The 72,089-nt window shown below is 38.1% G+C and overlaps 4 protein-coding genes and 1 pseudogene across 5 annotated transcripts; all 5 read right to left on the bottom strand.

Annotated features, from left to right (window-relative positions):
- Positions 1-3,493: 3,493 nt before the first annotated feature.
- LOC133876637 (uncharacterized) lies at positions 3,494-4,712 on the bottom strand. The gene is made up of 2 exons (XM_062314883.1): positions 4,527-4,712; positions 3,494-4,444 (listed from the first exon to the last, which is right to left on the bottom strand). Exons 1-2 carry the CDS (start codon positions 4,689-4,691, stop codon positions 3,644-3,646), a joined length of 966 nt encoding a protein of 321 aa, XP_062170867.1. The 5' UTR covers positions 4,692-4,712; the 3' UTR covers positions 3,494-3,643.
- Positions 4,713-12,209: 7,497 nt separating this feature from the next.
- LOC133878290 (scarecrow-like protein 14) lies at positions 12,210-14,964 on the bottom strand. The gene has a single exon (XM_062316824.1). It carries the CDS (start codon positions 14,654-14,656, stop codon positions 12,335-12,337), a length of 2,322 nt encoding a protein of 773 aa, XP_062172808.1. The 5' UTR covers positions 14,657-14,964; the 3' UTR covers positions 12,210-12,334.
- Positions 14,965-28,761: 13,797 nt separating this feature from the next.
- LOC133876860 (scarecrow-like protein 14) lies at positions 28,762-45,989 on the bottom strand (annotated as a pseudogene).
- Positions 45,990-54,479: 8,490 nt separating this feature from the next.
- Positions 54,480-65,423, bottom strand: LOC133877749 (scarecrow-like protein 34). Of its 2 annotated transcripts, none has more exons than XM_062316145.1 (2): positions 65,354-65,423; positions 54,480-56,883 (listed from the first exon to the last, which is right to left on the bottom strand). In XM_062316145.1, exon 2 carries the CDS (start codon positions 56,817-56,819, stop codon positions 54,699-54,701), a length of 2,121 nt encoding a protein of 706 aa, XP_062172129.1. In that variant the 5' UTR covers positions 56,820-56,883; positions 65,354-65,423; the 3' UTR covers positions 54,480-54,698. The 2 variants fall into 2 exon arrangements, with proteins under 2 accessions (XP_062172129.1, XP_062172128.1); XM_062316144.1 differs by lacking the exon at positions 65,354-65,423 and adding an exon at positions 57,027-57,299.
- LOC133876859 (scarecrow-like protein 14) lies at positions 59,769-65,453 on the bottom strand. The gene is given in 4 exon segments (XM_062315100.1): positions 59,769-60,602; positions 60,604-61,604; positions 61,814-61,853; positions 62,696-65,453. Coding segments are annotated over 4 exon segments (4,137 nt in total). The 5' UTR covers positions 64,973-65,453; the 3' UTR covers positions 59,769-59,783.
- Positions 65,454-72,089: the final 6,636 nt, after the last annotated feature.

The raw sequence follows: 72,089 nt of genomic DNA, 5'->3' as shown, positions 1-72,089 counted from the left end.
TTGGCAGCCAAGTAGGTGTGGAGGAAGGGGTTGAGATAGGTCAAATGCTCCCCTCACCTCCAAAAAATTATTCTTATATTTCGTAGAGTTCTTTCGGATGCCCTAGATGTCTACCCTAATCACTTATTAGGGGCTAATCTTCTTCAAGAGGACTGGAATTCACAACTCGCCACATCGTAATTTTTTTTCTATTAAATATTTGAAGCGTTATGGTAATTAGGTTGGAGAAGGTTGAAGATGACTTTACTAATTTGCAAATCCGTAGGTCGTAACACTAAGTGCTATTAGAAAAATCAAAGAACCAGAAGAATTTGCGATTTGTGATTTTTTCTTACAGTATTTCTTCTTACTTTAAATCTTCAACAATTCAAATCAATTTTTTCCTACTCTTTCTTAAAAAGTTATAGGTGTGTAATTAAATTTTTACATTGATTAAGCTTTTACATTTGGATTGTTCTTTTAAATTAATTGTTTTTTATATTTAGATTGTTCTTTTTTATAATTGTTTACGAGTGTGTATATATATATATATATTTTTTCTTGCATATTTTAATTGTATGGAATATATAATTGTAGTTGTGGAGAACATGCTTATATTGTATCAATTCAAACTAAATACTGGAAAACAAGCATGATGAGTCTTGTTTGTTATTGAAGGTTTTAAAAATTGGAAAAAGAAAGAGAATTTACAGTCATGTGGGACCAAACCGACGAAATGAAGTTGATCCACAATGGCTCAAAAATGGCAGATTCTGATGAAATGTGACAAAGAAAAGAAAGACAACATATATAAGTCCTAGACGTGAAAAGATGGAAATGGCCTAAAGAGTACACTTTTTTTTTTTTTAACGGAATAGCATGTGCTAACCATTAATACTGAAAAGTTCGAAGGCATACAAGTTGAGAAATGAGGGACATACCCCCTTATATTCTAAGTCAGAAGGATTTGACTTAAAAAACAGCTGCCTAGGCAGAATCACAAATCTCACTATAATTACATTTAAGCCCTCTACAATAAAAATTCTAATAAATTTTGAGCCAAACATAAACAGACTGTATATAGAAACAAGGGGAATACACAACACAAATACAGAAAACCCGAAAAAAAAAAAAAAAAAAATCCCCAGCAGTGAAGCAGAGAGGCAGACTTCCTCGGAATGACGACGCGTGTAGGACACGCGCCGCCACCGTGAGCACCCAGCCGGAGATCCAACGCCACTAAAGGGTACACTTTTAAAAGACATAAGAGATATGCAACCGCCAACCCAAAATTTTAAGAAGTGCGCGCGTAAGAATCTTAAAAAGCTGCAACAAATCGTTGGTTGACAATCCCCACGTCGGTGCATTTAAGAGAAGTAACAGTAAAAAAATTCAAGGGTCAGCACCGATTCCAACGTTCATTAAACACAAAAATTCGCGTTATCAAACTAGCCAAGTTGGACAAGGGAATTGGAGGGGGGGATAACTGTTGAGAATTGGGCAACTAGGATCACACAGCCCCCACGGCTTATACAAGGCTTTAGAGGAAGAGAGGGTGATGGACGATGTATATCATTACTTTTGACTTTAACTTCTAGTCCTAGTTATGATTTTTCTTGAAGTAATTGGTCATTTTTATTCTGAATAAGTCAACTTCAAAATATTTTACTTTTTATATCACATCAATAATTTTTTAACAATTTTTTTTCTTTAATTTTTTTATATCACATCAATTATTTTTTACTTTATATGAAGCTGATAAATGCAGGGAAGAAGCTGAGAAATACAAGTCTAAACTAGAGAGACAGAAGATGAAGCTTCGATCAGTAGAGAGGAAGTACAAATTTGCCTTAGTTTGTTCATGGGTGATATTCGTGTTGTTGCTTGTATATCCTCAATCTCACAGCCAGTGCAATGCATCTAGGATGATGTTGGCATGAAACTTTTTTGATATGGTGTAATGCCTAGACCTAATTGTGAGTGTTGGTCGGATTGTGTTCAATGGTGGTAACTGGTTTGTAATTGTTAGCCAGATTATGAATTTCCCTTTATAAGTGTATTGTAGTTGTTATTTTGAAATATTGTTGTTGATGGGTGATATCAATTGCTATGTCTTTGAAAACTTATTACTACAATTTGTTATCAATTGTCGTTTTGGGTCCAAAATTGGATGGATGTTATTGGCCATTCAATTGTTATATTTGTTAAGAAGAAGTTCACAGATTGGTATGTCCCAATCACAGATTGGTATGTCCAAAGAACTTGTAAATGACCAATTTGGTATGTCCCTGTAAACTTGTTGGTACCATTTGTTACCAATTGTTGTTTTTGGTCCAAAATTGGTACCAACAAATTAAGGTAGTAATAGACAATACCAAAATGGCATCATAAACCATTTGGTTTGAAAATGGTACGAAATGTGTTCCTGTAAACCTGTTGGTATAAAAAACCTGAATAGAAAAGCAATATCTCTATCCAATCACAAACCAAACAAATTCCTCCAACCATTACACAAAAGTCAAATGACATCAAAACACTTCAAAAAAACAAACCAATACATAACAGTTCCTAATTACTCAAATAACATCAAAATTGCAGTCAGTATCTGCAGCATGTTCTCTGTAGAAATCCAAAAATAACACAAAAGTCAAATAACATCAAAATACATCAATACCCTTCCAAAATACATAACAGAAATCCAAAAATACACATATCCAAAAATTCACATCACCAGCAAAATGTAACCATGTTGTCCATGCCCTTCCAAAATGTACAACACATATCCGGTCAGACTTGCCAAATTTTCTTCTTCCCTTTATCCTTTTTGCCTACAGGTGGAGGAATGTCAGAACCTGTTGCTTTTGCCTTATTTATGTCAAAGTCAGGGGGAATTGGTCTGAAAGTAATGCCACCTGCAACCCTGGGAGGACCCCATGAGCATGCAGGTCCACCTCCTGAAACCATGGGTGGTCCAGAAGGGTTCCCAGTGAGGTCAACCATCACCTTTCCTCGAGTGTTTGGGTTAGTTTGTGTAGGATGTGCTCTCAATCTTCCACCAACTTTGCTTCTAGTTGCCAAACTGGTACTAACCTTCTTCCTAGTATATCTTGTGCTTGCACCCGCTCCTCTAGTGCTCTTCTCACCCCTACTTGGTGCAGTAGATGTAATGCTTGTACTCTCTCCTCTTGCTCTTACCCTTTTTCGACCCCGACCCCTTGTTGGTACAGTAGGGTTGTCAGTAGATGGGGCAGTAGATGGGGCACTAGATGTTGGTGCACTGGAATGGCCCACAGCAGGTGCACTGGATGACTCACCAATCTAAAAAGAACACATCCAATGTCAGAAACCATCACAAAACATAATGTGTATCAATTATGTTCACAAAACAACTCAAACATATAAAACTCACACTATGAAGAAACATATGCCTTTAGGTACTAAATGCATGCTAAATAATCACAAAGAAGAAACATTACCCTGTCAAAATTGCAGTCAGTATCTACAGCATGTTCTCTGTAAAAAGTTCTCCTACGTTGTTGTCTTTCATCATGCCTCATCCTCACAGTGCATGTTCTTGTATTGTGACCATATTTCTTGCACATCCCACATTGGTTCTTCTTGCCACCCTTGCACATCCCACATTGGTTCATCAGCACCTCTATTTCTAAACTTTCTTAGGTCTACCTATAGTTGTTCTTGACTTAGGTGGTTCAACCTTCGGTTGATTTGTCCTAACCCATTGCTCCTCACTTGGTACAGGGTAAATGATGGGTGCATATGCCTTTAAGTACATCTCCTTTCCAAAGTAATGACTCAAATAATCCTCTGGGTTGCCTCCACCATGCCATATTGCCGAGATGGCATGACAACATGGAATGCCAGAGACATCCCATTTTCTACACCCACATGTTCTCTGGCACAAATTGACCACATACTTCCTGCCCTTGCATTCAATCTCAAACAAACCATCACCAGCAAATATTGGTGTACAATGGCTGGCCTCATCTTCCTCTATCTCCAACTTCTCTTTAATTTTTGGCCCCAAATTCCCCTCCATGGCCCTTATAGCATCTCTCTTTCTTTGGTACCTTCTCATTAAGTTGCCCATGATTCCTTCCAACATTGTTAGGATGGTCTTATCCCGAAACTTGAGGATCCAACTATTGAAGCACTCAGCCAAGTTGTTGTGCAGAAGGTCACACTTTGTACTTGTGTTGAACCATCCTCTACACCAGGTGCTAGGGTCAACCTTTTCTAGGTACTCGTGTGCTTTAGGGTTTAGGCCCTTGAGCTCCTCCATTGTAGCATAGAATCCAGTTTGTGTGTAAGATGAAGCAGCTCTCCACAGCATGTCCTTCAATAACACCCCCCTATGACCATCGTCTTTGAAATTGGCATATAAGTGCCGCACACATGTTCGATGTTCAGCATGAGGACACACCTCATTTAGGCTTGGTACCAATCCCTGCACACATGAAAACAATATCTCTATCAAATCACATAGAAGATATGTAGATCATAAAAATAAGATATATGAAAATATTTACCTTTTGTCTATCTGAAATGAAAGTCCACCCATGTGGACCCCTAGGGCCAAGATATGATAATAAGGCCTCGAGAAACCATGTCCAGCTGTCCTTAGTCTCTGCCTCCACCACAGCTATAGCTATTGGGTACATGTTATCATTGGCATCCCTTCCAATAGCTACCATTAACTGTCCCTTGTAAACTCCCTTTAAGAAACATGCATCAAGCCCTATGATGGGCCTACACCCATCTCTGAATCCATCTTTCATGGCTGCCAATGACATGTACATCCTCTGGAATCTACAAGGCACTTCGGGCATAGGTCTCTCAACCATCAGAATTACACAACTCCCAACATTTGTGCTTCTAACTGCTGCACAATAGTCCCATAATCGATAGTATTGCTCACCCAACTTTCCATAAATTGTCTGTTGTGCCTTCTTCCTAGCCCTATACAAGGAACTGTCGTGGAGTTCAACATTCCACTTCTTTTTCACCTTTTTCTTCAGGACATCTATAGGCATGTTCGGCTGATCCCTAAAACAGTCCATGCACCCCTCGGCAACCTAGTTCGAAGTGATCAAGTGATTCTTGTACCTCCTAGGGCATGTATGTCTAGGCCTAATTGAAATTAGCATGAACGTGGACTCATCTTTCAACTGCCTCCCATAAACTCTGTACTTACAATTCTTGTCTGCACACACTGCAATGTATTTACTCCTTGAATTCTTTTGGTAAGTCAAGTCCTTCCCTTTCAATACAGAGGCCTCCTTAATGGCTTTTCTAAACTCATAGACATCCCGAAAAGTGTTACTTCGCTGCAAATTCGGATCTTCCAAATCATCCTTACTAAATGGAACCCTCTTGGTGACACAGGGCCGTCTTGAAGACTCAGCCTCAGCCACACCCTCTTCATCACTAGCACTAGGTGAGTTCAGTTCATCACTACCAAAAATATCTGAATAACCCTCACCCTCACCCTCACCCTCTTCTGCTTGACCAACTGCTGCTTCTACTCCAACCTCTTGATCCACAACATCTTCTGGTTGTAGTCCAAACCCTTCATCTACACGAACATCATCATGTTCTAAACCCACCTCTGCATCTCCATGTAAATCATAAGCATCAGAGTCATCACTTAGAACCTGATCCCATAATGGGTCACTTCTTTCTTCAGACACTCTCTCATATTCGTCTTCCTCTTCCTCATCATCAACACCCTCTTCTCCGTGTACTTCTACTTCTACATCTACTACACCAAAGGAAACCAAATATAACTCTACAATTCCATGTTCCCTATGGTGTTCCACCATTTGAATGACATCATGGTCAGAAGAAATAAGTCGTAGCCCTTCATCTAGACTCTTGGTAGGTAGATTATAGTAAATTAGGTCACCAGGACCATACCCATAAGTCCTAACTACCCTCTCTATCTCAATAAAAGACAACTCGTCTCTATCATATGGGTCAGGGTAATGTGATATATCTCCACCAACATATGTGACCCTATGCTCCCTATTAAATCGGCCATCATGGTGCACCTCAAAGATTATGGAGTCTGGATACATTACGTGTCCTACAAATAGACAAATAGACAAAACAATGACACGTCCTAGTAAGCAGACAAAAACAAAAAAAAAATAGTAAAGGCATTGGGTCCACAAGCAGAGTAAAGCAATGCAATTCTGGATACAACATGAATAATAAAGGCATCAGCCAGCAAACCAAAACAAAAGTCACCCCATAATGGCAAACACATCAAGACCCATTAACCACAACAAATAGTGTTTAAAAAATCGATCTTGTCTGCAACCCTAAGCAACAAACCCGAAATGGGACCACAAACCACAAAAAAGAGAACAACAAACCTGAAACAAGATAATGACAGGAACAAATGGGACCACAAACCCAAACAAAATAGGACCCACAACCCAAAAAATATATCAAATACACCATCTCGGCAACTTCAATAAGACCCAGATATTGCCGATGACCAAACACATGGTCCCGTAACAACCTATACCCTAAACAACGGGAAAAGTGTCCCTAAACTCCAAATAACGCCCAGCACTTCGGAAAAAAAAACAAGTAATCCGTAAATAAACGAATATGACTAAATAAATATTCATTTACACTGAAAAAGAAAGAGCAAAAAAGTTCATTACCTTTAGTCAAAATCAGCCTTTGATGCTTGATTCTTGTGTATACTGTCGAAACAAGCCACAGTGTAACAGCACGGTTAGGGTTCTTAGCGCACGAGTACGGATTGGGATCTCTAGGGTTTTCGGAGACTTGCAAAGCAATTTGGGGAAAAATCGGATAATATGATCGACTTGCCAAATAAGTTCGAAATTGTATCCGTTGAAGTCAGGGGCAAAGAAGACCAAACGCATTGAAAAAGTCACGTGGAAGTCACGTGGTACCAATTCCGTCACGTTTTGACACCGAGAACAGACGGAATGCCCTTATGGGACTCATTTTGATATTTAAAACCCCGGGTTCGAGAGAATTGATAGTTTAGTACCCTTCTGTGGAATCGCGGATAGTTCGATACCCTTCTGTGAAGTTAACCCTTTTTAAAAATGCTAGAGGTACCAAATTTTTTACCAACAGATAGGTACCAAGATGAAGTGAAGCTTATTCAATTAATTGGAGATGATCAAAACAATTAATAAAAAGAAATGCTATGGGTACCAATAAATAAGCTCCATATTATCTTGGTACCCATTTTTTGGTAAAATATTTGGTACCTCCAGCATTTCTCGAATTTTTTACCTCTAACTTTTCTCTACAATTTTAATAAAACTTACAAAATACACCATTTAACAAACTCTCTACTTAATGTTAAATTTAACTTTTGTAGGTAATGCTTTCTAAATGCAAAGAGTCCAAAAGTGAAAGCTAAAGATTTTTTTTTTTAATGTTCTTTTTCTTTCATATTTTTTATTCTTTCCTCTCAACTAAAGTAAATATTTAGTGCAAAGAGTTCAAAAGTTGATTTTATCAATAAAATTGAATATTTAGTTAAAGTAGATAAATATTTAGAGAGTTTGATGTTTAGTAATTTTGAAGAGTGGCTAAACTAAATCAACTAAAGTATACTTTTAAAGTTAAATTTAGAGAAATTTTGAAGAATTCAATGTGAAAATGCTTTTACATTTATATCACATCAAAAAAATTTTAAAAATAAAAAATAAATATCAGCCTTTTAAAAATATTAACAAACGAGGCTCCACTTCTATATGTTGGTGTAATGTCCAAAGTTAAATGTTTCTTTCAATAACGAAAGATATTCTTAAAAATGACAAAAAGAATTATTAAAAAATGGTGGTGGATGGAAAAGTGGTTTATGAGGCCCATGATAATGCCAATATGGCCTTTAAGTGTTAAAGTGGGTTTTTTTATTATTATTATTATTTATGAATGAGAAACTTTCATTTTCAACAACAAAACTCTTTATAAAGAAAACTCTAGAAAAACTAAAGCAACTTTAACTTTTATACAAACCCGCCTAGGGAATTAATATATGGGATGTGTTATTTATATATCATATTATCTACATAAATCTTATATCAAGACACATTAAATGTGAAACCCATGTATATGAGACCTACATGCATAAGTCACACACTCTATGTGTCTCGGTATAAGATTGATGTATGATAATATAATGTAGAAAAATCATTTCCCTTAATATATAGAAACTATTCGGAATAATTCTACTCCAAGTTGAATTGGGGTAGTAGCCCCAACTCTGGTTCAATAAGGATTCTTTAAAGAATCTGGTCAACAGTTCAACTCCCAGTTGAATGGGAATAGGACTCCCAAAACAAATCAAATTCCAAGCACTCTTAGTATAAGTGGGAATAGTAAACCTAATTCAAGTTTGACTCCACCTTAAGTATTAAAAAAAAAAAAAGAAAAAAAAAAAAAGAAAAAAAAAAAAGAAAAAAAAAAAGGACTGGTTATTTTATGCATTAAACATATTTTTTTTTTTCTCATAAGCTAATTTAAGCATCGAAGTAAGACCCCCGGAAGGGTCTCTTAATTTTAGTTGTTTTACAATGATCGTGGGAGCGTGAAAAACATCAAAGAAACATGTCATTTATACCGTACTGAAAACTGTATATACATAAACTAATAATGATATAAAGAGAGAAAGACATAGATTAAGGTGGTTCAACCTATAATTTACATTCATTCGTTAAAGTTTTATAGGCTATATTTTCCTTTATATTTAATGTAAGTACATGACTCTATTTATAAAGCTTTACATCCCTTAAATTAGGGTTGATTCCCCTTAAGCTATAGTTAGCACATCATTTAAATTTTTTGATTTAGAAAATTCAAATCAACATTTTATCACAAATAATTTCTATCCTTAACACAACAAAACCCCCAAAATTGAAGACACCAAACCAGAACCCCATTTAAACCCCAAGCTGTACAAAGAATCACATTTCCTTTAGTTTTCTTTTTATAATACTATTCTCATGAATTCTTTTGTGTTTTCCATAAATGTGTTTGTCTTTCTCACGTGTTCAAGTTAATATCAGCTACTGAGATTCTTCTCAAAAATCAACAAACATGTTACACAAGCAAAGTTCTGGTTTGTTGAGTTTGGGATTGCCCAACTCTGAGGAACTGATATAGAAATGGAACAGCCAAAATTTCGAATTTCAACATTTACGAACATCTAGGGCTGCTGAAATTTTGAACAAAATTCATCATACATTCATGCTTAAATACTTCAAATCATCCTGGCATTATTGCATCTACCTGGAAACCAGGGGTGGAGCCAGAAATTTTTTTGTGGGGGGGGCCAGTTTATATAATCCTTCTATACATGCTTGGATGAGTTTTTTTTCCGTTTATAATTAAAGTGTTGCATTTTAATTAGTACTTCTACTTAAAAGGACATACATAGTTTTGTTGTTTTTGTATACTTATTTTGTAAGCTTCTCGATAATTTTAACTAGAATAAATACTTAAAAATATATATATATATATATAAAATTCTATCAATTAAAAACAAATATAGCAATACATATTGATTAATTGGACAAATCAAAGACAAATGAAATATAGCAACAAAAATATAAAAAAAAATTTATCATTGAAAACAAATATAGCAACACAAATCAAACACAAATATCTACCTAATCCAAGTGGCCACTCCTACGCCTAGAAAGACAAATATCAACACAATTTTTTTTTTTTTTTTTTTTGAAGTAATATCAACACAAATTAAATGTATAGAGATACTTTGAAAGAAAAAGCAAAACAAGGAATGCACTAGAAAGTTTAGAATACTCTCAAGACTCAAGAGACACATGGTCCCACCGACAGCTCCCACCACTCCTACGCCTGACGCCCCTCATCCTTCCATTTTTTTTTTCTTTTCTTTTTAAAAGGTGTTCAGCCCTTTATCCTTAACTAGTTATCTTCTTCACAAATCAGACCTTTTATTTTATTTATTTTTTCTTGTTAAAAGGTGTTCGGACCAGTTCGGTCTTTATCTTCACGAATCAGAGTATGAAATGTCAGACTTTTTCTCTTCTAATTTCTCTCTTCAACCTCAAATGGTAGTCAAACCTCAGTCCTCACGCCTTCAACCTCACACCATCTCAATTCTCAAAGAAATCACAGAATCAAACCCAGACTACTACGCCTACGGATTTTTCTTTTAGAAAAGCTTCAAATTTCAAAGCGAAACAGAGAAGTAAGAGCAGATTTCTCACAGTGAGTGTTGACTGCTGCTGGTGGTGTGTGGATTGATGGACGGGCGGGCGACGGTGGATGCACAGCCAGATCGTGGACCTCGACACCTCGTGGTGTTTCCAAAGTAGTTCTTCTCAGAAACTCGGACTCAGTTCTCTCACCTCTTGGCATTTTCAAGCACTGCGTTTTTTTTCTTGAGGTTGGATGACAGTGTGTCAGTGTGAGATTGAGGGAGAGAAATGTGAGATTTGTTGTAATTTGTTGTAAAGTAGATTTTGCACCCTTTTTTTTTTTTTTTTTTTTTTTTTTTTTTTTTTTTTTTTTTCTTGTGCAGTGTGATTCTTTGATTTACATTGGCTTGCCGTGTTGGAGAAGATCTGCTGCTGACTGCAGATTTTTTATTATTTTTTATTTTATATATTATTATTATTGTCTGCTGCGTCTGTGTGGGTTTTTGTTTTTTCTTTCTAGTTTAACATCTGTTGCTTACAAAAACAAAAAACAAAAAACAAAATCAAAAAATCTGCTGCTTGTTTCTGGGTTTTTGACAAATTTTTTTTTAGGAGGGGCCAGAATTTCATTTGGGGGGGGCCATAGATACTTAATCTTAAAAAAAAAAAAAAAAAAAAAAAAAAAAAAAACAAAAACAAAAAAATTGAGAGGGTTGAAATTTTTTGTGAACCTCTAACGTGCCTCCGCCCCTGCTGGAAACTATTGTGAGGGGAAAATGGTGATGTCAAGATTGGTAGACACAGAGGTGGCTAGAACTTTCTTCTTTCTCCGAAGAATCCAGCATGTATGATCCATTTACGTACAATTAATGTGTTAAAGTATTAATTAAATAATTAATTTTACTTTTTTTTTTTTATAAGCTTACATTTTCAGGATAAGTGATGATTTTTTATGACATCAAAACTATAGGTTAATGCCAATGTTCAATTCGATGGTCTTGCAATTTTTTTTTCTTCTATTTTATTGTCTTTTAATAGTTTGCAGATCTCCTCACCATAGATTCTGCATGAAAAAAAAAAAATGATTTCTCTGTGCGTCACCTTTGGGGGGCTCATTTTGTCATTCTATTTGCCAACGTTTTAGTTGCCTTGTGTCTCATTCAATTGAGAGAAAAAATAAATAAATAAATAAAAATCGTATGCAAACCAAATTGGGTTTTTTCCTTTTGGTGTTCTTCTTGGTTGGATTTTTCTTTTTGAACCCGATCAGTAGTCAAATACTTCACTACAACATAGATATAATAGTGATTTTAAAAAAATAGGAAGATGAGAGAAGGACAACATAGATCCCATATATCTAATGATAATTTAAAAAAATAAAAGGATGTGAAAATGACTAAAGAAAAAAAATCAATCATTTCTCTTTAGAAAAGAGGCTTATTAAAAAATAAATAAAAAAGGAGAAGAAGAAAGAAGTTCCACGTTGTTTAGAGAGGAAGGACCTGATGCATGCTAGTTTTGATTCGGTTCTTATCATACTCGTTTTACTTAAAAAATTCATATATATCTTCTGATTTCCACGTCAAGTAGAGACAAACTCAATATTGTTGAAAAGCTTATTTAAAGGGCTACAATTTTGAAATTTTGTAATTTTGACGTTTATTGAATAAAAATTGTCTTTTTATATTTTTATTATTATTATTATTATTTAAGAGTACGAAGCCACCTCTCATTGAATCAAATCAATCATACAAAGAAATCCTAGAAATCATCCTCCCCCATTTCAGCCAATCCTTCTTTCGAAAGACCCAAATTCTTCGAAGAAACTCAACCACCACAAAATTTTGCCCATACCGGCCATGATAAAACCCACAACCAAAAATCAACTTCAATCTCCCAAAATCATTCCCGATACTAATCCAAACCATACACCAAAATTTAGTTAAAACATTAAACAACTAATAATGAAGAATCAAAAATCATTTTGGGGAGAGGAATATCAAACATATTTCACTTCAAAAGGCTTTGCAGTTTGTTCCAAGTCTTTTATCCAATCCATAGTTCTACCACCATTTATAAAAACACCAGTTGAAAGTTCAAGATGATAAGCAAACACAATAGAGAAAAACATTGAAAATTAAACAAGGACAACAGTTTCAGTTTCCACAAACATCCAAATTCGGCACCCAACAAGAGCAAGCAAAGAGAATACGGCCCTTCCATCCCAGAAGCATCCAATGGTTGTCTTCATCAAGTACAAAATTCTCGTGGTACCATTCCTTCAACTTAGACCTGAAAAAGGTCATCATCCCTTGGTCCAATGGGAGCTGCCTGAAACCAGCCCTTATAGTCCGGAGCTGCCACTGCTTGTAAGTCTCAGGCCTCTCAAACCTCTCCAAGCCCTCACATGCTACAACATTCATAACATGCCTCCCATAGATCTCTCTCTCAAACATCAACCTCTCTTGGCTCTCACGGGGTAAAGTAACATCAAATATGTCATACAATGCAGAGAAGTGGAAGAGCGCTTCTCGGAACCGTGTGACAAAGAATGGTCCATTATAGATTCCATTAATAATAGAATGGACAAAAATGTTAGGATTTATCCTCTTGATTAAATTCAAAACCGCATTCCGTGGACAGGTCTCTTCAACTGTCTCATCAAGTAGGTTCTTAAACCAGTATGTACAGTTCACAGCAATCGACTCATTCCTATCAATCTTGAGGTCTTCAATTTGGATGGTCTCCCAGTTTTGCGATGCTAGAGCATGATACTCAAAAGGAACATTAAACCGCTCACAATACTTAGCCAATCGATGACCAGTCTCCTCAATACGCTCTGTTGGACGGAATCCAGGTTGGGGAAACTCTATCCCTGTAATACGTAGCTTGGGAGGTCCTCCAGCTCTTTTTGAGAGGTTATAGATCAGAAGTGGCCATTGGAAACCATATTTGATACCAAAGTCTATAATATGAAGACTTATTGCTTTCTCCGCTACTTTATTAATCATTTTGGTAGTAAAGAATAGTGAGGCCCTCCTGAAAGGGGAGGCTGAAATATGAACTTTGTGAGTTTTCAACATTTCAGTAGCTGAGATCCTTTTGGACATTAAGGAAGTTCCAGTGCCAGTGCCAGCCAAGCGTGCCTCGAGGCCATTAGCAAAGAAATGGGCCAACCTCTGGGACCCTTCACCATAAGGAGAAGAGTGCTGCCTAATCTGATTCAGTAACTCATTCGCAGTTCTATTGTCACCTGCTGAGACAGCTTGTGCACATAGAATCAAAAGTGTCGTCAAGTCAACCGTTTCCTTCTTTTGTCCCTGTTTCATAGCACGACTCTTCCCACCATTACCTCCTTGCGGCTGCCCATTTGGCTGTGAGGCCTTGCTTGCTTTTTTCTGTACCGGTTCATTGTCATTGTTACCGCATAGCAGAGAAAGTGCTTCGGTGGAAAGCAACACCTTATCAAACATTTCTGTTAATTCACTCTCTTCCACATAAACCGCAGACTGCTTATTACTCCTCCCTTCTTCTACATCTACAGCTTCATCTTCCCTCTCATGATTCTTCCTTCCCCTCAACCCATCCGGTGAAATCTCTCTCTCACCCTTCTCCCCCTTGAGTTCCACCTTTTGATCCTCTCCCTTCCACTCTGGTGATACCATGCTAGTCCCCAAATCAATAACTAACTGATTGCCCCTAGGAAGGAACTTACTAGCTTCCTCTAACCCTCTCCTATATAGCAACACAGATTCACTATTAGTAAAAATGTTCTGAGCCGAGAGCTCCATACCATCACCGATGTTAGTCACGCCGTTCGACTGATTGGCTAAAAACTGTGATCCATTGGCGGGCTGCAAATTGGGCTGGAAAACATCACTGACCCACTGTAGATCAGTGCTATTTCTAGTGCTAGAAATCCTACTAACACCATAATCACCACCACTGCTTGCAGAAAAAACATCATCAGGGCTCCCCAAGTTGAGATTGATATAGGTTGGTTCTTCTTGGTGTAGAGTGGAGGAAGGAGGGTATTTCTGACCGAGAGCATCATAGAAGGATTTCTCGGTGACTTGGAGACCCAAAGGGTCGTAAAACAGGCAGGGCTTGTCCTCTATGTTCTCTTCCATAAGTATCTGGCTTATGTACTTGAGAACCGTTTCTGAGAACTCGCTGTCGTCCGAGGACGAGTCTCCCCCCGGCCTCGTACCCACAGACGGTGTGCTCATGCTATTGCCAGCGGACGGAGCATATGGCTCTGCTGCTGGGGCCACAGTTATGGGCGGAGCGAAATCAGTGTGACCCAGGTCAGGTGAAAGCAATGAGCTTTCAAGGAAGGTAAGGTCCGGGGAGGGCAAATTGAATTCGTAGTCATTTAAAAGATCTGGGTATTGATTGGAATTGGGTGAAATGGCATGGTCATCATCGAGCAAGACATCGTTATTGAAATCAGGCAACCCAGAAAAAGTAGGATTCATAACTATTTAAAGTATCAAACCACCAGATCAAAGAATAGGATACATATATCTATAACATGGTTGTGAACATGCTAATGTCAAAAGGAAAAGGAAAAGAAAAGGTTTAAAGTTGAAGAACCTCAGATATTTATCGGTTTCTCCGGGAGAAGCAAACAGGTTTAACTGAGAAGTGAGAACTCTCAGATGTGGAACAGAAATATGGAACTGAAACTGATGAGATTGCTGATAGGGGCAGTCGGCTCTGTCCGAGTCTCCGACGGAATTCCGCGACGGCATACATATATAAAACATAACAACATTCATCTGGAGTAGTTTGCAGTACTTAAATCCTAAAGTTGCTGAAATCCCGATTATTATAATTAAATAAAATAATAAGTATTAAAATATTATTAAGAATCATCGAGACTTGAGAGCGTTGGTCCGAATAAGGAAGAACGCTGGGGGTGGAGACTTAAGAGTGAAGACTAGGGCTGAGCATGGGGCGGGGGGGGTGGGGGCGGGGATGCCCATTTTTGGGCACTGCCCCGCACCCCTGCGGGTTGCCAAAATCGCACCCGCAAACCGCACAAAATGGGGAGAGCCCGTGCGGTGCGGGGTGATGCGGGGCGGGGGGTGTGGGTATATGCGGGTTTAATACCTAGATCTAGAAAAATGATAAACCAAACCAAAGCTAGATTTTCTCAGAAACCAAACAAGAAAATCAAATCTAAACAATACCGAATTCAAACAAAATCAGATTCAAACAGGAAAATCACAAACAAATCACAACAACCAGACTCAAACAAATCACGAAAAATGGATGAGAGGCCACTGACCTCAGGATCGGCGACTCGGCGAAGTCTCTTGAAGCGAACGTCGACGATCTTCCCACCGTTCCCGGTCTCCTCGCCAACCCTGACGTTCCCACCGTTCATGACGTTCCCACAGAACTGGTGACTCGGCAAGGCCTATCGACTTCCATATTTCCATTGGAGCAGACACAGCACGATGGAAATCGTGAAGAAGAAGAAGAAGAAGAGGGGAAGGGTGCGGCGCTAAGGATTAGGAAGAAAAGAAAAGAAAAAATGGGAAAGGGGGGGTGGGGCGCGGCTCTGCTAGGGTTAGTAGGGTATTTTTATTTATTTATTTATTTTTTTAACTGTGCGGGGCGGGGCGGGTCCCTGGGGTTTTTTAAAACCCCAACCCACAACCCGCCTCGCACGGGTATATCAATTTTTGACCCGCACCCGCAAAAAATCACCTAAAACCCGAGATTTTATGGGCGGGGATGCGGGTTGAGGCAGGGGATGCGGGTATTTGATCAGCCCTAGTGAAGACTGAGAGGCGTTGGGTGATGTGCCTTCTCACGTTTTTGGTCAACAATTGGCCGGTTGCTATCCATCTGAATGTGATTTCTCAAAAAATAATAATTGAATTGGAATAAATTTTTAAAATTTAATATATTAAATTAATTAATTATTTAAAATACATATAAAAATTACACATATAGGCGTTAGTGATACATTTTTAAGTCTAAAAAGTAACGAGTTAGAGCACTCACATTAGATCGTGTATATTTCAATTTAAAATAGCTATTCAAAACTCACTTTATCTAGTTTAGCTAATGAATTTTAAAAGGCACACTTCATCCGATTATCTATTCTTAACTCTATATTCTTATTTTACTTTTATTTTATTCTTTTTATCTCTTTTCTACTTTTTGTCATTTTACTTTTTTCACTTTTTTGTATGTAGAAATAATAAAATAATAGATAGATTGGTGAATAGTACAACTCCATATGTAGAGTTGTACTATTCACAAATCTACCAAAACTCTACTTTAGATTTGGGATAGATAATCCAATGAAGGGTGATTTTAGAAGTTTTGTTATGTATTCTAGCTAAAAGTGACTTTTAAATAATCCAATGGAGGGTGATAGTGAAGCATCTTCTTTATTTTTAAATATTAGTATTCATAAAGCAATGACCTTTCAAGGAAGGTAAGGCCCGGGGAGGGCAAATTGAATTCGTAGTCGTTTAAAAGATCTGGGTATTGATTGGAATTGGGCGAAATGGCATGGTCATCATCGAGCAAGACATCGTTATTGAAATCAAGCAACCCAGAAAAAGTAGGATTCATAACTATTTAACGTATCAAACCACCAGATCAAAGAATAGGATATGTATATATATCTATAACATAGTTGTGAACATGCTAATGTCAAAAGGAAAAGGAAAAGAAAAGGTTTAAAGTTCAAGAACCTCGGATATCTATTGGTTTCTTCGGGAGAAGCAAACAGGTTTAACTGAGAAGCGAGAACTCTCAGATGTGGAACAGAAATATTGAACTGAAACTGATGAGATTACTGATAGGGGCAGTCGGCTTTGTCCGGGTCTCTGACGGAATTCGGCGACGGCATATTACATATAAAACCGGTTATTATAAATAAATAAAATTGCCGAAATCCCGATTATTACAATTAAATAAAATATTAAGAATCATCGAGACTTGAGAGCGATGGTCCGAATAGTTTCAGGGGAAGTTAACTACGGGGGGACGTTCAGGAAGTTTGGAAGAAGGAAGAACGCTGGGGGTGGAGACTGAAGAGTGAAGACTGAGAGGCATTGGGTGATGTGCCTTCTCACGTGTCCGGGGGACTGGAAGTCTGGAAGTCTTAAATTTAATATATTAAATTAATTAATTATTTAAAATACGTATAAAAATCACACAGGTATAGGAGGCCCATGATGATTTCAATAAGGAATAATTGTACCGTTGGTTCCTGTGGTATGTCATAATTATTTTTCACTCCCTATGGTTTAAAAAGTATATGGGAAGTCCCTGTGATATGCAATAATTACGTTTTACTCTCTAGGTCGATTTTCCGTCTACCATTTTGACGGAATCTGTTAGCCTTACACGTCAGCGCCACGTGTCGCCAATAAGATGGCGACACGTGTCCATCTTCATAAAAAATATAAATTTATTAATAAATTTATTTATTTTAAAAAAAAAAAAAAAAAAAAACTGGCAGGCAAGGGGTGGCTGGGCCACCCCCAGAGGCCGCCGAGGGTGGCGCGCGGCCACCCCCAGGCCATTGGGGGTGGCCTTCGCGCCACCCCTAGATCTACTAGGGGTGGCCATCAGGCCACCCCTAGCCACTGGGGGTGACCGTGCGCCACCCCCAGAGGTCACCTGGGGTGGCGCGCGGCCACCCCCTTGCCACCTTTTTCCTTTTTTTTTTTTTGTTTTTTTTTTTTTTGAATTTTCATTTTTCAAAAAAATAAGTATTTTTATTTATTTTTTAATAAATTGATATTATTTTATTAAGATGGACATGTCAGCGCCACGTGTTGCCAACTTATTGGCAACACGTGGCGCTGACGTGGCATTTAACGGAATCTGTTAAAATTTTTAACGGAATTTGACTGTAGGGATCGATTTGTAATTATTGCATATCACAGGAACCTCCCATGCAGTTTTTAAACTATAGGGAGTGAAAAATAATTATAACATACCAAAAGAACCAATGATACAATTATCTCTTCCAATAATGGCCTCATCTAAAAATATGGTCCTAGAATTACTCATTCCATAAATGGCTGTCTTTCTCACGTGTCCCAAGGGAACATGAGCTACCCTATCTGAATCGTTCTTGATAAAGAACACCTGTAGGAACAGATTGAGAATCACAGCATTTTGCGTCAAACCATGTGACGCTGCCGTTTGACTTAGGAGTCATGGGTTGGTATTCACTATTCAGACTTGTAATGTATTTTTTTTTTTTTAAATGTTAATTAAATAATATTTATTTTAATATTAATATTATATTTTTATTTAAAAATTATTATTTTTGCCTTTTGAAATGAAAAATGATGTATTAAGTTTTTCCAATATTATATTTTAGTGACTAATGCAAGTCATTAATTGAGTTTTTGGTAATTAACTTTTTTTTCTTTTTCTTTTTTGTCACTATTAGCTATGGAATGATTTTAATGCCTTAAATAGTGAGTTGTTAGAAAATAATGAAAGTTTAGAAGAAGATAATAATTCAAATTTGAATAAGATTTGAATAGGGAAATAAAGAAAAAACAATGGAAACTTATAAAGATAGGAGTTTTTTTTTTTTTTTTTTTTGAAATATTGGAAATTTTCATAAATCAAGCAAAACAATTACTGCTCAGCAGTGATTACATTTTGAATACTTGAAGGACATTCCTCGAACCATTCCTTGGCTAGCAGTTGTGAGATAGCTGTTTTAGCTAAAATGTGAGCCGCTTGGTTTGCCTTCCTAAGGCCATTTCCAGCAGTTAGAGTTAAAATAGCTATTCAAAAAGTATCAATCTCTACTTTAACTACTGTTTTTCCAATATTCTCTCCAACAGATTTACTATTCAACTCTTTACTTACATTTAAATATTATTTCTTATTCTTTTTTTATTATATTTTTTTTTATTCTTTTATTCTCCTCATTTTTCCTTCCCGATCTTTCTTTCTTGTTCTTCCTTTCTCTTTTCGTCTGAAACACTGAGAGAGAGATCGAGGGATTTAGAGAGAGCTGGAGATGGAGAGACCCGAGAGAGAACCGCTGAACTCGACGAACCCAGACGAAACCCATCAACCCGGTCCTCCATGAGTCGAGCTCCGGTGGCCTGAGACGAGTTCCGGTTGAGCTAGGCGCAGATCCGGCAGAGTCAGAGGTGATTTCCGGTGATTATGAGCGATTTCCGAGAGACAACCGCTGAACTCGACGAACCCAGACGAAACCCATCAACCCGATCCTTCATGAGTCGAGTTTCGGTGGCCTGAGACGAGTTCCGGTTGAGCTAGGCGCGGATCCGGCCGAGTCAGAGGTGATTTCCGGCGACTGGTAAAATAGGTTGATGATTTTGGTTGATGATTTTTAGTTGAACCCATCTGATTTTGAAGCTTGAATGTCTCCCCTGTTTCGGTTATATGTATCACGGCTAAAGCTATATTTATGGTTGATTTTGATGATTTTGGTTGGTTGTTCATGGTTGATTTTGGTTGGTTTGTTCATGATTTTTTGTTGGATCTTCATGGTCGATTTTGGTTGGTTGTTCCTGATTTTGTTGGTTGTTCATGGCCGGCAGAGAGGAACGAAGAGGGGGAGAGAAAAAAATATTAATAAAAAAAGTGTAAACAGATGAATAGTGAATAGCCAGTGTTGGCTATTCACTGTTCACTGTTAAGGAAAAAAGCTTAAAGAAGCTATTCTGCTGGATTGAAAAAAATAGCAAAAAAAGTCAAATTTAACAATTCTGGTTAAAATAGCACCTCTGTTGGAGATGCCCTAAGAGCATGCTGAATAACGACTGGGTTCATGCATCCAAGGCCCTGTTTAGCCTCATCAATCAGGTTCCCATAACTGGTCAAACATGAATCAGTTCTCTTTAAGGCTACAACTACCATAAATGAGTCCCCCTCCAAAATCACATCTGCAAGGTTCAATTGACATCTCAGCAATACCGCATTCCATGCACCCAGCGCCTCCCCTGTAGCAGGATCAACAATGCGTGGATAAACCTTTGCTTTTGCTGCTAACACTCGACCAACTCCATCTCTGATTACCACCCCCACCCCCATCCTTCCTTTTGACACATCAAATGATGCTTCCCAGTTGATCTTAGCCTATCCTCCAACCGGTTTCCTCCAAAAATTACACCCCTGTCGACCAGTTGAGGACTGAGCTATAGGAAAGGATATAGCCATGAGAAAGTCCTCCACAGACTTGCGAGCTAGACATGCCACATTAGAAGGGGGATCAAAACAGTCCTAGAAGATGAATTTGTTGCATCTCAACCAAATTGCCCTGGTCACCATCAAGGCCTCCAGGAGGTCTGCTCCATTCAGCTTATTCCAGAAAAACTGCATTAGATCAATCCCCTCCATTTCTCCAATAGCAAGTTTTTGAATCTTCCTGCTACACTCTTGCCAAACAGCCATTGCAGAAGAACATCCCCACAAAATGTGATAGCTAGTCTCGGGTTCCAGAAGACAAAACGGGCATTGAGGATCAATGGTTATCTTCTTCTTTACCAAATTGTCTTTTGTTGGAAGCAAATTATTTCCAAGCCTCCACCAGAAATTTTTCACCTTTGCCGGTGCCCGCATCTGCCAGAGGCATTTCCACACTTCACTTTCCATCCATGGCCTAGAGCTTTCACCTCTTAATTGCATCTTCCTTTGCTGCTCCATATGGTATGCACTTTTCACCGAAAAAATACCGGTTTGGGTGTCTATCCAAATGAGAGCGTCGTTAGCACGACACGAGCTAAGAGCCACACTGCGTATCCTTACTACCTCCTCCGGAGTGAAAATATTGTGGAGTAATTGGAGATTCCACCACCCTGTGATTGGATCAATATGATCACACACTCGAGCACTACTGTCCAACCCCATGGTAGGGAGAAAAGAATAGAGAGGAAGAAGGGGGAGGAAGCCATTTATCTCCCCAAATTTGTATCTTCTCTCCATTCCCCACCCTCCATCTCAACCCCGCCTCCAAAACACCTCTAGCATTGAAGATACTTCTCCACGCAAAAGAAGGCCTAGATCCCAATTTTGCTTGGAGGAACTCACCATTTGGATAGTACTTCTCCTTAAAAATCCAAGCCACTAGCGATTATGATACTTCACAAGCCTCCAACCTTGTTTAGCAAGTAAAGCCCCATTAAAAGCTTCCAAATCCCTAAAATCCATACCTCCATGGAGCTTTGATCTGCCCAGTCTCCCCCAACTCATCCAAAAAATATGTTTAGCCTCATCCGTGTGGCCCCACCAAAACCGTCTTATCATAGAATTAAGACTAGAGCACAATTTCTTTGGCAACCGAAAAACGCTCATACTATACATATGGATAGCTGGACTACTGCTTTTATCAAGATTTCCCTTCCTACTTGTGAAAGGAATTTCTTCTTCCATCCATCCAATTTTTTCTGAACCCTGCTCTGTATACCTGCAAAAGTAGTAGTCTTTGAGTGCCCGACTAAAGCAGGGAGCCCTAGATATTTCTCATAGCAAGAGGTGGAAGAAATCCCAGCTGGAGAGCAAATAAAATCTTTGAATTCCATCCTAGTATTTTTGCTGAAAAAAATAGAAGTTTTATCAGCGTTCAACTTCTGGCCGGATGCTTACTCATAGGATTGAAGAAGTTGGGTGAGATTTAACCATTCCGAGAAAGTAGCTCTGCAAAAGAGAAGACTATCATCCGCAAACAGGAGGTGACTCAGCCGTGTTCCCCCAAAAGCTATAGGGACCCCGTAAGTCTTCCATCCAACTCAGCCTTAGTCAACAAAGAGCTTAAACCTTCTGCCACTAAAAGGAATAGATAAGGTGATAATGGATCCCCTTGTCTAAGCCCTCTTGTCGGTAGAATCTTCCCGTAAGGAGCACCATTAATCAGAACCAAGTAGGAGACGCTGCGAACACAGGTCATAATGAGTCTAATCCATTGTTCCACAAAACCCATCCTCCGCATCATTGCTTCAAGGTAGGACCACTCAACTCGGTCGTATGCTTTACTCATATCTAGTTTTATAGCCATGAAGCCTTTCTTCCCCTTCATCCTTGTATCCATAGAGTGTAAAGCCTCATATGCTACTAATACATTGTCCGTAATAAGACGTCCTGGCACAAAAGCACTTTGGTTAATAGAATTGAATTGAATAAAATATTTTAAAATTTTTCCATTTTCTTAGCATTTATTGTTCTTTGTTTTATTTTGAACGTTTGAGTACTTGTGTAGCATAATTTATATCTTTTTAACATTTTGAATAAATTATATATTATTAGCATTGAATGTTAAAGCGATCCATGACTTTTGCAAATGATATAATTGGCAGTTGAGATCATAATTTATTGTTGTCATTTAAATTCTGATTGAAATTTTTGTTGTTCAATGCTCATCACAAGGCCCAAAAAACTCTACTCACAACATATTGATTATTATTATTATTTTCATTCTCTCCATTATTTCTAATAATAGAACATTTAAAGTTGAAAAATGGGTTTTATTTAAGAATGTCTTTAATATTATGGTCAAATAACTTATTGGTAAATGAGTTTTCAGTTTTTTTAAACTCAGTTCCGGAGTTTTCATTTGTTTCATAGGTGGTACCTGAGTTTAGGGGTAAAATCACTTTGGTACTTCTGTTACATTTTTCATCCAAATATTAACGGTTTGCCACGTGTCAACCTCAGGCACTATATATATCTTTAAAAATTAATTAAAAATAATAAAATTGAAAAAAAAAAAAGAAAAAAAAAAAAAGAGAAAGAAAGAGAGAGGTGGCCGGCCACCCCCATTTTGGCCAAGGGGGTGGGTTGGCCAGTCTGGGATGGCCGAAAAAAAAAAAATGGGGTTTTGGCCCTTGGGGATGGTTCGACCGCCCTGTGGCCCTTGGGGGTGGTTCGACCGCCCCCTAAGGTCCAAAACCCAACAAACAATTTTTTTTTTTTTTTTTTTTTGGACAGGAGCCTCCCCTCTTCTTTTTTTCTTTTTTCATTTTTTTAAAATTGTATTATTTTTATATAATTTTTAAATATTTTTTTTATTATTTTTTTTATATAGTGCCACATGTCAAGCTCAGCGGCTGACACGTGGTAGACCGTAAATATTTGGACGAAAAATGTAACGGAAGTATCAAAGTGGTTTTTACTCGTAAATATTGGGGCGGAATTTGGAAGATACATAGGGTTTCTATCAATTACATTGGAAGGTGATGCTAAGGAGGTTGTGTTGGCGTTGGGCAGAGGTGACGGGGGTATGGGTAAATTTGGAAGTCTTATTCTGGATGCTAAAGATGTCCTGAAGGGTTCTCGTTCGTGGGATGTGAGTCACGTATGGAGAGTGGGGAACGGAGCTGCCCATCATCTTGCAAAACTTGCTATTTCTAAGCAGTTAAACAAGGTCGATATTGACTCTTATCCCAATTGTCTCTCGAGAATTGTATATGCTAAGCAACTTAGTTCAGATAATCAATAACATTCTGATTTCCCCTCTAAAAAAAGAATAAAAAAAATAGAAGAAAAAGAAGAAGAAAGAAAGAAAGACAGAAAGAAAGCCATCGGTTTCTCAAGATAGCTTGGCAGCCAAGCAAGTGTGGAGGAAGGGGTTGAAATAGGTCAAATGCTCCCCTCACCTCCAAAAAATTATTCTTATATTTCGTAGAGTTCTTTCAGATGCCCTAGTTGTTTACCCTAATCACTTATTAGGGGCCAATCTTCTTCAAAAGGATTGGAATTCACAACTCTCCGCACCATAATTTTCTTTCTATTAAGTGTTTGAAGTGTTATGGTAATTAGGTTTGTGAAGTTTGAAGATGATGCAAGTCTTTTATTGCTTTCCAAAATGCACCGTTTAACTAATGTTGCTCAACTCTAAAATCCTGAAACTGCGTCGACTGCACTAAAAAAAAGAAAAGATACTGCATCGACTTTAAACCTTTTTTTGTTTCAAATCTACACCGACTTTAAATCAAGTATAACTAAAATTTGCAAAACTGTATTTGTAATTAAATTTTTACATTGATTAAGCTTTTATATTTAGATTGTTCTTTTAAATTAATTGTTTTTTATATTTAGATTGTTGTATATATATATATAATTTTTCTTACATGTTTTAATTGTATGGAATATATACTTGTAGTTGTTACTTGAGATTATGGAAAACATATCAATTAAGACCAAACACTGGAAAACAAGAAGGGAGTCATTTTTGTTATCGAAGGTTTTAAAAATTGGAAAAAGAAAGAGAATTTACAGTCATGTGGGGCCAAATCAACGAAAGAAGTTGATCAACAACGGCTCAAAAACGGTAGATTCTAATGAAATGCTACAAAGAAAAGAAGGACAATAAAGTAAGTCACAGAGGTAAAAAGATGGAAATGACCTAAAGGGTACACTTTTAAAAGACATTCGAAAAGATATGCAACCGCCAACTCAAAATTTAAAGAAGTGGGCGTGTAAGAATCTTAAAAAGCTGCAACAAATCATTGGATGACAATCCCCACGTCGGTGCATTTCAAAGGAGTAACAAAAAAAAAAATTCGAGGGTCAGCACTGATCCTAGTGCTCATTAAACACAAAAATTAGTGTTATCAAACTAGCCAAGTTGGACAAGAGAATTGGGGGGTAACTGTTGAGAATTAGGCAACTTGGCTCACATAGCTTATACAGCCCTCGTGAGACTCTACACTTCTATATATCCGGTAATGCCTAATGTTAAATGTTTCTTTTAATAAACAAAGATATTCTTAGAAATAAAAAAAATAAAAATAAAATAAAAAAAACCTTTGGACTTTCATCTATTTGAATTTATCCTTTTAAGTTTATAATTTTGAGAACTAAGTCCTTAAGTTTTACTTAAATTTTAAATTTGTCCCTTTGTCACGGTTAGCTATCTCTCATATGTGTCTCATTTAACACATCAATGCATATATCAGGTTCATCAGCACTCAATATCAATGCCGTTCAACTAATTTATCGTTGGTTTCGAAAACTGCTATTTAGCATATTTTTGTTCTTCTTTCATATATTTAAAAAAAAATAAAAAAAATTAGCCATTAAATTAGTATTTAGTTTTTTTATATTATTTTATAAATGTTAATTCAATAACTAATTTTTTAAAAATAAAAATAAAAAAAATTATATAGAAGAAAGACATGAGTATGCTGTTTTGACTTTGACTATGCTGTTTTGACTTTCTCTCCAGCTAAACCGTAGGCATAGGATACTTCAGAAAATAAAGAAAAACGAGAATGTTACTTCAGATTGGGTTGGTGCAAAAAAGAAAAAGAAGATAGGGTTGGGGTTCTTGTTGCTTTGGGCCTCCACCATTGACGGAGGAGAAAGTGATCTATTATGATAGCTGGTCAGGTTGGAGAAGCAACTTAGCTGAACAAAATGGCTAATGAGAGAAAGAGAGCGGGGTGTGTCTGGGTGTCTTATATGACTTAAGTGCAATTTTAACCATTTATATATAAATTAATTTTCAAGAGTGATTTATATATGAAATTATCACAACACTATATGGCGAACCAAAAAAAAAAAAAAAGCACACTTTGATCATCAATATCCCAATCTTATAATCAAATTATGCATGTTTTGCTTCCAATATTTGAAACTTCAGAAAAAAGGTGCCCAACAATTGGCTAATTACTCTTAATTGCTATCCTTCTAATTATTCAAAATTTGTGAGAACAAATTAATTCAGCAGCCAAAATGTGTTAAATGACAAATCATTAACTTTGACAGTAAAGTGATTCAGATACCTATTTTGAAACCTAGGCAAAATCTAAAGATCTTATTCTTAAAATTAGAAATCGAAAGACTAAATTCAAAAGAAAACTTAGGGAGTGAATATAATTTTTCTCAAAAGAAAAAAAAAATTGTGACAAATTTTTCTTAATGTAAATTGAACTTGAATAATTTTTTTTTTTTTTTTTTTAATTTTAGCCTATTAAATTGACATTTATGTTTATCACATTTTTTTTTATTATATACATTTTTAATAAGAAAGATTGCATCATTGGTTTCTGTGGTTGACCTAAATTACAAATTGCTCCATTTAATATCAAAATTAATTCAAAGATCCTTATAGTTGGCCTAATTTACAAATCGTTTCTTTGAGTTAAATTTCGTTAAAAAATTTGACAGATTCCGTTAAACGCCACGTCAGCGTCAATAAGATGGGGACACGTGTCAATCTTAATAAAAAATATTAAATTTATAAAACTTAAAAAAAAAAAATTAAAAAAAAAAAAAGTTGAAAAGAGAAGAGATGGCTGCCAAGGGTGACACACCAACCCCAGGTGGCCGGAGGTGGCGTGGCCATCGTTAGGGTTTGGGGGTGGCTGTGCTGTCATCCCAGAGGCTAGGGGTGGCGAGCGGACACCCCCATTTGTTGTGGGTAGTTGCCCAATTGGCAGTCATCCCTTTTCTCTTTTCATTTTTTTTAAATAATTTTTTAAGTTTTACATTTTTTTTTATTAAGGTTTACATGTATAACCATTTTATTAGCGCTGATGTGTAGCTTAATAGAATGTATTAAAATTTGTAATAAAATTTGGCTCGAAAAAGCGAATTATAAATTAAACTAATTATAAAAATTTTTAAATTAATTTTAATATCACATCAAACACAAATACCAATAGTGCACATACTTTTGACAAAGTATGACAATCTGACGTGTCCTTGTGAACATGAGCTACTGTATCTGAATCGTTCTCAATATCAAGGACCACATTATACACTCTTAAAGTTGTCGGCTCACGGGAGTGAATCTAGGCCGGTCAATGACACGAGCATTTGACTACGTGGTGGGTCCACAATCCCCACGAACATCATGGACAAACGCAGAACGCTTGTAGGGACACAGATTATTGAGATAGTGACAGCATTTTGATTTGATGCTTCGACAATCAACATGGTCAAACTACTATATATATCTGACGCCGCCGGTGACCTTGGAAGCCACCGGTTCCTCGTGAATCGTGATAGCTTGGGAGCCAGGCCTTTCTTTTGTCCCTGTTACGTCAATCTTGAGGAGAAAGTTTCAAGATTAGTTAGCTTTTAATTCGGTTTTATTATGAATTAGTTGGCTTTGCTATAATAAATTTAATCAAATCAAACGACTGCCTTGGATTATAACATGCATTTATTTTTTATTATTATTATTATTTTTTTTTTTGAGATAATTGTACCTTTAATCTTTAAAATTAACTTAAATTACAAATTATTTTTTGTGGTTCAAACAGTTCATAGAAGATTTTGGTAATAATTATAATTACAAATCAATCTTTAAAAAATATTTTCATCCATCAAATTAACAGATTTCGTTAATCAGGCAAGTCATACCAAAGATAAATAGCTAAAAAAAAAAAAAAAAACGTATTAAACAAATGCATCATTACATATATTCTTCAATAACCTAAGATATTCATAAAATTAACAAATAATTATAATTATAATAAGAGAAATGATCCATACACTCATTTCTCACAACAGCCCCACAACAATCTGACGTGACTGATAATATTTTATTATTTTTTTACAAAAAGAAATGAAAACAAAACAAAATAATAATAAAATATTACCAACCACGTCAACTTGTTGTGGAACTGTTGTGAGAAATGAGTGTAAGGATCATTTCTCATGCTAATATGGCCTCTAGTGCTAATTTGCTAAAGTGAATGTGATGCCTTTATATTATTATCATTAATTCATTTATGTTTTCTATAGATTTCTTTTACGAAATCAACGGCGGGGAAGCGATTGGATTGCATGCTTCTGATTGGACCGTCTTACATTGACTTATCTTGCAGTGATTCGTCAAGGGAGGCCTAAAAGTAATTAACGCACGTGGGGAAGGGAACTAAACTAATCCACCATTTGTTTATGTTCAACTTTAACATCAAGTTATTACGCTTAGTTAATTTTTTTTTTAAAAAAAAAAAAGGGGGAAATTTTATCTTATTCTCTTGAATTTTTATTATTTTTGTAATCTTATTCTTTTCGTTAGGTTTTGAAAATTAAATAAAATGGTCGATTGGTAAAATGACCCTTATACCCTTATATACTTTATAAAATTATTCTTAAATTATAATTAAAAGTTTTTTTAAGTGAAAAGTAAAATAAAAGAGTATTTTAGTAATTTTCTGTTAAATCTTAACGGATTGATGAGAATACAAAAAATTTTCAATGAAAGTTGGATACACTAAATAAAAATTTTTAAAATTTAAAAAGAAGATTACAAAGTCGATGAACGATTACCAATAGTTACTTTCATCTTTTCTCCCCACTAGTAGTAATACATTGAACACTACCAATTGCTCAAAAGTTGCTTTAAAATGGGTGCATATTTGTTTAGAACACTTGAGAGTCATAGTAATTTTATTTTTTGTATTTATTTATTATACTTATTTTATACAAATTGATATAAAAAAAACACTTAAAAAAAGTCACGTTAACCAATAATAAATGGGTGTAAATCTCTTTAGGGTCTTGTTACAAGTCTCTTATATCTACCGGTAGGATTCCTTATCTTGAAACAGTAGCAGTGGACAAATAGTTGCATGTTATTTTTTTTTTTAAAGTCAAGTAGTTGCATGTTAACATCAAATTAAGATAACTAAAGCGACAATTAAGCTCATATTTCAGGCATACATATTACATGGTCATGTTTATACATACACGCGCATGTACCAAACAAAGTGATAAAATCATAAAAACAAAAGAAAATTAATTTACATAGGATAATCCTCGGCAAATTTCCTAAACTATCCTTGCCACAAGCTTCTCAAGAACTCGGTGTACAAGATTCCTATGCCGCCGGCACCCAGCAAGAGGAAGCATAGACAATCCGGCCCTTCCACCCTTGAAGCAACCAGTGGTTGTCTTCATCGAGTACAAAATCCTTGTGGTACCATTCCTTCATCTTAGACCTGAACAAGGTCATCATCTCTTGGTCCAATGGGAGCTGCCTGAAACCAGCCCTTATAGTCCGGAGCTGCCACTGCTTGTAAGTCTCAGGCCTCTCAACCCTCTCCAAGCCCTCACATGCTACAACATTCATAGCATCCCTCCCAAGGATCTCTCTCTCAAACATCAACCTCTCTTGGTTCTCACGGGGTAAATTAACATCAAATATGTCATACAGTGCAGAGAAGTGGAAGAGTGCTTCTCGGAACCGTGTGACAAAGAAGGGGGAATTGTAGGCTCCATTAACAATAGAATGGACAAAAATATCGGGATTTATCCTCTTGATTAAATTCAAAACCGCATTCTGTGGACTGGTCCCTTCAACTGTTTCATCAAGTAGGTTCTTAAACCGGCATATACAGTTCACAGCAATCGACTCATTCCTATCAATCTTAAGGTCTTCAATTTGGATGGTCTCCCAGTTTTGCGATGCCAGAGCATGGTACTCAAAAGGAACATTAAACCATTCACAATACTTAGCCAAGAGACGACCGGTCTCCTCAATACTCTCTGTTGGATGGAATCCAGGTTGGGGAAACTCTATCCCTGTGATACGTAGCTTGGGAGGTCCTCCAGCTCTTTTTGAGAGCTTATGGATCAGAAGTGGCCAATGGAAACCATATTCGATACCGAAGTCTATAATATGAAGACTTGTTGCTTTCTCTGCTACTTTATTAATCATTTTGGTAGCAAAGAATTGTGAGGTCCTCCTGAAAGGGGAGGCTGAAAGATGAACTTTGTAAGCTTTCAATATTTGAGAAGCTGAGATCCTTTTGGAAATTAAGGAACTATAGAAAATTTGAGTTCCAGTGCCAGTGCCAGCCAAGCGTGCCTCAAGGCCATTAGCAAAGAAATGGGCCAACCTCTGAGACCCTTGACCATACGGGGAAGAGTGCTGCCTAATCTGATTCAGTAACTCATTTGCAGTTCTATTGTCACCTGCTGAGACTGCTTGTGCACATAGAATCAAAAGTGTCCTCAAGTCAACCGTTTCCTTCTTTTTGCCTTGTTTCTGAAAGACTTGAGAAAATCTCTGCTTGGTTACTCTTCAAGGCAGAGGATGTTATCTTATTTATAATAGTAAAAGATTACACCTTGAGCTCATTGAGCTGAAAACAAACAAAAGCACCTAAAATTATGTGCAAAGAATAAACTAATACATAACTAACTTCTATGCTGATTACATTGTTTTGAGCAGGAAACATGGAGGCCTTGAAACCAGGAAAACAGGTGGCTGCAGAGTCTTCTAGGGTCAGCTGTAGATGTGCAGCTAGATCATGTGCAGACTGTGGGATTTGGTGATTTCTGTTTATGGAAGGCTGAAGGTGATGGATGTTGAAACATGTGTTGATGCAGAGAAGAGATGACTGAAATGGTGTGTTACGAGCTGGTCTAGCTACTGCTGAATAAATTGATCACTGGGTAACGGCTAGTAGCCGTTACTTGGTGATTTCTGCATGATCTTGATATTCTACCTTAATACCCCCCCGCAAACTGAGGGGAGGAACAACTCTCAGTTTGTCTCGGAGATAGCAAAAACGATCAGCCGAATGCCCTTTGGTGAAGATATCTTCAACTTGTTCAAGTGTTGGCAAATATTGAAGTTGAATATCTCGGTTGGCCACCTTCTCTCGGATGAAATGAAAGTCAACTTCAATGTGTTTTGTTCTAGCATGAAAAACAGGATTAGAGGCTAGAGCTAAGGCACCGGAATTGTCACAGCAAATGGTAAGAGGACAAGTTAAGACAATGTGAAGTTCTTTAAGGAGCAGTCGGAGCCAAAATAATTCAGCAGCTGTTAAAGAGAGGGATCTATACTCGGCTTCAGTACTGGACCTTGAGACAGTGTGTTGCTTCTTTGCTGACCAAGAAATTAAGTTGGAGCCAAGGAAGACTCCATAGCCAGTGGTGGACTTGCGGTCATCGGGATTCCCAGCCCAATCGGAGTCACAATAGGCCGTGAGGTTGAGAGATCCCTTGCTGTAGTGTAGGCCAGAATTGGGTGAGCCTTTGAGATATCTAAGGACTCTTTTGGCAGCTGTAAAATGGACTGAGGTTGGAGCATGCACATGTTGGCAAAGTTGGTTAACCGAATATGCAATATCTAGCCTAGTAAGTGTGACATATTGAAGAGCACCTACAATATGTCTGTACTCAGCTGGATCCGAAAGAAGGTCACCATCATACCTTGACATTTTGGAACCTGCAGTGCAGGGTGCTCGATAGGGCTTACATTCTGCCATGTGTGCACGATTCAGCAGGTCAAGAATATATTTTGTTTGCCGGAGATGTAGTCCACCAGAATCTCTAGTGGCTTGGATCCCTAAAAAATATCCAATAGGACCTAGATCCTTCATGGCAAAATTTGCTTGAAGTTTAGTTACTAGCCAGTGCATAGTGCCCTCATGATTTCCTGTTAAGATGATGTCATCAACATATACCAAGAGAAAAATATGAATTGATCCAATGTGGAAAGTGAACAAAGAGTGATTCACTTGAGAGCTATGAAAACCAAGATTTAACAAGGCATGAGACAATCTGGTAAACCAGGCTCTAGGAGCTTGTTTCAGTCCATAGATGGACTTGTGCAATTTGCATACATGATCAGGAAAATTGGGATCAATAAAGCCTTGAGGTTGTTCCATGTAAACTTCCTCATGTAGGACACCATAGAGAAAGGCATTGGACACATCCAATTGCTTGATCTGCCAATCAAACTGCACAGCTAAAGCTAGAATGAGCCGAATGGTTGTAGACTTAACTACTGGACTAAATGTCTCATAGTAATCAATTCCACTCAACTGATCAAACCCCTTGGCAACTAGCCAAGCTTTGTGCCTATCCACACTCCCATCAGGTTTTTGTTTGAGTTTAAAAACCCATTTATTTCTTACCACATTGTGATGGGGAGGTCTAGGACATAAAGTCCAAGTTTGATTGGAAATTAGTGCATCATATTCAAGGCTCATAGCATGAAGCCATTCGGGTTGTGATGCTGCCTGCTTGTAGGTTGAGGGTTCGTGAGGTAAAGAGAGGATTTGGAAGGTTGAGATAGGATGTCTAGTGGTGTGATAGAGTTTAAAACCTGGGAATTCTTTAGGTTTTAGATTTCCTATTTGTGACCGGGTGATAATTCTGGTGGAAGGCAGTTCAGGTATGACAGAGGGAGAGGTGATGTGATCTGTGTTTAAGGAATTAGGAGAGATATTGGAGGAGGTTTCAGATTCTGTGGAGATATTGGAGGAGGTTTCAGATTCTGTGGCTACGGTGTGTTGAGAGTGCAAGGATGGTATGTGAACATCCGGACTTTGTTGTGGTAATGGATCGTTACTACTGCTGACTGTGGTGTTGTCGAAATGTTGGTTTTGCTGTGGTAAGGGAACAATAGGCTGTGTGGCAGAATTAGGAGGTGCTGATTGTGATTCAAGGCTGCTGAAGTGGGGAAGTGGTAGAACAACCAAGGGATCTTCTGATTCTGCTGTAACTCGGCAGGAGCCATGTGAGATAGATTTGTTTTTGGCAGGAAATTGAGTTTCATCAAAGATGACACTCCGGGAGAGAAATATTTTGTTGGTGATAGGATCAAGACACCTATAGCCCTTTTGGTTTCCTCCATAACCAATGAAGATGCAGGGCTTACTTCTAAAGGACAGCTTGTGATTGGCATAGGGCCGAAGGAGAGGGTAACACAAGCAACCAAAGGTCCTTAGAAGAGTGTAGTCAGGTTCCCTTTTCATTAACTTAGAGAATGGAGACTCTTGCTGCAACATAGGAGTGGGAAGTCTATTAATGAGGTAAATGGTTGTAAGAAAAGTGTCTACCCAGAATTTTGGAGAGAGACCCGATTGAGCTAATAGAGTTAAGCCAACCTCAACTATATGCCTATGTTTTCTCTCAGCTATACCATTTTGTTGAGATGTGTGTGGACAAGATAATCTATGAAGGATTCCACTTTGAGAAAGGTAATCCTTGAATTGCTTTGAGGTGTATTCCCCACCATTGTCAGATTGAAATTGTTTGATTTTGGTAGTGAATAGATTTTCAACAAGCAACTTAAATTTGACAAAGCATTGAAACACTTCAGATTTATATAGAATAGGATAGAGCCAAGTAAACCGGCTATAATCATCAACAAAGAGTACATAATATCTACATCCACTAGTTGAGGGAATAGGTGAAGTCTACACATCTGAGTGGATGAGTTCAAGAGGTCCTGAAGTACATCTAGTTGAATCAACAAAAGGAAGTTGCTTGGATTTACCAAGCTGACAAGCCTCACACACACGGGTCTTGTCAAGTGAACCAGTAAAGGGAAGCTGATGCTTCTGCAAAAGGTGCTGAATAACAGAAGAGGAAGGGTGTCCAAGCCTTTAGTGCCAAACTAAGTCATTGGTCTTAACTCCAACATAGGCTGTAAGACCTTTCCATTTATTTAGATGCTTTGGATGTAAGGGAATAGGGTAAAGACCATTCTCACTTGGCCCCTGGAGCAACACCTGTCCCGTTTGGTTGTCCTTAACAAAGAAATGAGATCCGGTCAGTGCAAACCAGCAGTTATTGTCAATGCAGAATTTATTGATGGAAAGTAAATTATTTGAGGCTCTGGGGCAATGTAGGATATCTTTAAGAAAGAATGGATGATGATTAAAAGGGTAGGGATGAATAATAGAAGAACCAGAGTTTTGGATGTGCAAACCTGCTCCATTGCCCACTCCTACCACATCTGTACCTTCAAATGGTTGGGGATTCTGAATGTTGGCAGCATCTGCAGTGACATGAGCATTTGCCCCAGAATCGGCTAGCCATTTCTGTGCTCCAAATTCTTCATTCAACTAAGCTACCATTGCTGCCAATTCTCCAGGAGGATGTCTTCCTTGAAAGGAATAATCCATTCGGTGATAACAGTCTAAAGCACTGTGATTGTTTCTGCCACAAATCTGGCAGGCAGCTCTGAAAGATCCTTGAGTTGCATTCATCTCAGGATTAGCTTGCTGGTGTACAGGGTTTCGATTCATCATTGGGGCTGGCTGTTGGTTTTCAGTAGGAAAAGATGACTGATTCCTATGAGGGAAGGACTGATATGCTGGATTGGTTCTTTGAACAAAGGGCTGGTGAGGTGAGTTGCCTCTTGATGGATACTGTTGGTGGCGAGAATTAGGCCTTGGAGGGAAACGAGATTTCCTGAAGTTGTTGGAGCCTTGGTGGAGAAGAGTGGACTGGCCTGGTTTGTTGCTGTAGAAAGCAAAGGTTCCTGTGTCTGCTGAGGTGTTCTGCTGCTGTTGATTCTCCAGCAGCATCTCATGGTTGAGTAGCTCGGATTGGAAGTCAGCAAAAGTCATTTCTCTGTCCTGAGTAGTGAAGGAATGGACAGTGACAAAGGTGTTGAATGAGGGACTTAAGCCTCCTATCACATAGGAAATAAGATCGTCATCCTTCACAGGTTTTCCTGTTGCTGACAACTGATCAGCCAATTGTTTGGCCAAGTTGAGATACTCGGTGCACTTCTTGGTGCCTTGTTGTAAGGTTTGGAGTTGCCTCTTAAGATGAGAGATTCTGGATTTTGACTGAGAGGCAAATTTGGCTGCAAGAGCAGTCCATGCTTCACAAGAGGTATTGACTCCATACATTGAAGACACGATTGATGGAGCCAAAGAGTTGATTATCCAGCTCAAAAGAATTTGATCTTTCCTCTGCCATGCAGCATAGGCAGGATTGAGAATGCGGTTACCTTCCTCATTAGGAATGTGCTGAGGAGGACAGCACTCGGTTCCATCAACAAATCCTTGGAGATCATTGCCTCTAAGGATAGGGTGGAACTGTGATACCCAAGCTAGGTAGTTGGGGCCTTCTAGTTTGAATAATTGAGAGAGATTAGGCAGTATGGAAAAGGTTGGTGTCGTTTTAGTTGGAGGGTTTTGAATGATGGTGGTTCGGGTTGAGGAGTTGGAGGAACCAGCTGATGCCATGAGGTCAGTGTTCAGCGTTGGCTTTAGAAAGCTCTGATACCATGAAAGACTTGAGAAAATCTCTGCTTGGTTACTCTTCAAGGTAGAGGATGTTATCTTATTTATAATAGTAAAAGATTACACCTTGAGCTCATTGAGCTGAAAACAAACAAAAGCACCTAAAATTATGTGCAAAGAATAAACTAATACATAACTAACTTCTATGCTGATTACATTGTTTTGAGCAGGAAACATGGAGGCCTTGAAACCAGGAAAACAGGTGGCTGCAGAGTCTTCTAGGGTAAGCTGTAGATGTGCAGCTAGATCATGTGCAGATTGTGGGATTTGGTGATTTCTGTTTATGGAAGGCTGAAGGTGATGGATGTTGAAACATGTGCTGATGCAGAGAAAAGATGACTGAAATGGTGTGTTACGAGTTGGTCTAGCTACTGCTGAATAAATTGATCACTGGGTAACGGCTAGTAGCCGTTACTTGGTGATTTCTGCATGATCTTGATATTCTACCTTAATATATAGCACGACTCTTCCCACCATTACCTCCTTGCGGCTGCCCATTTTTTTGAGGCCTTGCTTGCTTTATTCTGCACCGGTTCATTGTCATTGTTACCGCATAGCAGAGAAGGTGCTTCGGTGGAAAGCAACACCTTATCAAACATTTCTGTTAATTCACTCTCTTCCACATAAACCGCAGACTGCTTATTACTCCTCCCTTCTTCTACATCTACATCTTCATCTTCCCTCTCATGATTCTTCCTTCCCCTCAACCCAGCCAGTGAAATCTCTCTCTCACCCTTCTCCCCATTGAGTTCCACCTTTTGATCCTCTCCCTTCAACTCTGGTGATACCATGCTAGTCCCCAAATCAATAACTAACTGATTGCCCCTAGGAAGGAACTTACTAGCTTCCTCTAACCCTTTCCTAAATTGCAACACAGATTCACTATCAGTAAAAATGTTCTGAGCCAAAAGCTCCATGCCATCACCGACGTTAGTCACGCCGTTCAACTGATTGGCTAAAAACTGTGATCCTGTTAGGGAAATTATTAGTTTACCAAAGCCCATCCAAATCATTTGGGCCTAACCGGTTCACCCGACCTGACCACCCGAGTCCGACCACCCGACCCGGGTACCTCGTAACACTCGATTCCGTGAATATCTCAGGATTACCAGGGATTTAAGGGACACGACACACTATACATAACTAGATCGTGCGCCCGAAGTCGCTCCAAAAAACATGTCACCCATAAGGGATCGTGCGCCCGAGATACGCGGTCGTGGAACCCGAAGTGTCCGTGCGCCCGAGGCCACGTCTTCCTTAACTGCCGATCCCTGCACAAACCGGGAACAATCCTAAACTGCCCCTCAATCTTTATAAATACCAGAATCTCTTCTAATATTAAGGTACATGCTATTCTATGCTTTTAAAAATTACTGAGCTCATATTCAAACTATCATCTGACTTTGGCATCGGAGGGGGATCGTCGGCACCCCCCGACGCAGTGTTTATTATTTTGCAGATCATAAGAACAAAGCGAATCTTCAGGCGAATCATCATTCGACATGTCACCATGCTGAAAACTGTCTCAACAGTTTGGCGCCGTCTGTGGGAACGACATTGTTCCTTAAAAAATAAAAATAAATCCGCAACGGTGACTACAGATCAATTCATGGCCGAAAGTAGCCGATGATTTCTTTCTTCAAGATCTTCACGAGTCCATGACAGATCTATTCAAATTTATATTAACATAGAGCAGATTTGCGTCCACCAACTTGTTGGATGTACGCTTGAAGTTTGCTCCCTGCGCGAAGAATTGATCCATATCCATCTATATCGGGCGTGCTTTAACGCACATCAATCCAGTGTTGGACCTCATCGTATATACCAGGTGAAGGCTGCAGCGCAAACAGCCCAAAGAGAAAGAAGAAGAACCTACGGGTATGTCATGTCCAACCTGGTCCAGGTTCTGATTCCTTCCCCGAAGAACTGGAAGAACCCTCGACTAGTCAGTTCTTCCTCTTTTGATGCCAGCGAACATCACGAACTGGCCTTACTGCCGGTGATGCCGAGTCACTTAAGGAGGATCCGCTGACAAGAAGGTCTAGTTCTGACCCCGAGACCATTGGAACCCCGGTGACGCGATCCACTCCTGCTGACTCCGAGACCATCGAGAGCCCCGGTGACGCAATCCACAGGATGACAAAGGAAAATCTCCGGTACTTTGGGTTTTGCCCAGTAAAACGTTGGAGCCCAGAACGAAGAGGTTGTCAAACCCGGACCTCCGAGGCGGCGATGATGTTCCACTGCCACGGTAGTTCTAACCAGAAGCTTCTGACTCTCGTCCCGAGCTCAACCACACTCCGGTTCTTCCCAGGTTGGTGCCATTGACATTCTCGGTACGGCCATTAGATCCGGAGTACTCCACGATCCTGTTCGTGCCGAGTCTTGGAGCAATAAGGGAGCAATTTCCTATGATGAGTATGCTCCCCTCGACGTTGTTTCTCAGCCCAAGCGGCACAATTGGCCCAGCAGTGCATAAGTCCTATAGAACTTCCGAGCTTAGAGTTTGACTCTCACTCTTACACCACTATGCTTAAAGATTGTACTTGAAACACTGACCTAACCTCAGGGAAGGATGCAAAGACGCTCCAGTTCATTGGGGAAGCGACGAGAAACGATGGCGCTGTGCAAGGAATGGTTTTGGCCGAAATCTTGAGCCAGAACACTGATAGGGCAGAACTTCAGCGACTTGCCGTCCAACCATACGCCGATGCCCGATTCAGTCAAATTCTCCCTTGTCTACTGAGTCGTGGCTCAGAACCTCCGTGGCACCAAAGACAGTCAGAATTCGAAGGATGCTCGAATTGTTTGCACGGTCTCGGCAGTTGGGATGATCTACTTGACCACCGAAGCCGTCGTCACCAAAGACCCCACGTTGTCCTTTGGATCAAAGTCACCCGTGTAGTGCCCCTTTGCCAGGTCGGGTATGTAAATCACAGATCGGAGGATTCACTGCAGTATGTTTAGTAAATATATCAGAAAAAGAAAAAGAAGAAAAACCCAGATCAGTGGGCTATATTAGATCACAATCTTGGCCTCTCTTGGCTACTGAGTCATGGCTTCGGGCTTCCGAGATGATGGCTACACAAATCTGGAACCGCTAGTGTCTAGCTTCCAGATCCACCTTGCCATCAAGAGGCTGCAACGTTTAGAAAAATTGAAAGAGGCCAACCCATGTTGTGAGTCAGCCAGTACCGGTTTTTCCACAAGTGTTGGGCTCGGTCCAATAAGTTAAAAAAAAAAAAAAAACTGTGCATCGAGAGCTCCCTCCTTGGAGTCGGGTTACCCACATCCTGTAAAGGGTCGGTTTTGGATCCCAAAACGTCGTCTCTATTCCTCGGTCGCCGGTGAGTACAGGTAGTCCTTCCATTCGATTTCCCGAGACCTCAGGTCGGTCTATCCCAGAGGATAGTCCAAAGCTCGGATTTTCACTCCGGAGCCCAGAATCACCGAGTAGAAGAAGACGGTGGTGCCGTCTCCGGTACTTGAGATTCCTGTGATGGGGTCTGTCGACTCTGGCGTCGCTGCCGGTGAGCATACGAAGCCATCTCTATCAGATTTCAGCGCCTCTACGAGGATGAAACCCATCTCCCTGTATCATATTTTGGTTTCAGAACTTAACCACTGGGTCTTGGCCCACTGGGTCATGCCGGAGCCCGAAACGGCCTCGGTCATGGACTCTTCCCGGCCCCGATTCACTTCCGGATGCACCTTGTCCTCGGGTTCAAGGCTACTAGGTCCACTTTCAAGCACCAAATTAGTGTTCTTCGCTGTCTTCCTTCATCAGAAAAGTCTTTTAGTAAATCACAAATCCCACATATGAAATTCGTGAAACACAAAGGCAGATTCAAATCCACAAGGAACCCACCCGAGCCGATGATCATTCCGAGCCTAGGAACCCATCTGAGCCGTGGATCATCTCGGTCCGAGGGTGCATCCGAGCTGAAACTCTATCCGAGTCGAGGATGTCATCCAAGCTGCGGATCATCCCGGTCTGAGGGTGCATTCGAGCCGAAGACTCGGTCCGAGTCGAGGATGTCATCCAAGCCATCGATCATCTCGGTCCGAGGGTGCATCTGAGCCGAGCCATCGATCATCCCGAGTCGATGAGTCGAGGATCCCATCCGAATCGAGGATCCCAGCCGAGTTACGGAAACCATCCGAGCAAAGGATGCATTCCGAAGTCAAAAGTGCAATCCGAGCTAAGGTAACCATCCGAGCCTCGGATCATCCCGGTCTGAGGGTGCATCCGAGCAAAAGACTACATCCGAGTCTAGGATGTCATTCGAGCCGCGGATCATCCCGAGTTGAGGGTCCAATCCGAGGATCCCATCCGAACCGCGGATCATCCCGGTCCAAGGATGCATCCGAGCCAAGGATTTCATCCGAGTCTAGGATGTCATCCGAGCCATCGAACATCCCGAGCCGATGATCCATTCCGAGCAAAGGATCATCCCGGGCGGAGGGTCCAATCCAAGGACTCATTTTGAGGGTCTCTTCCGAGGAGCCCAAGTGCACAACCTCATCAAAATATTGAGATAAGTTCGCTCTTTGCATTTTTGTTTATGCTAGCCTACTTATAATTTTTTAGACAGTCAAATATATATCTCATGCATTGATCAGAGAAATTTAAAATTAGCTTCCCACCGCAAAAATGATTACACATCAAGTCTAAAAAGTGGGGGTACCCACAAACTTTTCCTCCAGTAGTACACAACGAATATCCTAAACTTTCAAACTTAGCTAAAAATCAGCCAAGTATAAAAATTGGGGGGTGCCTACCCGGTGAAATAGAAAAGTGAAACAGAAGACTATATCAAGTCGCATGATTGAATCTCAGTGCTATTTTGCATACTTTGCATTAATAAATTATTAGTTGCTAAACTCTGCTACTGACTCTGCTACATATATGCATACATATGTGCCACTTAGACACAGGCGAGGATAATATTTCAAGCCAGAAGTTTTTATCAGAAAATTCCAAAAAAAAAAAAAAAAAAAAAAGGGCCATGTTACCCTCAGCTTGCGCAACATGAAAAGGAGCTTTAACGCCGCCTCTCTCGGTGACAGATAGAAGCCTCACAAGAATCGATGGTCACTCAAAGCATCTCTTTAAAACTCATGTTTTTGATCTATTCATCTCCTTGTGCCGTGTTAATACAGGGGTCCACTGAAAAGCTCAAGAGGAGAAAAAGAAAAAAGTCTCGTCATGCCTTGAGTAGACTCAGCATGACTCGAGCCCCCGAGCAAAGGCCTCGGCATGCATCGAGCACACATAAGCCTTGGCAATCCCAAGCAAAAGCCTTGACAATCTCGAGCAGAGCCTCATCATGGCCTCCAGCAGACCCAGCAATCCCGAGCAAAAGCCTCGGTACGTCCGAGCACGAAGCCGAGCCGCCGTAAGCCTCGGGCTACCATAAGCCCAGAGTTGTCGTAAGCCTTATACCAGATCAAACCAGACCAGATCAAACCAAACCAGATCAATCCAGACCAGACCAGACCAGATCAACTCAAAGTGTTGTCTCCCTCGGTTTGAAACACAACCGACTCGGAACACACACCCGGTCATGGCCCTCGGTAGCACGGGGGTGACCCGGTTCAACTCAAACCAGATCAAGTCAACTCAAACCAGATCAACTCAAAGTGTTGTCTCCCTCGGTTTGAAACACAACCGGCGCGGAACACACACCCGATCATGTCCTCGGTAGCACGGGGGTGACCCGGTTCAACTTAGACCAGATCAAGTCAACTCAAACCAGATCAACTCAAAGTGTTGTCTCCCTCGGTTTGAAACACAACCGGCGTGGAACATACACCCGGTCATGGCCCTCGGTAGCACGGGGGGTGACCCGGTTCAACTCAGACCAGATCAAATCAACTCAGACCAGATCAACTCAACTCAAACCAGATCAACTCAAAGTGTTGTCTCCCTCGGTTTGAAACACAACCGGTGCGAAACACACACCCGGTCATGTCCCTGGTAGCACGGAGGGTGACCTGGTTCAACTCAGATCAAATCAACAACAATTGTGCTTTCAAAGTGCTATTTCTGTGTTGCAACGCCAACAACCACAGATATTTGGAAGTCAGTCTATCAACTCAGGTATGCAAACTAATCATTATTCAATATGTATATATTTGTTCTAACAAATTTCAGGGGTCCAGCTCCGGCACATACCATACGGGGAGGCAACCCCTACAACAAACCTTACGGGGAGTTAACCCCTACAACACACCCGGTCATGTCCCTCGGTAGCACGGGGGGTGACCCGGTTTAACTCAAACCAGATCAACTCAAAGTAGTGTCTCCCTCGGTTTGAAACACAACCGGCTCGGAACACACACCCGGTCATGTACCTCGGTAGTACGGGGGGTGACCCAGTTCAACTCAAACCAGATCAACTCAAAGTGGTGTCTCCCTCGGTTTGAAACACAACTGGCTCGGAACACACACCCGGTCATGTCCCTCGGTAGCACGGGGGGTGACCCAGTTCAACTCAAACCAGATCAACTCAAAGTGTTGTCTCCCTCGATTTGAAATACAACCAAGTCACTCCGATTATCCCCTTCGGTGATAATTCACATACAACCGGTTTGAAGGGCCGGCCACATGCACGAGCCACCTTCTCGGGATTGGAAAGTATCTCGGTCAAGTCAAATAATAAACATCCTCAAGAATAACTCAGACAACTCAATCAAATGCCGGCCTTGCAATTCTTCTCGTTGTTTTCAGCTAACCTCGAGCAACAGTTTCCAAGTCTCTCAATCAATCCGGAACACTCAATTCTTGATCCCCAGCCTGGACATACTCCTTCAGCACTCTATTGCAGCTTGATTATAGCTTGCTTCCTGGTCACAGTTTGTTTCTTCTTAGCCTTAGCGGCATACAGTTATGCAGCCAACACTATCTTCCAAGCCTGAGATACATTAAGCTCCGTAAAAGATGCTCTTTGTCTTTCTGGGAATCAATCAGTTCAGTCAACACCCATCAAGTCACCTGCTGTCGGCATGCACCCGAGATTGTGCAGGCCTGTGGCCGAACCGGAAGCTCAATTGGGTCGAATGAAACCAGAGAACCCGACCTGTCATCAGAATCTTATGAGTATCCCGACCCCTAGGTCAGGAACATACTTCATCTCAGGAAGCTCCGCTCCAGGAAATACAAGAAGAGCATACGCAGATCCGGCATCTAGTTGGTCCCAAAAGCAGACATGGGCAAGATATACAGGGATCTCTATCCCAATATTGTCGCTTGTATTCACGGGACTGAGATTCTTCCTACTTGGCAGTTATCCTCCCCGGTTGGGGTAGCTCAGAAAACTGAACAGCTTCCTTCCTCAGTTTGAGAGGCATCAAGCTCGGCGGCAGCTGGGCTTTATCTCCATTAGCCGCAGTTAAGTCATTCAAAACTCGATCTAATGTTACCACTGATTTGCACACCCGGGACTCAAAAGCTGAACCGACGTCGGATCGCATTAAATGCACCTTATTGCATACGTCAGCCGATCCCGAAACCCGAGATTTTGAAGGTGAGCAAATTTGAAATTTAGAATTTGAAAAAGTGCGGGATTTTTCCAAAGATGACTTCCAAAGGCCTCTGGACTGACACTCTTCGGGTGAAGCAACGACTGAAAAATCAAAACCTCCCCGGTAACATGCACCCGACTCAACTTCCGAATCCGTGATAAGTTAAGGCCTCTTGATTATTCCTAAATTCCCTTACGCATAAAATTTGCATAAAAGAATTGGGGGGTAACTGTTAGGGAAAATATTAGTTTACCAAAGCCCATCCAAATCATTTGGGCCTAACCGGTTCACCCGACCTGACCACCCGAGTCCGACCACCCGACCCGGGTACCTCGTAACACTCGAGTCCGCGAATATCTCAGGATTACCAGGGATTTAAGGGACACGACACACTATACATAACTAGATCGTGCACTCGAAGTCGCTCCAAAAAACATGTCACCCATAAGGGATCATGCGCCCGAGATACGCGGTCGTGGAACCCGAAGTGTCCGTGCGCCCGAGGCCACGTCTTCCTTAACTGCCGATCCCTGCACAAACCGGGAACAATCCTAAACTGCCCCTCAATCTCTATAAATACCAGAATCTCTTCTAATATTAAGGTACATGCTATTCTATGCTTTTAAAAATTACTCAGCTCATATTCAAACTATCATCTGACTTTGGCATCGGAGGGGGATCGTCGGCACCCCCTGACGCAGTGTTTATTATTTTGCAGATCATAAGAACAAAGCGAATCTTCAAGCGAATCATCATTCGACACGTCACCATGCTGAAAACTGTCTCAACAGATCCATTGGCGGGCTCCAAATTGGGCTGGAAAACATCACTGACCCACTGTCGATCAGTGCTATTTCTAGTGCTAGAAATCCTACTAACACCATAATCACCACCACTGCTTGCAGGAAAAAACATCATCAGGGCTCCCCAAGTTGAGATTGATATAGGTTGGTTCTTCTTGGTGTAGATTGGAGGAAGGAGGGTATTTTTGACCGAGAGCATCATAGAAGGATTTCTCGGTGACTTGGAGACCCAAAGGGTCGTAAAACATGCAGGGCTTGTCCTCTATGTTCTCTTCCATAAGTATCTGGCTTATGTACTTGAGAACTGTTTCTGAGAACTCGCTGTCGTCCGGGGACGAGTTCCCCCCCGGACTCGTACCCACAGATGGTGTGTTCATGCTATTGCCAGCGGACGGAGCATATGGCTCTGCTGCTGGGACCACAGTTATGGGCGGAGCGAAATCAGTGTGACCCAGGTCAGGTGAAAGCAATGAACTTTCAAGGAAGGTAAGGTCCGGGGAGGGCAAATTGAATTCGTAGTCATTTAAAAGATCTGGGTATTGATTGGAATTGGGTGAATTGTAATAAATTTTTAAAATTTAATATATTAAATTAATTAGTTATTTAAAATACAAATAAAACCACACATATAGGCGTAATAATAGGAGGCCCATGATATTGCCAATAGAGAAATGATTCTTACACTCATTTCTTACAGCAGCCCCACAACAAGCTGATCTGACTGGTAATATTTTATTATTTTTTAACAAAAAAAAAAAAAAAACAAAACAAAAAAAGTAATAAAATATTACCAGCCACGTCAGCTTGTTGTGGGGCTGTTGTGAGAAATGAGTGTAAGGATCATTTCTTTTGCCAATAATAGCCTAGTCCTAAAAATATGATCCTAGAATTACTCATTCCATAAATGTCTGTCTTTTCAAGTGTCCGTGTGAATATGAGCTCAACTACCCTATCAGAATCGTTCTTGATAAAGGACACTTGAAGGGACAGATTGAGAATCACAGCATTTTGCGTCGGGAAAGGCTAGATTTTCTACATGGCACAACGTAGGTACAATACCCTTTATATGAGGGTGTGGCCCAGCCTCATGTGAGGAAGTTTTATGCTTATGTTGTACCCATTTTATGCAATAATCACTTTCCTTTTACGTCAAACTATGTGACGCTGCCGTTGACTTAGAGGTGATTGGTTGGGTATCGTCGACCATACATTTTGAGGCCTAAAAAGTAACAAGGTTTTTTTTTTTTTTTTTGGTGAGATCTAATGGGAAGTAACAAGTTAGTGAAACATCTTCTTTATTTTTAAATATTAATTAAATAATATTTATTTTAATATTAATATTATATTTTTATTTAAAAATTATTTTTCTTGCTTTTTAGAATGCAAAATTATGGATTAAGTTTTTCCAAACATTTCATTTTGGTGACTAATGCAAATGATTGATTGAGTTTTTGGTAACTAATCTTTTATTTTTTTGGTCACTGGTTAGCTATGAAATAATTTTAATGCCTTGAATAGTGTGTTGTTAGAAAATAATAAAAGTGTATAAGAAGATAATAATTCAAATTTGAATAAGATTTGAATAGGAAAATAAAGAGAAAACAATAAAAACTTATAAAGATAGGAGTTTATAATTGAATAGCATAAAATATTTTAAAAACTTTTCATCTTCTTAGCATTTATTTTATTTTTCCTCGTTTTATTTTGAACGTTAGAGTACTTGTGTAGCATAATTTCTATCTTTTTAACGTTTGGAATAAATTATATATAATTAGCATTGAATGTTAAAGCAATTCATGTCTTTTGTAAATGATCTAATTGGCAGTTGAGATTAGAATTTATTGTTGTCATTTAAAATTCTGATTGAAATTTTGGCTGTTCAATGCTCATAACAAGGCTCAAAAAACTCTACTCACAACATATTGAATATTATTACTATTTTCATTCTCTCCATTATTTCCAATAATAGAACATTTAAAGCTGAAAAATGGGTTTTATTTAAGAATGTCTTTAGTATTATTTGACTCTTTTATTTAATACCATCAATTTTTTAAAACTTATTTCAATAACGGAATGTTAGAGAATTAAATGATATTAATGTCTTTTTAATTGCTATAATTAAGCCTTCATTAATCATGGGAGCCTTAAGCGATCACCTAAATTTTTATAAGATAGAGCCAACCCTGGGTATCATCGCCCGAGATCATACAGGCACGGTGTGAGTTGCTATGTGTTATGTTCAGAAGTACCTCTTGGATCTTGGACCCAACTGCTGCTAAAGCTTTTGGTGCTTGGCTTGAGGCGGAATTTAAAAGACACATGGGGTTTCCGTCAATTACATTGGAAGGTGACGCTAAGGAGGTTGTGTTGGCATTAGGCAGAGGTGACGGGGGAATGGGTAAATTTGGAGTCTTATTCTGAATGCTAAAGATGTTCTGAAGGGTTTTCATTCGTGGGATGTGAATCATGTATGGAGAGTGGGGAACAGAGTTGTCCATCATCTCGCAAAACTTACTATTTCTAAGCAGTTAAACAAGGTTGGGGTTGACTCTTATCCCAATTGTCTCTTAGGAATTGTAAATACTAAGCAACTTATTTCAGATAATCAAGAACATTCCAATTCTTCCCCCCCCCCCCCCCCCCCCCCCCCCCCCCCCAAAAAAAAAAAAAAAAGAAGAAGAAAGAAAGCCACCGATTCCTCAAGATAACTTGGCAGCCAAGCAGGTGTGGAGGAAGGGGTTGAGATAGGTCAAATGCTCTCGTCACCTCCAAAAAAAATTATTCTTATATGTCGTAGAGTTCTTTCAAATGCCGTAGTTGTCTATCCTAATCACTTATTAGGAGATAATATTCTTCAAGAGGACTGGAATTCACAACTCACCGCACCGTAATTTTCTTTCTATTAAATGTTTGAAGCGTTATGGTAATTAGGTTTGTGAGGGTTGAAGACGACTTTATTGATTTGTGAATCCGTAGGTCGTAACATTGAGTGCTATTAGAAAAATCAGAGAACCAGAAGAATTTGCGATTTGTGATTTTTTCTTATAGTATTTCTTCCTACTTCAAATCTTCAACAATTCAAATCCATTTTTTTCTACTCTTTCTTAAAAAGTTGTAGGTGTGTAATTAAATTTTTACATTGATCAAGCTTTTATATTTAAATTGTTCTTTTTAAATTAATTGTTTTTTATATTAAACTGTTATTTTTTATAATTTTTTTTTTATATTTAATTGTTTAGGAGTGTGTATATATATATATAGTTTTTCTTACATATTTTAATGGGATAATTACACTTTACCTCCCTGTTTTATCCCCGGGATAACGATTTACCCCCCAATGTACCAAAATTGTTAGATGACCCTCCTGAACTTGCCAACCTTCCATCCACTCACCCGTCTATTTGGATGGAAAGTCGGTCATGTGCATTGCACGTGACCGTTTAATGCATTTTTCCTTCCCAAAATACCCCTGTCCCAAACAGCCTTCATACCAGTACATGCATTAAAAAAAAAAAAAAAAAAAAAAAAAAAAAAAACCCATTCAACCCGACTGTCCAGCTGCTCCAACACCGTCCAGTTACTCCGACCAAGTGGTTCATGGATCTTAGGTTGTAGGTCATAGATCTCCATTGGGATAGGCTCGTCCCTGAAGTTGCTTGTGCCGCACGCGAACACGGCGCGGTGACTCACCAGTGCAACGATCGCTAAAAGAGGAATTCTTTGGCTTGTTGTATCTTTGTGAATGAATGGTGAATGAATAGAAATAAGGTTGGTTCTACCAACAAAAACCGTCACCTTAAAAGGCAGCACATCGCATGTCCCTTTCCTTCTTTGTACTCTCTGCACTCTTCTCCTAACTCGAATACCATGATAGCCACGCATGACGCATGCTTTCTTTTCTTATTTTCCGTCTTCAATCAAATAATGCTACCATAATCTTTTCAGTTACAACGACTTTGTCATGCTCTGTTTTTTGAACATGAAACAGAGGACGTGGAGAATGTTTTTTTATGTCAACATAAGTTTTCCTACAACAGCAGATTCATCAAAAGGTAATGCACTACAATCTCTGTGGTTGCCCAGACCAGACCGTGCCAAACCTCCATCAACTAACCACATGTCATGATCACCAAGCTCTCGATACGGGAAGTATCCAATAACTGATGTTCCTTTTGAAGCATCCACTGCAGAGATTGGTACATTGGTGCACCCATTGCACCAACACCGCACCTAGAACACTGGCTGGCCACGCTTGGGATGGATCGCCGTTGGATTGTGATAGATTGCCCAACGGCTCTTCCTTTCCGTTTTAGTGCATTGCAAGGTGTGTCTTTCATTCGGTGCTGAATATCTAAAGGAAAACGTGTGATCCTTGAGTGAGTGTTTCTCGGTTTTTCAAGTCTGGAAGATCACGTGTCTTCTGCTGCGATATGGAAAGAAAACATGTCTTGATTTGGTGCACGGCTACAAGTTGAAGAATAACGGGTGTCGATGCTGCATGGATTTGGAAATGGCGTGTATATCGGCCCTACCCTTTATGGAAAGTGCCATGAGCCTTGATTCTCACCCATGGATTCGGTGCTGCAAGTCTTTGTTTTTTTGGAGAGAAATTGTGAGAGTTCGGTCCTGCAGAAATTGAAAGAAACATGCACGTTGTGGAAGAATTGAATTTGCAGATGTAAATATCGTGGAAGCCATGTATGAGAGATAAAGTATCCATGACTTGAGAAAGGAAGGAAGAGCCGACGTACTTGTTCTGCGAGAATGGTCGTGTAAACCTGGACTCGAAGCTCAGTCCCACGTTGGAGTCAAAGTTCTTGAGCTAGCCAGTTAGGGCTAGGACAATCTTGGTGTCGGTGGTACATTGGCAAGGAGAAATGCATAAGTTGGTGGTACTACAGTGGACACATGTGTTGGTATAATATCTGATGGGGACGAGGGTATTTTGGGAAGGAAAAATGCATTAAACGGTCACGTGCAGCGCACATGACTGACTTTCCTTTCAAATAGACGGGTGAGTGGACGGAAGGTTAAACTTGCCACACGTTGGCAAGTTCGGGAGGGTCATCTAACAATTTTGGTACATTGGGGGTAAATCGCCACCTCATGGATAAAACAGGGGGGTAAAGTGTAATTGTCCCTATTTTAATTGTATGGAAAATATAATTGCAGTTGTGGAGAACATGCTTATATTGTATCAATTTAGACCAAACACTGGAAAACAAGCAGGAAGAGTCTTGTTTGTTATTGAAGGTTTTAAAAATTGGAAAAAGAAAGAGAATTTACAGTCATGTGGCCAAACCGACGAAAGGAAGTTGGTCAACAATGGCTCGAAAACGACAGATTCTAATGAAATGCAACAAAGAAAAGAAAGACAACAAAGATAAGTCCCAGAGGTGAAAAGATGGAAATGGCATAGAGGGTACACTTTTAAAAGACATTTGAAGAGACATGCAACTGCCAACCCAAAATTTTAAGAAGTGCGCGTGTAAGAATCTTAAAAAGCTGCAACAAATCGTTGGCTGACAATCCCCACATTGGTGCATTTAAGAGGAGTAACAGTAAAAAAAAAATTAAGGGTCAGCACCGATTTCAACGCTTCTTAAACACAAAAATTCGCGTTATCAAACTAGCCAAGTTGGACAAGGGAATTAGGGGGGGGGGGGGTAACTGTTGGGAATTGGGCAACCAGGATCACACAGCCCACACTGCTTATACAAGGCTTTAGAGGATGAGAGGGTTAAGGGACTTTTGACTTAACTCCTAATCCTAGTTATGATTTTTCTTGAAGTAATTGGTCATTTTTATTATGAAGAAGTAAGCTTCAAAACATTTTACTTTTTATATCACATTAATAACTTTTCAACAATTTTTTTTAATTTTTTTTAATTTTTTTTTTTTATATATCATATCAATTACTTTTTAACTAAATTTTTTTTTTAATTTTTTTAATTTTTTTTTTTATCATATCAATCACTTTCTATTACTATTAATTTATTTTATTTTATTTTTTTTAAAAAAAAAACCACAATCCAAATGTTTACCAAACACATTGTTTCGTTGAGTAAAATTTGTTAGATGATTTTTTTTTTTTTTTAAAAAAAAAAAAAGAAAAAAAAAGAAGGTATTTTAATGTGATATCGAGATAAAAATAATACTGAGGTATTTTGTATTTGAAATTATTTGTTAATATTTTACTTTTTTTTTTAATTTCTTTCTAAAGAGTAAAAGAGCTTTCTAAAAAAGCTATATTAAACGAGGCAATTATGTTACTCGTGAGACTCTACACTTCTATATATTCGGTAATGCCTAATGTTAAATGTTTCGGACATAAATTTCCTACAAATTAGATTGTAGGAAATTTCTGTCCAAATGTTTCTTTCAATAAGCAAAGATATCCTTAGAAATGACAAAAAATAAATAAATAAATTTGGGCTTTCATCGATTCGAATTTATCCTTTTAAATTTATAATTTCAAGAATGAAATCCTTAAATTTTACTCAAAAATTTTAAATTTATCCCTTTATTACGGTTAACTATCTCTTACGTGTGTCTCATTTAACATGTCAATGCATATATCAAGTTTATCATAACCCAATATCAATGTCATGTTAGTGTCAAGTAATTCTTAAAAAAAAAATAAAGAAAAGAAAAAAGAAATGAGAGAGATCCAACACTATAAACAAAAACCAAAAGACCAGAGAACTAAGGAGTAAACCCACGTTTCTTGCCCCCATTACGCTGGTACTCAAAGTTCAGCGTTCAAGGAATCGGAGTTCTTGGATTTAGTCCTTTTCCCATCAAAAATAAAACTCAACAAGCTAAATAGATAGACTTCAACTACTTTATCGTTCGTTTCAAGAACTGCTATTTAGCATATTATTGTTCTTCTTTCATATATATATATATAAATTAGCCATTAAATTAGTATTTAGTTTTTTATTTTTTTTATCTTTTTATATATATATATTTTATAAATGTTGATTCAATGACCACTTTATATATATATATATATAGAAAAGGGGAGTGATCCATACATTTCTAATGCACAACAAATGCACTACTCCAAGGCACATTAGGGTAGTATACTTATTATGCATCATGGGTATTTTAATCATTTCCCAATAGAAAAAAGATATTGACGGAGGAGAAAGTGATCTATTATGATAGTTGGTCAGGTTGGAGAGGCAACTTAGCTGAACAAAATGGCTAATGAGAGAAAGAGAGTGGGGTGTGTCTGGGTGTCTTATATGACTTAAGTGCAATTTTAATCATTTATATATAAATTGATTTTCAAGAGTGATTTATATATGAAATTATTACAACACTATATGCTATAGGCTATAGTGAACCAAAAAAAAAAAAAAAAAAAAAGCACACTTTGATCATCAATGTCCCAATCTTATAATCATATTATGCATGTTTTGCTTCCAATATTTGAAACTTCAGAAAAAAGGTGCCCAACAATTGGCTAATTACTCTTAATTGCTATCCTTCTAATTATTCAAAATTTGTGACAACAAATTAATTCAGCAACCAAAATGTGTTAAATGACAAATCATTAACTTTGACAATAAAGTGATTCATATACCTATTTTGAAACCTAGGCAAAATCTAAAGATCTTATTCTTAAAATTAGAAATCGAAAAACTAAATTCAAATCAAAAGAAAACTTAGGAACTGAATATAATTTTTCTCAAAAGAAAAAAAAAAGAAAAAAATTGTGACAAATTTTTCTTAACGTAAATTGAATTGGAATAATTTTTTTTTTTTTTTAATTTCAACCTATTAAATTGACATTGATGTTTATCACATTTTTTTTTTTATTATATACATTTTTAATATGAAAAATTGCATCATTGGTTCCTATGGTTGACTTAAATTACAAATTGCTCCATGTAGTATCAAAATTGATTCAAAGATCCTTATGGTTGGCTTAATTTACAAATCGTTTCCTTGAGTTAAATTCCGTTAAAAAATTTGACAGATTCTGTTAAGCGCCACATCAGCGTCAATAAGATGGAGACACGTGTCAATCTTAATAAAAAATATTAAATTTATAAAACTTAAAAAAAAAATTAAAAAAACTTGAAAAGAGATGGCTGCCAAGGGTGGCCACACACCAACCCCAGGTGACCGGAGGTGGCGTGGCCATCGTCAGGGTTTGGGGGTGGTTGTGCTGTCATCCCAGAGGCTAGGAGTGGAGGGTAGACACCCCCATTGGTTGTGGGTAGCTGCCCAATTGACAGTCACCCCTTTTCTCTGTTCATTTTTTTTAAAATAATTTTTGAAGTTTTACATTTTTTTTAATTAAGGTTTACATGTATAATTATTTTATTAGCACTTACGTGTAGCTTAATAGAATGTATTAAAATTTGTAATAAAATTTGACTCGTATTTATAAATTAAACCAATTTAAAAATTTTTAAATTAATTTTAATATCACATCAAACACAAATACCAATAGTGCACAAACTTTTGACAAAGTATGACAATCTGACGTGTCCATGTGAACATGAGCTACTGTATCTGAATCGTTCTTTAATATCAACGACCACATTATACACTCTTAAAGTTGTCGTCTCAGGGAGAGTGAATCTAGGCCGGTCAATGACACGAGCGTTTGACTGCATGCTCAGTCCACGAACATCATGGATAAACGTAGAACGCCTGTAGGGACAGATTGAGATAGTGACAGCATTTTGATTTGATGCTTCAAAAAAAAGACATCAGCCCCGTGAAAACTACTTTTCTTTTCCTTTCTCTTTCCTTCACTTTCTCCAAAAAAAAAAAAAAAAAAAAAAAAAATCAACTTGAAAATATTCTTAACTTTTTTTTATTTTTTATATCACATCAACACTTTTTTATTATTTTTTAAATAAAAAACTCACTACAATACAAATTTTTTTTACTTTTTCATATAAAGTATATCACATCAATTTTAATTTTAAATCATTCAAAAAAAAAATCTAAAAGAATTTTCAAGCCGAGCCATCGTCAAACTTCTATATATATCGGACGTTGCCGGCAGCCCTGAAAGCAACCGGTTCCTCGAGAATCGTGATAGCTTGGGAGCCAAGCCTTCCTTTTGTCTATGTTACGTCAATCTTGAGGAGAAAGTTTCAAGATTAGTTAGCTTTTAATTCGGTTTTATTATGAATTAGTTGGCTTTGCTATAATAAATTTAGTCAAATCAAACGAATGCCTTGGATTATAACATGCATTTATTTCTTTTTCTTTTTTTAATTATTTTTTTTGAGATAATTATACAATTATTTTTTAAAATTGATCTAAATTATAAATCATTTTCTATAGTTCAAACAGATCATAAAAAAATTTTATGGTAAACTATAATTATAAATAAGTCATTAAACATGTTCTCATTTATCAAGTTAACAGATTTAATTAGTCAAGCATGTCATACCAAAGAGAAATAGCTTAAAAAAAACAGATAAAAAAGGAAGAAGAAAGAAGGTATTAAGCAAATGCATTACTGCATATATTCTTCAATAACCTAAGATATTCATAAAATTAACACAAAATAAAATAATAATAATGATAATGATAATGATAATGATGATGATGATGATGATGATGAAATATGTTATTGTAGTCAAAAGAAGGTGGAGTGGGAAAGTGATGTATGAGGCCCAATGCTAATATGGCCTCTAGTGCTAATTTGCTAAAGTGAATGTGATGCCTTTATATTATTATCATTAATTCATTTATGTTTGGGTTAAATAAATTTTAGCCCTTCAAACTACCACCCTTTCTTCAAATGGCCCACCAACTATCAATGCTTAGATTCTGGTCCCATAAACTACAACTTTCTGATTTTTTGGCCTCATCCGTCTATTTATGTCGTCAATTATAAACAGAAACCCGAAAATACTCCTCATACACTTTGAAATTCTCACGGTTAAGGGTGGGGTATTTTTGAGTTTTTGACCAATTTCTATTAGAATTGACGGCATAAATAGACGGATGGTGCCAAAAAATAAAAAAATGGTAGTTTGGTGAGCCAGAATCTAAGCATTGGTAGTTTGGGGGGCCATTCGAAAAAATAGTGGTAGTTTGGGAGGCTAAAATGTATTTAACCTTTATGTTTTCTATAGATTTCTTTTACGAAATCAACGGCGGGAAGAAGAGGGGGCCCACCGAAGCGATTGGATTGCATGCTTCTGATTGGACCGTCTTACATTGACTTATCTTGCAGTGATTCGTCAAGGGAGGCCTAAAAGTATTAACGCACATGGGGAAGGGATTCTAAACTAATCCACCATTTGTTTATGTTCAACTTTAACATCAAGTTATTACGCTTAGTTAATTTAAAAATAAGGGGAAATTTTATTTTATTCTCTTGAATTTTTATTATTTTTGTAATCTTATTCTTTTAGTTAGGGTTTGAAGTTAAATGAAATGGTCAATTGGTGAAATAACCTTTATACCTTTATAAACTTTATAAAATTATCCTTAAATTCTAATTAAAAGTTTTTTTTAAGTGAAAAGTAAAATAAAAGAGTATTTTGGTAATTTTCTGTTAAATCTTAACAGATTGATGAGAATACAAAAAAATTTCATTGAAAGTTGGTTACGCTAAATGAGAATTTTTAAACTTTAAAAAAAAAAATTACAAAATCGATGAAAGATTACAAATAGTTACTTTCATCTTCTCTCCCCACTAGTAGTAATACATTGAACACTACCAATTGCTCAAAAGTTGCTTTAAAATGGGTGCATATTTGTTTCGAAAACTCGAGAGTCAGTAATTTTATTTTTTGCATTTATTTATTATACTTATTTTACACAAATTGATATAAAAAAACCTCTTAAAACAAGTCACGTTAACCAATAATAAATGGGTGTAAATCTCTTTAGGGTCACGTTACAAGTCTCTTATATCTACTCGTAGGATTCCTTATCTTGAAACAGTAGTGGTGGACAAGTAGTTGCATGTTTTTTTCTTTTTTTTTTGTTAAGTCAAGTAGTTGCATGTTAACATCAAATTAAGATAACTAAAGCGACAATTAAGCTCATATTTCAGGCATACATATTACATGGTCATGTTTATACATACACGCGCATGTACCAAACAAAGTGATAAAATCATAAAAACAAAAGAAAATTAATTTACATAGGATAATCCTCGGTAAATTTCCTAAACTATCCTTGCCACAAGCTTCTCAAGAACTCGGTGTACAAGATTCCTATGCCGCCGGCACCCAGCAAGAGGAAGCATAGACAATCCGGCCCTTCCACCCTTGAAGCAACCAGCGGTTGTCTTCATCGAGCACAAAATCCTTGTGGTAGCAATCCTTCAGCTTAGAAGTGAATACGTTCATGAGCTCTCTGTCCAATGGAAGCTGCCTGAAACCAGCCCTCGTTGTCCGGACCTGCCACTGCTTGTACGTCTCCGGCCTCTCGACCCTCTCTAAGCCCTCGCATGCAACTACATTCATAGCCTCCCTCCCATAGAACTCTCTCTCGAACATCAATCTTTCTGGGTTTTCTCTGGATATTGTAACATCAAACGTGTCATACAATGCAGAGAAATGGAAAAGTGCCTCTCTGAACCGCGTGACAAAGAAGGGAGCGTTGTAGGATCCATTAACAATAGAATGGACAAAAATATCGGGATTCATCCTCTTGATTAACCCCAAAACCGCATTCCGTGGACTGGTCTCTTCAACCGTCTCATCAAGTAGGTTCTTAAAACAGAGGAAACAGTTCACAGCAAGCATCTCATTCTGGTCAATCTTCAATTCCTCAATTTTGATAGCTTCCCAATTGTGTGATGCTATGGCATGGTACTCAAAAGGAACGTTATACCGCTCGCAATACTTTGCCAGGCGACGACCGGTATCCTCAATTTGCTCTGTCGGACGGAATCCGGGCTGGGTATCCTCTATCCCTGTAATACGTAGCTTGGGAGGTCCTCCAGCTCTTTCCGAGAGTTTCTGAATCAGAATTGGCCACTGGAAACCATATCCAATACCAAAGTCTATAATATGAAGACTTTTTGCGTTCTCTGCTACTTTACAAATCATTCTGACAGCAAACATTAGCATGATCCTCTTGAAAGGGCAGGCTGAAAGATGAACTTTGTAAGCTTTCAATATTTCAGAAGCTGAAATCCTATTGGAAACCAAGCAAGAATAAAACTTTTGAGTTCCTTTGCCGCCGTTGCCGGTGCCAGCCAAGCGTGCTTCAAGTCCATTAGCAAAGAAATGTGCCAATCTCTGAGACCCATCACCAAAAGGGGAAGAATGCTGCCTAATCTGCTTCAGCAACTCATTAGAGGTTCTACTGTCGCCGGCTGAGACAGCTTGTGCGCAATGAATCAAAAGGGTCGGCAAATCAACCGTATCCTTCTTCTTGCCCTGTTTCTTAGCATGAACCTTCTTCGGCAAATCAACATTTGGCTGATGAGAGGCCTTGCTTTCTTTATTCTGCAAGGATCTATAGTTACTACATAGCGCAGAAAGTGCATCATCCAACATCTCAGATAGTTCAGTCTCATCCACATAAACAGCAGACTGCTTACTATTCCTCCCTTCTTCTAAATCTATATCTTCCCTCCCATGATTCTTCCTTCCCCTCGACCCCTCCCGGAAATTCTCCCTCTCGCCCTTCTCCTCCTTGCTTTCTCTGCTACTCTCCAAATCAACAACCAACGGATTACCCCTAGGAAGGAATTTACTAGCTTCCTCTAACCCTCTTCTAAATTGCAACACAGATTCACTATCAATAAAAATGTTTTGAGCCAAAATATGAGGATCAGAGCTTGTGCTAGTGCTAGAACTACTACTAGTAACATAATCACCACCACTACTACTTCCAGAAAGAACATCATCAGGGCTATCAACGTTATGATTGATATAAGGTCGTGGGTGGCATTGATTAAGTGAAGGAGGGTATTTCTGGCCGAGAGCATCATAGAACGATTTCTCGGTGACTTGGAGACCCAATGGGTCAAAAAACAGGCAGGGTTTTTCCTCTATGTTCTCTTCCATAAGTATCTGGCTTATGTACTTGAGAACAGTCTCCGAGAACTCGCTGTCGTCCGGGGACGATTCTCCCCCACGACTCGTACCCATAGACGGCGGGCTCAAGCTATCAGCAGCTGCAACGTCCACTGTGATTGGCACATCGAAATCGCCGGTGCCCAGATTAGGTGGCGGAAATGGATTGTCGAGGAAGGTTATAAGGTCCGGGGAGGGTACATTCAATTTGTAAACAGGGACTAGATTGGAATTGGGTGAGATGGTTTGGTCCTTGAACAAGAAACCATTTGTGAAATCAGGCAATCCATCAAAACTTGGATCCATAAGAAGCTTCGCTGTCTCTTTTATGTCTCAAGCTGAATCCGAGACCAAACAAACATTAAACTACCTGCTCAGGAAAAAAACAAAAACAACAACATTGAACTACCTATATCAGATCAAAGACTATATATATGAAGCAAGCTACAGCCAAAAGGAATATTTTTTTAAAAATATATATATATATATATATATATGTGCTCAAGAATTAACCTTAGATATCTATCAGTTGTGAAGCAGAGAAGGGTCGGACGAGGAAGAGAAAGATGGAACATGAGACGGAACAGATAAGCGTCCCTACTGAAGGGGCATTCTCTCGTATATCGGTCACGAAGTTTCAAAGAAGGCGCTGTACGTTAGTCAAAATGAGGGCAATGGGTTTATTGGGCCACGTCAAAGTGTCCCTATTACAACCAGTCAACTGACTCAAATCAATTTTCTTGTGTATATACGGAGGATTTGGGGATTTCATTCTAGTGAGACCCTTCCGGAATATGCTGTTCCATATTTCCATATATTCCATATAAATGTTTGTTTCAATATGACAATAACCAATGGTTCTTCTTAGAAGAGTCGTCTTTTATGCCTTCTAATAGTAGTAGGCCCGGCCAATCAGATTGGAACACTAAAACAATTTACAAGATTTTAAAATTGAAAATACCAAATCATGCGTACCATCAAATTATAATTGATGACCGTTTTATTAAATAGGTGGAGTTAAAATTGACCCATAATTTTATACAAATAATTTTAACATTGCATCGACGGCTGCAGTTACTGGAGATGATATTGTGATAACATTTTGTCCTTTGGATCTTCAAATTTACATTAACAGAATGGTGCTAGATTGGGCGGTTGGAAATGAGACATGCCCAGATGCTGAGGACAATTTTTTTTTGCCCTTTTCTGCGCTACTGAAAGCCAGTATGTGGGGGACTGGGGCTTGGGGTGCATGGTATTCTCTCTCGATCTCTTGAGAGGGTGATAGACTGATAGGTTTCTTTTGGTTGATGGGATATTGTGATACAGCGTTTTTATTTTGAATTGTTTTTGTGTTTTTATTGTGACGTGGCTTAATGCTATTAGAGGGCACAAAAGATTCGGGTGCCAAATCTGAAATCCCTATAAAAATTATTTTATTATTAGAATTAATAAAAAAATAATTGGAGGGAAAATATATATATATATATATATATATATATATATATATATATATATATATATATATATATATAATGGTTTTTGATGCGCATGATAATGCCAATCTGGCCTCTAGTGCTAAAGTGAACATGTGTTTTTATATTATTCTAATGAATTATATATTTATGAAAAATGCTATATATATATATATATATATATATATATATATATATATATATATATATATATATATATATGCTTTCTTACTCCTATTATGGTTATATGGATGCCTGGTTTAAATTTATACTCTACCAGAATTCCAAAAACGATCATTCTTGATTTATTAATTTTGATAAGAAATTTTTTGGAATTCTTCCCCTTTGGTTCTCAAAATGGTGGGAACAATTTGGAGCAATTTCCGAAATTCTTCCTATAAATTTTTTCAAAGCTTTTGGAATTTTTAGAGATTCTTACAATGTTGATGCCAATGGGAAAAAGTTTCCTCCTATGATGCATTTTATTATAAAATTCAAGATCTCTTGGATTTTAAAATAGTTTTATGTTAAAGATGGTGACATCCTGAATCGCCACTAGTTCATGAAATGGTGGAACAAATTCCCACTAACTGATACTATTATCCAAAATGTTTATAAGGATTTTGCCAAGAAGAATGCAGCTTCCAAAACATCTCCTATTGCTTCTTCTCGGACTATCACTACCGGACTTGTTGCTCCATCACTTTTTCTACCTCCTCCAGAGGAAGAGAAACCTGCTGTTGTTGCCTCTCCCTCTTCTTCCAAGACCAAAAAGTCTTAAGAAAAAGAAGAAAGGCCCTTCCAAAAAAGATATGAAAATATTCTAACAATTTCTAAAAACTTTCAAGGAAGATGATGAAATTGAAGAAGAAGATGAAGAAAATTCGGACATTTCCTCTTCATAAGATGCTTCCATTTGCGGGCTAACCACCACATATTTAGTCATGACCCACTTTGTTCCCAGGATTCAATCCCGAGTATTGAGGACATTCCAGAACTTAATTATTGATCCACATGGGTTCCCATCAGACAGCATTATTGGCTTCACAAAGCCCCACCGAAAGGCTGCTTGTCTTATGCAAAATTATTGGCTACTCTACAGTAGATAGCACTATTGACTGCTATAGTCCCGCTGCACGCTGCTCTACAGTTTTTTCCTCCTGAAATTTTCTTTTTACCCTTTGTTATTGGCCTATGAATAAGGACTAAGCCTTTGGGGTAAGGTAGAAGCTTTTAGACGGAAATCTTCCCACTCTAGCTCTCTCTCTCTCTCTCTCGTTTTGCTATCATACTCTTATCGATCTTACAATCCTATTTGTAGTAATCCTTGTTAAGCCGGTAAGTATTTCTATTGAAATAAAATTGCAATTTGTTAAAATTGTTTTATTTACTTAACTATTCACTTGCATTCCTGCAAGGCTGGTTCTACCGTCTGATTACCTTATTCTCTGCATCATGGCAACATATTCACCATGTGACACTATTAAATTTGTGAAATTTAATCTTGACAATTAAATAGTGAAATCGTGAGAATCCTATTCCCCCAACACAAAGAAATCGAAGATTGAACCCAAATAATCCTTTGCACGGTATCCAAATTAAGTAAATCATGGGCAATTATGAATTTTCATAAACATCAACTTTGTTTGATAAAACTTTTTGTTTTTCCTTTTCAAAACTAGAACATTAACAATGAACTCAAACTTAGTGTATATCACATCATAACACTTTTTTCAAAAAAAAAAAAATCATCTAATAAGCATTAACTAACTGAGCCGATATAGTGATCAGATTCCTAAGCCGGAACCCAACAACAGGAAGCATCAATAATCCGGCCCTTCCACCCCTGAAGCAACCAGTGGTTGTTTTCTTCAACCTCAAAATCCTTGTGGTACCATTCCTTCAACTCAGACCTTAATTTGTTCATGAGCTCTTGGTCCAGTGGGAGCTGCCTGAATCCAGCCCTCATAGTCCGAACCTGCCATTGCTTGTACGTCTCCGGCCTCTCAACCCTCTCTAAGCCCTCACATGCAACAACATTCATAACCTCCCTCCCATAGAACTCTCTCTCAAAAAACAATCTCTCCTGGTTTTCACGGGGTAAAGTAACATCAAATATGTTATACAATGCAGAGAAGTAGAAGAGTGCCTCTCGGAACCGTGAGACGAAGAAGGGGACATTGTAGGATCCATTAACAATAGAATGGACAAAGATATCAGGATTCATCCTTCTAATTAAGTTCAAAACCGCATCCCGTGGACTCTCCTCTTCAACTGACTCATCAAGTAGGTTCCTAAACCGGAACGCACAGTTTACAGCAAGCGTCTCATTTCGATCAATCTTGAGGTCCTCAATTCTAATAGTCTCCCATTTGTGTGAAGTTATGGCAAGGTACTCAAAAGGAACATCAAACCGCTCGCAATACTTCGCCAAGCAACGGCCGGTCTCGTCAATTCTCTCCGTTGGACGGAATCCAGGTTGGGGAAACTGTATCCCGGTAATACGTAGCTTGGGAGGTCCACCAGCTCTTTTTGAGAGTTTCTGGATCAGAATTGGCCACTGAAAACCATATTGGATACCGAAGTCTATAATATGAAGACTTTGTCGATTTCTCTGCTACTTTATAAATCATTTTGTCTGTAAAGAATAGCGAGATCCTCTTGAAAGGGCAGGTTGAAACATGAACTTTGTAAGCATTTAATATTTCAGAAGCTGAGATCCTCTTGGAAAGGAAAGAAGTATAAAAAATTTGAGTTCCTGCGCCAGAGCCAGCCAAGCGTGCTTCAAGGGCATTAGCAAAGTAATGAGCCAACCTCTGAGACCCATCACCAGAAGGGGAAGAGTGCTGCCTAATCTGCTTCAGTTACCCATTAGCAGTTCTAATGTCAGCTGCTGCGACGGCTTGTGCACATAGGATCATAAGACTCCCCAAATCAACACTATCTTTCTTCTTCTTCTTCCCCTGTTTCTCAGCACGACTCTTCCCACCTTTTGGCTGCGAGGCTTCATTCTGGAGGGTTTCATTGTTAAAGCATAGCAGAGGAAGTGTATCAGTAGAAAGCAACACCTTATCAAACATCTCCGATAAGTCACTCTCCTCCATATAAACCACCGACTGCTTATTGCTCCTCCCTTCTAAATCTGTATCTTCCCTCTCATGATTCTTTCTTCCCCTCGACCCTTCCGTTGAATTCTCTCTGTCACCCTTGTCCCTAGGAAGGAACTTACTACCTTCCTCTAATCCTCTCCTAAATTGCAACAGAAATTCACTGCTCGTAAAAAAGTTCCAAGTCAAAAGCTCCATCCCATCGCCGAGCCGCTGAGGATCAGTGCTAGTACTGCTTGAACTATTTTTAGTACCAAAATTACTACCTGGAAAAACATCTTCAGGGCTCTCCGCCTTGTGATTGACATAGAGTGGTGGTCGGTCTTGATTGGGGGAAGGAGGGGATTTCTGACCGAGAACATCGTAGAACGATTTCTCGGTGACTTGGAGACTTAAAGGGTCGAAAAACATACAGGGCTTGTCCTCTATGTTGTCTTCCATTAGTATCTGGCTTATGTACTTGAGAACCGTTTCCGTGAACTCACTGTCGTCCGAGGACGAGTCTCCCCCTTAACTAGTAGCCATAGAGGGCGGGCTCAAGCTATCAGCAGCGGACGGAGGCGGAGCCACTGATCGACGAAGTGAAACTAGTGGGGATCATGGAATTCCCACTCGTTTACAAGATCTGGGTATTGATTGAAGTTGGGTGAGATGGCATGGTCATCGACAATGATACCAGCAGCAAAGCTTGGATCCATAACCATTTATACAGTCAAACCAAGAAGCTTCACCGTCTCTTTTTTGTCACAAGCAGTATGCTACATCAAAAGCATAGACATGCCACAAAAAATAGAGTAGACTCAAAAGAAGAAGCTAGAAACCAAGAAAAAAAATGCAGAAATTCAAGAACCTTAGATATCCATCTTATCAGTTTCTCCGCCAAGTGTAGCAGTGAACGGTCAGACGAGGAAACGAAAGACGAAGCTGAGAAGGAAGAGATTACTGTGTATATAGGCGTTACAAAGAATATTCATGAACGCGTAACGGGTGAGTCAAACTGAGAGACGTGGCGTGATGTGCTTGTCCAAGTGTCACCGATTTCAACACGTTCCCATGCAACACTACTCTTTCAGAATATCTTTGGAACCATTTTGGGCTAAAAAAATTGCGAAGTAGAACATTTTCTATTCTAAAATTAACATTCATCTACAACAAGCACAGTTGGAAGATTCACGTTAAATAGGAATCACTAATAAAAATATTAACTTCATTTACATCTGCATAACTAGTCAATATAAAAGTTCCACTGCCAGTAAGTGTAGTGAATCGTGCAAACCCGATTCCCACTAACCAATAAGCTGCTCCTAATGGTGAGACTCCAGCTAGCTGAAACTCTGACGCCACATATAATTATACATTGAAATTATTCCATACATAAAACAACACTACCTTTATCAGAATCTACTACAACTTTTATATTACATGCTGTTTATGCCGAGAGCAAAACAGAGAAGCCCAAAATTAACTGCCCATATTAGTTGAGGAACCCAAGTTATAGTCGTTATTGTCAGGGCAACTTAAACATGCTCCGGCTGGAACCAGACTGCCCTCAAAATATGGAAACAGCCCGGCGCGGCCACTCATGTGTCAAGTCCTATGCAGGTAACCAACAGGAGGAAGCATAGATAATCCGACCCTTCCAACCTTGAAGCAACCAATGCCCATCTTCATTGACCACAAAATCGTTATGGTAACGATCTTTCAATTTACCCTTCAGTTTCTTCATGACTTCACGGTCCAGTGGAAGCTGCCTAAACCCAGCCCTCATGTTCCGAATCTGCCACTGCTTGTATGACTCAGGCCTCTCAACCCTCTCTGAACCTTCACAAGCTACGACATTCATGACCTCCCGCCCAAAAAACTCTTTTTCAAACATCAACCTCATGGGATCTTCACGGGTAATATTAGTATCAAGTATATCAAACATTGCAGAGAAGTGGAAGAGAGCCTCACGGAACCGGGTGACAAAAAAGGGGGCATTGTAGGATCCGTTAAGAATAGAATGTACAAAAATATCAGGATTCAACTTCCTAATTAAGTTCAGAACAGCATTCCTTGGACTGTTCACCACAACCGTCTCATCAAGCAGGTTCTTAAATCGGAACATACAATTCACAGCAAGCACTTCATTTCTATTAATTCTGAGGTCCTCAATTTGGATGGTTTCCCATTTCTGTGCAATTCCATTGTACTCAAACGGAACACCGAAGCGCTCACAATACTTCGCTAAGCGACGCCCTGTCTCCTGGACTCTTTCTGCTGGCCGGAAACCAGGTTGGGGAAGTTCTATACCTGTAATGCGTAGCCTGGGGGGCCCACCAGGTCTTCTTGAGAGACAATCGATGAGGGCAGGCCATTGGAAGCCATAAAGGATACCAAAATCTATAACATGAAGGGATGCTGCTTTCTCAGCTGCTTTCAAAATCATATGATTTGAAAAGATAATTGAAAGCTTCTGGAATGGACAGATTGAAGTACAAACTTGGTGAGCTTTCAACATTTCAGCAGCTGATGTTCGTTTGGTAGATAGAGCAGTGTAAATCTGGGTTCCAGTGCCAGATAAGCGTGCTTCAAGGCCGTTCGCAAAGCAATGGGCCAACCTCTCAGAGCCATCGCCAAATGGGGAAGAGTGCTGCCTAATCTGCTTTAGCAGTTCAACAACAGTCCTCCTATCATCAGAAGAGACAGCTTGTGCACACATAACCAGTAGAGTCCTCAAATCCACAGTGCTGTTCTTATTGCTCTGTTTCTTGACATGAGTCTTTGCAACACTAGATAATGTATTGGATTGTCCATTCTGCAGGTTCTTGTTTTCTCCACTCTGCGAGCCTTCATTAAGGGTACACACAGAAGGCTCCTCTTTTTTCACAGCACAGAGCAACACCCTATCAAACATCTCCGATAGCTCACTCTCATCCACATAAACTGCCGACTGCTTGTTACTCCTCCCATCTTCTAAATCTGTATCCTCGCGCTCATGATTCTTCCTTCCTCTTGACCCAGTTGGGGAGTTCTCCCTCTCATCTATTTCTGTCTTAATTACCACTTCCGGAGCCTTCTTAGTAGGAGAAAACGTGTTGTTCTCCAGATCAATTTTCAGCTGACTCCCTTTAGGAAGGAATTTATTAGCTTCCTCTACCCCTCTATTGAACTGCAAAACCGATTCAATCTCTCCAAACAAATTCGGAACCAGAAGCTCACCGACAGAAGAGCCCAGCAACCCACTACCATCACTAGTGAAGATGTTTGGAGAGTTGAACGATGAAGGTGGACTGGACTTTGAAGTGGACTGGAAAACGAAGTTAGTGGGAAGAGGATTTTTAAATAAAGAGGGTTTATAGTCTCCAAATTCAGCATGACCCCGTGGAGAATCGACCGAATTACCATTACTAAAACCGGAACTGCTACTGCTACTATGATCACTGAAACTGCTCAAAAAATAATCTTCAGGACTCTCAACATTTCGATCACTGTAAAGCAGGTGTTGATCAGGGGAAGGAGGGTCCTTCCCACCAAGGAGTTCATAAAGTGACATCTCCGCGGCCTGAAGAGCCAACGGGTCATGGAACATACAAGGCTTCGACTCTATGTCCTCTTCCATAAGCACCTGGTTTATGTACTTGAGGACACTATCAGAAAAGTCACTGTCATCCGAAGGAGAATCTCCCTCGAAGCTTGATTGAGCATAATTGCCTGTGTCCGGATCAGGCGGAAATACAGGATGGTTCACGAAGCTAAGATCCAGAGTAGGATCATTGAGTTGAACCCCATTTGCAATATTTGGGTACAGATCTGACTCGGGAAAAAGGATCTCTCTATCAAATTTGAGCTCGTTAATGGAACCAAAAAATTGAGAATTTTGTGGATCCATGAACATTTACTTCAACAGCACAAACCCTCGAAAATCCTAACCGTAATTGATACTCTATCCTCACGAACAAAACTAGAGCCGTTCACAGACCAAGAATTTCAAAGAAAACCAACAACCTTTTGCACCAAACTAGAGCCTAAAAATGATCAAACAGGTCAAGGTAAGATCAAAAGCAATTATCTTTGCTCAATTATAGAAGTGAAACCTAAGCATGATCTCAACTATAGCCTTAAGACAAAAGCGAATCTAAACAGAAATGGGTACAAAGAACCGTAAAAGAACATGGAAAAAGTATTAGATAGTGGCGGTTCAGAGTTCCATAGAAATGAAATTGAGGAAGTGAACAAACAAACGACGAAGGGAATTCGAAGATAAGATTGTTCGTACCTGACTGAGAGAAAGATAAAATCCCGGCAGAGAGGTCTGAGACCAGTGCGAGAACACGACCAGGTTTATCTTCTTTTATCATCAACGACCGAGGAGAGTTGTCTTTTTTATGTTCGGTCAATACTTTATCCCTTCAAAACAAAAAAAAAAAAAAATACTTTATCCCTCATTAAAAAAGAAAACAATAAAAATAATAATAATAATAACTTTCCCGGAAATGATTTTTTTTTTTTTTTTGTCCCTCTTATAATTTAAATTACACAACAATTGGACAATAATAACAATGTGTAAATGAGTTTTAAATTTTTAATTTTAAAAAAAAAATTCTGAATAACATTAGGAGAGGTTAAAACTCATTTACGCATTGTTATGTAATTGTTATGTAAAAATTATAACTAACATATCTCTTAAAAATTATTATTGAATTTGCTGGTCTTTCATATGGGTTCCACAAACTTACAAATCTAATGATAATTATTAAAAATAAAAAGATAAGAAAATGAGGAAAAAAAAATATGTATAGCACATCTCATATTTCATTAAAGGCGAATCTGTCATTGCAGTATCAAAATACGGGTAATATTTCTTGTACAATTCTAACAACTTTTTTTAAGATCAACCATTAAATATTTACGGCTCACATGTAGAAAAACAGATCCAACTGTTAATCACTTAAAAAAAGAAAAAAGAAAAAAAGAAAAAGAGTTTTAGAGTTGTACAAAAATATATGAAAATTATACAATAATCATTTATCTATTGTTGGTGGTATAGGTAACCAGGATTATTTATCTTTAAGATACTTTCAAGGAATTTGTAAGGTTTAATTATTGTATTAAATAAAATATTCAAATTTAATCATCTTAATGCATAAATTATTGAGATATAATAAATAAGAATAATTGAGGATCGATGATAATTCTTAATTTAATAAAATCTGCATAATTTTATTAAAAAATCTCAAAAAAATAAAACATAATCTAGCTACACCAAAATAGTCTAGCTATTGAGAATCCGGCTTAGGTGCTGCATGTACGTTAAGAACATAATATGAGATCTTCTATAAAAAATAACCAACAGATTTAATTTTATTATTTTTAACCCAAATGATGTCGTGTAAGAGTCAATACGATTAAAATAAGAGAAATGTCACATGTATTTAAACTTTTACAAATTGAGCATTTCTAACTGATGTGAAGTTTATTTATTAGAAATGATCAAAACAATTAATAGAAAGAAATAGTATGGATATCGATGAATAAGCTCCACGTCATTTTAATAAAACTCCCTTTTTAAAAGTTTAAGTACGTACATATATCATTTTTTTTTTTTTTTGAACAATTGAAGGCTTAAGCTATGCTCTCTTTTCTACTGCAGGCTCTTCTGCACATTCGTTTCACTCGAAATAACCATTCAATGTCCAAAAACCCTCTTCCCTTGAACTATCTTCTAATCCCAGATTCGAATCTGACTAATTGTTACTTTCTTCTTGGGACTAATCACCCGGGCATAGCCTACGTTTCAAGACTCCATTCCTACAGTGGCGTTGGAGATGGGGCACGGGATTAGTCTGAAGTTTCTAGTTGGGCCTCTCTACTCGACTAAGCTACCACTGTGTAGGTCAGTATATTTTGAGATACTATTCGGCTATAAGTGAACGGGCCGGAATACCCATATGTAAAATATATAAATAAGGTTAATACAAGCTGCATCTTATGGAGATCGATGTTCTAAGCAAATGCGGGTCGGTGAGAGATCTTTTCCATACTATTCACTCTAGTCACAAATAATATATACGCAAGTAAGGCAATTATATAGAGAAGAAGGTGCAAAGTGCACCTATTCCGAGCACATGCAATACGGGCAACTGCACAAAGAACAAGTGCAAAGCTCATTAATTTACTCTAAGTTGGACTGTTCTTCATGAAATTTGGCCGGTCAAGTAGTACACCTGCCGAAATCCGACATTAACTATTGTAGCAATTTAATTTGGATGACTCACGTTCACGATGTTTAGTGGGGTCAATGAGAGTAGATAAATATAATAATCTGGTCGCATTTCCACGTGTTTTCAGTGATAACCCAAATAGCCAGGTGAGAAAACTCAGTTATATATGTCTACTATCATGAGACATGTTTCTTAGTTAATTAATGTGTGGTTTTGGTTTTTGATGGAGTCTATGACCCAGGGACTGAGTCATCCTTGAAAAGTATTACTCAATACAAGTAAAATTGTCTAAATAAATAAATGAAATGGGGGTGACTGGCCACTTTCAATATTTTCTTTCTATTTTTTTTTGTTTTTTTTTTTTTTTTAAAAAAAAAAAATTATTTTTTTAATAATTTCTTTATTCTACATGGTAGTAAAAGTATGGGTATCATCCGTGATACACCGCCACATAAGATTCGGGACAAGTGTCAGCATTTAGAGGGGCTTGACGTGGACTGCGCACTGTTAAAAAAGTTGTTGGAGTCCAGACGAAAATATCAACTAAATTTTTTCATTAAAGACAAATACTATCTGTGACACTTTTTGAAATTGAAACAATTTTTTTTTATTCTGGGTGCAACCACATGTACTAATAAAGTATTTAGCCTTTATTTATTTATTTTTATGTTTTGTAATTTAGTGCATGGACGGTCTTGAATTATATATTCACCTTGGAGCAAACAATACTCTATGATATTCATCTAGAAACTGGTGTTTATTTTTTTTAGTTTATTTATTCTACACATATCAATCCTAATACTTGGTCGGCAAGTATTAGTTAGGTGAGCTTAATCTAGATTAATTAGTGTCTTGACTTTTGGTTACTTGGTATTCACTCCTGTACTGCTCAAGTTTCTTTACTCGTCTTTCTAGCTAGCAGACGTCAGAGACTCAGATAGAGCCTGCAAATCGAGGATTGAACTCTTTCAGGTGGTCAGACGGTGGGAATCATAAAAAATAAAATATAAAAAACTAACTCCATTTTTGTTATTCATTGAGAAGTCAATTACTCAATTTCATACATGTGGTAAAAGAAACATTCATATATAAACTAAAAATCGTTTTCATCACGTAGCATAACGTGCTTGATATTCTTAAATTTTTTTTTTTAAAAAAAAAAAATTATAATTGATATAAAGGTGAAAACGATTTTTAGTTTATGAATGTTCTTTGTTTAAATTTTATTAATGTTTTTATTTTTAAACCCTTTACGAATGAAGTTTGATCGTGTTACATAACTCCCATCACACACATACAATATATATGAGTATAGAGTATTGTTGATGCAGTTTTTGATCAGGTGACGTGGCAGCCTTAAATTCGTTTCTTTGTCTGTGATCTACAAGATAACAAAGGCTCTTCGGGGTTAATTGGCGGAGCCTCTTCCGATGCCTAAGTCAGTAGAGAGCCATGGGAGAGAGAGAGAGAGAGAGAGAGAGAGAGTAAACCCTCTACATGATACCTCTTAACCATTATATATAGGCCTCTTTCATCCGTTGGCGTATAGAGGAGGTCCTGTTTGAATAATGACCAGTCATTGTGTTCTGATGTCCGGTAATGTGTGCAAATATTAGGCACGACGCTTCATATTGACATCTGATATGATTTTTAACTTAATTTGACCGTGTTGCACTGTTGATAATTATTGTAGATTCTAATAAATGTTGAGGATTTTGGTTACACCCGACCTTATACAATCCGAGCATTGTTGTGTATATCCAACCTGTGCACAAACCAAAAGTACAATCTGAACGCATACTCCGAGCTCATCGGTCCTAGGGGTTAATAATTCTCCAACAAGTATGTTTGATGAGGAAAAGTAAGAATATTATTAATTAAAGCATCCATTTATTAATTAGCAATCATAAAATATTTGATGAATAGTACGTTTATACTGCGGGCGATAGGAGTTGGATTGGATAAGGTTTTAGGTTTTAATTATTCCCTGGTTTTAGGTACAAGGAAAGGACCTGTCAACAAAAAAAGGTTAACATCGGATGCAATGTCAAAATATTGTTCATTTTTCATGAGAAATGTCAAATGTTATCGTATATGAAAAAGATATCACATATCTTATATTAATTTGGGACAAAGATTTCTTCATAGTTTGGTTGGAGAAATTTTCTCTAATTGAGTGTATAAAATTATTATTAGTTTGGCAAACCACTCAAACTCTCCCTCTACTTTTTTTCTCTTCTCTAAAAAAAAACATTTTAATTTTTTTACACTTTTTATATCACATTAATCATTTTTTATTATTATTCAAATAAAAAAATTCACTACAAAACAAAACATTTTCACTTTTCTATAAAACATTCTCAAATTTTTTATTACATCGATCACTTCTTATTACACAACACACAAATATTCCACAACACAATTCTTACAATTTCTTTGGATTAGGATTCTTACAAATTTCTTTAAAATTGTAGATTCTCAAATTATGTAAATTTAAGTCGTTTCATACATCAAACGAAATGAAAAATGCTACATATTAAAAATATGATTAACAGTGAGAATTGAGTATATTTTTTTCAGGTTCTTATATTTTATGTCGTATAAAAGTTTTGAGCAAAAAAACTGTTTTTTAGTTTAATTAGTAAAGAAGAAGCGCCTCTTCAAAAATGAATAAAAAACCTTTTAGAATGATTTTTTTTTGGTTATCTCGATAACATGTCATATTTTTAATATGTAACATTTTTTACATCATTCGACGTAGAAAAAGAGCTTGAATTTACATAATTTGATAATTTAAATTTTTTTTAAAATTGTAGAGAATCTTAATCCGTACGTATTCTTTAGTATGTGAGAAGTGCATGTTGTTAATTTGAAGCATGTGGTTTTTTTTAACAAAATTTCCTAACTTTGTTAATGCAATTAAAAAATATATATATATATATATATATATATTTCTTCCATATTTGTATTTTGTATAGGGTAGGTTGGAGAAAGTTTCAACCCAACTTTTTTTTAAAAAAAAAAAAAAAAAAAAACTATGTCCATTAATTGTGCACCCCACCTTTTCTTTTTAATTATTGTTTCTTTTTCAACACTTTAAATTTCAGACGACCTGCACGTACGCTTTAGAAGGAAGAGAAAACGAAACAAGAATTGCTAGGTCATGTGCTTTCAACCCCCGCGTTAACTAATGTGAACCCAACAAGCATGGACCCGTTCGTTCCAGACCTCTCGTTTTTGTCCGCTCCCAGCCAAACCTATGGATTCCCAGAAATGTTAGATCGATGATGACAAATATGAAACATAAATTTCCTCTAAATTGGGCGGAGGAATTTTTTCAACCAAATTTTTTCAATTTTAAGAATACGGTTCTTAACTTTTACTCGAGTTTTAAATTGGTCTTTCCATCACTTTACCGTCAAAGTTAATAATTTTCTATTTGTCACGTATACGTATTTCATTTGACACGTTAGGGTCTATCTCAACATCAAAGTTAATATTTTTTCTCTAACGTTACAAATTTAAGAAATTAAGATGACAAAGAAGATAGTTTTTGTTTTTAAAAATTCATTTGCTTTGTTTTATGGTTTTTGTTTTTTTTTATGGATGATTTGACGCTTAATGATATGACATTGATACTAAGTGTTGATATGAACAATGTCGTGTTAATTGAGACACACATGTCGTATGATAAACCATTCATTTTGATAAAAAAAAAGAAGTAAGGACCATATTATTGAAATTTGAAACCCAAGAACAAAATTTAAATATGATAAAAACCTATGGGGTAAATAGGATATTTTTTTTTTCCCTATTTTTTAATGGGCATTTGAGAAGCACATCATGTTCTAGCTTTTCACGTAGTGAAATGACACAAGGAAGTTTTCTAGATTGAGTTAAAATAAATTCTTAGCTTCCAACCTAATTTTAACACTTTCTAATAATAATAATAAGCAGGGCGGAGCCAAACTATGGCTTGGGCCCCAAGCCAAAGGGCTCTCCAAAAAAAAAAAATCTAAAAAAAAAAAAGAAAAAATATATTTTTTATCCCTCTTCTTTAAAAAATTTGTAATTTTGGCTTCCCAAATCATTTTTTTTCAATTTGACCCCCTCCAAACCTAAAAGCTGGCTTCGCCCCTAATAATAATATTATTGCCCCTGATAATAATAATAATAATAATAATAATAATAATAATAATAATAATAATAATGATTTGAACTCGTGCGCAATGATAATGATAATAATGCCTAGTTAATTGTAGTAAAACAACCTACGCCATTAACTACGCGTGAATCATGGTATCACTATCAGTCATTTTTCTTTGTCTGGAAGGCATGCGCGCACCAGGACCCCATGCATGTTCCGGCTGCGGCTTTTCTTTCTTTAGTCCTTTCTTTTGAATTTGGGTCATCCCTTTCCTTGAATGCTTCGTTTCTTGGCCTTTGGCTTCGTGTTTATACCACCGATCGATCCAAGCTAAGACTGGTGGTTAACTGCAATACTGATCAAACCGAAATTCCTTACCAACGACGACTTTTGACCCTAAAACTTTTGTTGCTTTACGTACGTGCGCATCAAGAAATCGAGCAGCTGCTACGTACGTACCAATAAAACATGTTGAGAATTGTGTAAGAAAAAAAAATGACAATATTAGCGGAAACAAGAGAGAAAATAACACAAGTAAATTACGGGCCGGTTGTACGGTGTTAAACACACACCTATGTCTGCTATTCTGAATAGCTTTTAGAGTTATATTGTGCTCGTTAACTTGATTTCAATTCTAATATTTA

This window comes from Alnus glutinosa, chromosome 9, assembly GCF_958979055.1.
Source record: "Alnus glutinosa chromosome 9, dhAlnGlut1.1, whole genome shotgun sequence".
In the NCBI taxonomy this organism is placed as follows: domain Eukaryota; kingdom Viridiplantae; phylum Streptophyta; class Magnoliopsida; order Fagales; family Betulaceae; genus Alnus; species Alnus glutinosa.
The sequence above is the reverse complement of the archived record's forward strand: the minus strand, read 5'-3'. Positions and strand labels throughout refer to the sequence as shown.

Bases quoted from the DNA above. Each gene is read 5' to 3' on its own strand.
- LOC133876637 (XM_062314883.1), bottom strand. From the start codon at position 4,691: ATGGTAGCTATTGGAAGGGATGCCAATGATAACATGTACCCAATAGCT. The intron at 4,445-4,526 runs GTAAATATTTTC...TCATGTGTGCAG, and splicing joins TCATTTCAGATAGACAAAAG to GGATTGGTACCAAGCCTAAA.
- LOC133878290 (XM_062316824.1), bottom strand. From the start codon at position 14,656: ATGAATCCTACTTTTTCTGGGTTGCCTGATTTCAATAACGATGTCTTG.
- LOC133877749 (XM_062316145.1), bottom strand. From the start codon at position 56,819: ATGGATCCAAGTTTTGATGGATTGCCTGATTTCACAAATGGTTTCTTG.